At 41.7% G+C, this 72,089-nt stretch overlaps 1 protein-coding gene across 3 annotated transcripts; it reads left to right on the top strand.

Moving 5' to 3' along the window:
- The first annotated feature begins 16,481 nt into the window (after nt 1–16,481).
- On the top strand, nt 16,482–46,009 carry LOC147417686 (stress response protein). 3 transcript variants are annotated; one of them, XM_086506770.1, is made up of 6 exons: nt 16,483–16,821; nt 17,432–17,533; nt 17,630–17,768; nt 17,845–17,882; nt 44,695–44,774; nt 44,853–45,475. In XM_086506770.1, the coding sequence occupies exons 1-6, from the start codon at nt 16,729–16,731 to the stop codon at nt 44,992–44,994; spliced, it is 594 nt and encodes a 197-aa protein (XP_086362896.1). In that variant the 5' UTR covers nt 16,483–16,728; the 3' UTR covers nt 44,995–45,475. The 3 variants fall into 3 exon arrangements, with proteins under 3 accessions (XP_086362895.1, XP_086362896.1, XP_086362897.1); XM_086506771.1 differs by lacking the exons at nt 44,695–44,774; nt 44,853–45,475 and adding exons at nt 45,482–45,698; nt 45,818–46,009 and having other exon boundaries at nt 16,485–16,821; XM_086506769.1 differs by having other exon boundaries at nt 16,482–16,821; nt 44,695–45,475.
- Nucleotides 46,010–72,089: the final 26,080 nt, after the last annotated feature.

Below are 72,089 nucleotides of genomic sequence, written 5' to 3'. Positions count from 1 at the left end.
CATACAAAGAGATAGCATAATCAATATGGTAGTTAGAATACAGGGTATGCTTGTAATTGACTCTCCAACGACGTTGAGAACTTGAAAATGCTAATGTTGGTTTACTCAACATGGCTGTAAAAGGCAATTATCATTATTGGCAACAATAAACGCCATAGCCATACACACACACACAAGATCAGGGAACTGACAGAACTGCATTACCCGCAACAAAAATTATGTTGAAAATCCTTAGGTTATAGCTTACAAAGTGAAGGGCATGCTATTATAGATTGCTTCATAGATTTCTGGGGTGATTGTGTACAATTGCCTTCTCTTTGGGATGTGTTTCATAGGTATTTTGATACATCGTACAAAATGTGAAAGTATGTGGATGATGGGTTGTGCACTGTCTAACTTGAAGGTTTATGCATCCAATTGCTTGTAATAAAATCCTTGCACAACATACGAGCCTCTGTCAATTACATTGCTCCATTCATTGATGTACCCCTTCTCCACCTTCTCCCTTGCTGTGCAACACACTTGACTAGGTAGAAATCCACATCCTCAGCATTGGTTGAAGAATCTTGATTTACCACAAATGTGTCACCAACACATAGAGCACTACTTGACGCATCATGATGGCCTTCGTACGTGAAGTCATCATAGCCAATGACTTCATCTACTGGAATGTCATCTGTCGGCTCAGAATCAATCTCAACCTCATCAGGTAATGGCATCAAAATATGATACTCCCAAGGTTGCATGTGAGATTTGTTGATGCAGCGATTCCAATTCGAGTGCATGCATGCATCACAGAAGCATGCCAATGGTCTTGTTGCAAGGGCAGTTGGATCCTGCAGGTTGTGACCATGGAAAGCATGCAAAGAGAAAGCTTCCTTAACAGTGGCACAATTCCACTTGACTTCTCTATTCATGTCCCCTAATTTAACCTCCCAAAACACACAGGCACATTCCCTTTCTTTTGAAGGATACGATGCAAGTGGTGCTCCCTTTGACAGGTTGGCTTGGCAATAAGCAACCACATCTGCTGCACACTTAAGAATAGCACCATTAGGCTTCAACTATTCATGGGTCAAGGTTCTTTTCACAACTACTCTTGCACCATCGTGCTCTCCCTTTCCTTGCCCTGATCCAAAGAAGAACCAGCTCATCTCGATCCCTGTTAGTCCACCATATCTTGCAACAAAATAGAAAGGCCTAGCTCCCTTGAACTCCGAGGCCGCACCATTGGACCACACCCATTGGTGTTTAGGAGTCACACCCTCTTGTTGTAACCAATCACAATGTAGCATGAAGCAATGTTGCACAAACAATGTGTCATGCACCTTGTCATCTGATATGAAGAGGTGGATTATTTTGACTACCTCCCCTTCCTTGCGGTAGTACGTTATGTGTACAAAAATGGTTACTTGACTAGAGTGCCAATGCATTGACCGATTCTCATTTTGCTCCTTGAAGGCATAATTCTTTACAAAATCAACAACTGAAACCACCACATCATCTAGAAACCTAAGTAGATAGTCCTTGGAATTTTTGTGCTTGCCATCGAACTATATAGTTATGAGTGATGAAGATCTTCAACTTGGACTTCAAGAGTGGAAGGAACTCCGAGCACTGCATTTCTTTATGCAACATATCTTTTCTTTTCTTTTGTGTTTCCATGCTTGTCTTTTGCTTCTACATAGGCAAATACTTTCACAATAATCTTCTTACCTGGCTTTGTCATCTCCAAGTAGCATAACTCCATCCTCTTCACTCCACACATCTTACAATCTCCCATAATACATTCCCTTCTATGGAAACCTGCATCTGGCTGCTTTGGATAGAGAACTGACTCCCACACTTGTGTAACACCTTTGACAGTGTGACATGAAGCCTTGCAACCCATGCTAATGTTGTTGCTCATAGCACAAATACTGCATACACAATTGAAACCTCCTTCATGTAGACAAAAGCACGAGAGCACATGTGGTTCAATGTGTTCTTTAGAAAGGACATTTGCACATGGTATTCACAACATCATGTGTATCTATCCTTTAGCCGCCTACAAAATAATGGATTCAAAATCTCAAACATTTTCATGCCAATCTTGCAATTTGGATGCTTCTCTTTTAACCTATCAAACAACTCAATCTGCAATATCCACAAATGATCAGCTTATGCTTCCAAAATGCTAAGTGTGATATACAAAATTCCACCCAGGACATCCAACATGCTCCTCAAAACAAATTAGTGTGTTAACCTGCACACTCAATATGCTAACAGTGTATTAACAAGCAAAGTTATTGCATACAAACTATGCTAACTAGCATACCAGGTATGCTAACTAGCATATACAATACTCTGACTAGTATACCTAGAATGCTAACTAGCATACCAGGTATGTTAACAAGCACACCCAGTATGCTAGTGAGCATCTTTGAATGATCTCTAGCACACAAAGTGTGTTAGCTTGCATTCCGAATATGCTAATGAGAAAATTGGGTATTCTACTTAGCATACTGGGTATGCTCACTAGCATACAGTTTGCTACCCAGAATACCAGTATGCTAGTTAGTATATTAGGTATGCTAACTAGCATAGAGGGTGCTAGCCTCCATCCCCACTCATTATGCTAGTTAGCATATAAGAAATTCTAACTAGAAGACACATTGTGCTTACGAGCATACTAGGTATGTTAATTAGCATACTCAGAGCCGACTTGCATATGAGGTATGCTAAACTGAATAGCATGTGTGCTAACTAGGTATGTCAATTAGCATGGTGAGTAGGCCAAGTAGCATACACATTGTGTTAATTCTAGTTAGCATTTCTTAAGAAATGCTAACTAGCAGACACATTGTGTATACTAGCATTACTAGGTATGCTAACTAGTATTCTACATATGCTAACTAGCATACTATGCATGCTTACTATCATACTCAGTGCCAACTAGCATATGATGTATGCTAAACTAAATATCATGTTTGCTAGCTAGGTATGTTAATTAGCATGGTGAGTATGCTAAGTAGCATACACATTGTGTTAATTGCTAGTTAGCATATTAGAAACGCATACACATTGTGTTTACTAGCATACGAGGTATGCTAACTAGCATACTCAGTGCCAACTAGCATATTAGGTGTGATAAACTGAAGAGCATGTGTACTAACTAGGTATGCTATTTAGCATGGTGAGTATGCTAAGTAGCATACACATTGTGTTAATTGCTAGTTAGCATATTAGAAATGCTAACTAGTAGACACATTACAGATAATGTTGTCATGTTTTCAAAGTAGACACTATTGCATAGAGGTCTCTTTCATAAGGAAAATAATTCTGTTGTGTAGAATCAAGTGTCTAGCTTTCAAATGCAATTAGTCTTCTCTCTTACAGAAGGACTGGGCCAATAGCATGATTGCCAGTATCGTTTTTGAGCACAAAAGGTTTTATAGGGTCTATAATAGCTAAAATAGGACTAGCTAGTGTGACCTTGAGAGCATAAAAAATTTGCTATTGAGTGTCTATCCACTGAAAGGTTTTTTCCTTGGCTTTCAATTGGTTCATCATAGGAATGACAATGCGAGCATAGATTTTAATGAACCGTCGGTAAAAAATGCAAATCCCAAAAAAACCTAAAATTCTTCTAGATTTTTGGAAGAAGACCATTTACGAATGACATCCACTTTGGATTTATCCATATGAAGGCCAACAACCAAAATTGCTACAAACAGGAGCATTGCGGGCCTGCAAAATACCAAAAACAACGTACTAGAAGCCATAAAATGACAAATCTTCATACTTGATGAATTGCACAATGTATAATCCATGCTATATGCGAACAGAGAGAGATAGATAGTGAGAGAGAGTAGAAGAGCACATGTAGATACACCTCCTAGAGCGGAGTGCTACACCGACATGACGAGAGGGGAGAGAGGAGAGGAGAGAAGAATAGACACAGGCATTGGGTGCAATCTCCCCTTGTGTAAGAGTGAGCATTTTCCTCTTGCACGTATTTATTTATAGATTCTTTAATGCTAAAAAATGAGTACACATTGGCCGGCTGGGCATAAATGGCCATAGCTCATAATGAGCACTTGAGTAATAAATGTACATATCCCTTATCCATAACATACTCCGGGGTTGGGAAAGCAACTATCCTCAGCAAGGTACATACGTGGTGGGGTCCAGTGCGAGGTACAAGATGTTGGGTACATGCCTGCATTGCACAATGAGTAGCTGAAAACCAAAAGAGTAACAATGATTATCTGGATGTACTCCCGACACAGCAACAATGGTGCCAATCTGGGCGTCATCCTCACGCCACGGCAAGACAAAACTGTAGTATCCAGCTGGGCTAATCTGGGTGTACTCCCACCACAACATCAGCGGTGCCATCCTGGGCGTCATCTCACGCCTTGGCAACTGCCACATAATGTCAGCGCTAATAAGTAGAGATTCTTGAGAGAAACCATACCGAAGGTTTTGGACAAACATTCTTTCCTATAGCAACCAGTTTAACCAGACATTCTTTCCTACTTGTCAAACATATGCCGAGTTTCTTGGGGTTAAGCCCCTTGGTTTGGTCCGTGGTTTCTTTTCATAAGAGGTAATTAATATATTTCTAAAGGCTCGTATATGCAATGAATGCATCACTTGAAATAAATGTACTAACTTGTATCAAATTTTTGATAGGTTCAATTGGTGGAGACATAGCATGTTCCGCAGGAGTTCTCACGTTACTCGTGTTGGCTTCATGATCATTAGCGCCTTGAATTTGAGCACGCTTTGGAGCCATTTTTTTGTACTACACTTAGATTCTACACTTAGAACTTTAATTGGTCAATTTCCCTAGTAATTTCCTTGAAATCTAAGGTCGTTTTTTTTACATATAAGTAAGCTTGTTATTTTCTTGAATATTACTTTACTAAAATTTTCCAGAAAAGAGAGTCTGTAATTTGAACCCTCGCCCATTTGGATTTTCACTTAGTGTCACTGCACTACACCTAATTTCTATAAATCAAAATCTTTCCTAATCTTAGTTAATCAAAAATTAAGTGTGTAAACTACGAAATTGAAAGTTTAGAAATGCATTACTTTTATGCATGACATTTCTAACCCAAACTTCAATTCATATACTTCAACTAAATCAATTTTTATTATTATTCAAAATACTAATTAATCTAATTGATAATAAAATTGGTGAATGAGAATTTCATCATGCATAATAAGAGTATGATGAGTACTCTTATGTATTAACTTTCAATTAACTATGCATAAGTTAATAGTTAAGATGTACTCACTAGAGAGAGTAGGTATAATTAGAGAGATTAGAGTAAGAGAGGACACACACAGAGTCTTACTAATCCATTAGAGAGATTTAGAGTAAAAGATAACATGCACACATTCTTCCTAAAGCTAATTGAGTCTTAGTAATGCACTAGAGAAATTAGAGTAAAAGAGAACACACACACATCCTTATCTAAAGCTAATCAAACTTTACTAATTCGCTAGAGAGATTAGAGTAAGAGATAGCACGTGCACACATACACACACACACACACACACACATATCCTTCTTAAAGCTAATTGGATCTTACTAATCGATTAGAGAGATTATAGTATGAGAGAACATACACACATCATTTCTAAAGCTAATTGAATGCTTAATTAATACGCACCTCCACTAGAGTTTTTGCTCTCTTAGTGGTTTGTGGACGCCTTCTCTCTAAGAGAAGTGGCAGCACTTCATGATCGCTATAGACGCAATCTCTATGTCTAAAGTGTGAATATGGATGCTCTATTTATAGCAGAAAAGAAAACGTCCAACTTTTTTTTCAAAAAAAAATATATTTTATTTTATTTTTCCTAAAATTCATACTCGCGTTTTTGGTCCCCTTGTGGTACCCATCAGCTTGACCAATTTGTCATCATCATCAAGAGATAAGGCCACACAGCCCCCCTCAATAAGATTAGTCAAGACTAACCTCTCCTTTCCATGTGACTGTGTGTCCCACTTTGTCCCCTCCTATGTGAGTCCATGTGCCTTCATGTGTCATCCATGTGTGTTCTTCTGTTTTTATAATTATTTTATTTATTTCTTTAATGATAAATTACTTTACATTCTTAAGTTAAACTTTACAGCCTTACTATAACTTTAAAGTAGTAAGAGAAAATTCTACAATCCGTAAATAAGCCTTGCAATAAGTTAGTTAATGTTTCGTATAGCTAAATATGTCAAAATTTTGTACCGTAAATTTTAAATTCTAGGTTTTCTCACCCTACGGTTCATAATTTGAATTTGAATTTGAATGTTTTTAAATAATAAACGATGGTTGAAAAAATCAAATGTGTAATAGAACTTGTGTGGAATTCGAAAGTAGAGACCTTACAGGCATCCACTTTGGATTGATCCATGTGCAGCCCATTAGCTGAGATAACATACCCTAGATAGTGAATTTCCTCCTTGAGAAAATCACACTTTGATTCTTTGGCATAAAAGTTGTTTTCTCTTAGCAATTCAAACACCTGCCGCAGATGAATGTTGCAAGTGCTCTTCCTTAGAAGCACTATATACGAGAATATCATCGAGAAAAATGATAACAAACTTGCCCAAGTACGGTCTCAAGACACTATCCAGCATGAGTTTCATGAAAGTTGCGGGCGCATTGGTTAACCAAAAAGGCATAACCAAAAACTCGTAATGTCCAAACCTTGTTTGGAATGCAGTTTTGGGTATATCAACAAGTCAAATACGTACTTGGTGATATCCCGATCGCAAGTCTATCTTTGTAAAAATAGGAGGATGAGTGAGCTTGTCGAACAGCTCATCCATGCCAGGTTATGGGTACTTGTTCTTAACAGTGACCACATTTAAACCACATTAGTCTATGCACTCTGAAAAATGTCATCCTGAATTACCTGGATGAGCTTCTGCCAATATTGCTCTTTGCGCAAATTCAAGAACACATCTCCTGATCAACTAATCGATTCCTCTCTTGTACAATACCCCTGCAATTATTGTGTAAGGTTTTCTTCTTAATGCTAATCTTTTTCTCTGATCCTTAGTCATTGCTTTAGGTAATACCCCTTCAATAAAAAATTTGAAGCATGTCTTCATACCAATCCCCTGACTGCTCTGTCACCTGAACTAAAAACAACTCGCATCAGAAGGTAATTGATTAGGTATTCCTGAGAAATCAACCTCAGTTGTTTCCAATCTACTGAGATAGTCAACCAAAACATTAAGTCTCCCACGAGTATGTATTACCACATATTCAAATTCCTGCAAGAGCAATATCCATCTAGCCAACCTTCCTGATAAATGTGGTTTGTTCACCAAATAGATAAAATCCTGATGATCTACATGGAAGATTACCCCATTGGCTAAAAGTTAATGTCTAAATTTCAGCAATGCATAGATCATTCCCAAGCATTCCCTCTCAGTAACTGTGTAATTCTTTTCTGCAGGTGTCAATACCCTACTTGCATAGTAAATTAGTCTAAACCAACCTCGTCTGGTTTCTTGCATCAATGTTGCACCTACTACCACATGAGATGCATCCACAAAAATATGGAATGGTAAATTCCAATCAGGAACAATTAAAATTGGTGCTACAGTTAACATCTTCTTTAGAATCCTGAATGCTCTTCCCTGCTCTTCTCCCCATTCAAATACTACATCCTTCTTCGTAAGCTTTGTTAGTGGTGTACAGACATGTGCTAAATATCTCTTCACCTAACCCAAAAAACTACTCAATTGCTTAATGTCCTTGGTTTTGGTGCTTTACTGATTGCTTCCACCTTCCTTGGATCTATAGATACTCCTTCTTCAGAAATTACATGTCCCAAGAGAACTCCTCTCTTAACTGCAAATGCACACTTGACTGGGTTCAGTGACAGCCTGAATTCCCTACATTTCTGAAAGCACAACCTCAAGTGCTCAAGATGTTCCTGCTTCTTTCCAAAAACACTAAAATCATCCAAAAAAACCCTCATAAATGCTATAAGGAATTCAGTAAACACACGCTGGACCATGTTCTGAAATGTTGGTGGAGCATACTTTAAGCCAAATGTCATCACATTGCTAGCATAAACTCCCCACTCAATGACAAAAGTTGTTTTCTCCCTATCTTCAAGTGCCATTAAAATTTGGTTGTATCCACTAAAACCATCTAGAAAACTATAAAGCTCATGTCCAACTACTGCATCCAATAGTGTATCACAAAAAGGTAATGGAAATGGATCAGTCACTGTTGCAGCATTCAGTTTCATGTAATCTACACACACCCTAATCTTTCCATTCTTCTTGGGAACTACAACAATTGGTGACAACCAAGTAAGCTCATCCAATGGGTAAATGAAACCCACAACCAGCAATTTATCAATCTCCTCTTTAACCTATTTGGCATAGTTAGGATTCATCATGTATCTTTGTTGTACAATTGGAACTGCATCTGCTTTCAAGTTAATTTTGTGTTGAAAAGCTAGCATCTACTCCCTTCATATATGTATATTTTCATGCAAAAACATCCTTGAATTCTAGCAGCAACTCCTTCAGTTTCTCCTTAAACTCCTCATCTAGTTCTGCTGACACCCTCACTGTTTGTGGTTCCTCATGAGTGTTCAGGTTCAGTTCCTGCAGTTCATCCCTAGTGACCCTAGCAGTTCTTTTCATCTGATGTTCAAAAGCTCTTTTTGCCTGCTTTACTGCTTCAATAGCTTCCAATTCTTCTTTGTTTCCAATCTGCAATTTTTTCAACAACTCGTTACCCAATTTGGTAGTTGACTGCTTACCCTGAGCAATCAATGCTTCCTGAGTCAAAGACTTCAACCCATTATCTTGATGCTGCAAAACATACTTAGTTGCTATCTTTTGCACATCCACTTCAAAAATAGGTACCACTGATGAATTGGTTCTCAAAAATTATTCTTCTACATCCTCTCCAAATTCTTCTACCATGTTCAGTCCCTCTACATGTAGTGCCCTAAAACCTGGTGGTATTACCTTTCTGGAATCCATTTGCATTATGACTTTCTTCTTTGATCACAATGGAGTCTACTCCCCATAACTACTTTACCTTTGCTGCTCTCAACCATGGTCTTCCCAACATTATTGGATAAGAATGAAAAGATTCTTCCAACATGAGTACTACAAAGTTGGCTACAAACTACAGTCCCCCAACAGAGATCTGCAATTTCCTCAAAATTCCCAAAGGTTGAACTCGCCTTTGGTCTACCATGAAAAGGAGCTGGATCCCACTTCAGGAGATTCAAACGTTTGCAGGTTGACTCCAGGAGGATATTAACTTCTGATTCCCCATCTAAGAGTACACCGGGGAAAAACACATTTCCAATAGAAGCCCCAACTACTGGTACCTTGTAATCAACATCCAAAGGTTGAACTTCACGAGCTTCCCCACCAACATTTTCCTCAGTATACATTCCTGTTTCCTAATTCTTTCCTATTACTTCCTTAGTAAGGCTTTTTATTAGTTGTTGTGAAAATGCAGGTACCAACCTCAACATTTGCTTTACTGTGATTGTTATCAGAGTTGTCAACAAAGCATCATAAAATTCATTACCACCAACCTATTCTTGCAGTACAGTTGGATTGTGTTCTAAAGTCCTTCTTCCCTGATCATCCAATGATCTTATAACAAAATTCCAATCCTCAGGTGGCACACCCCTTCTCTGAGAGTCTTGCACTTCCTTGAGTGCCCCTATCCTTATTGATTTTTTATCTTTCTAGATCAAACTGTCCGGAGATAAGAAAGTACTGCTTCATGGTATAGTTATCATCACCATCAAATTACAAAGCAAAAATAGCAGTACGTCTGCAAGGAACTGCCAAAACTGCATGTCGATTACATCCAAAAATTGCTACACACCATATGATCCTTCAAGACTTTAAAAATAACTAGGCATAAAGTTCTTGTGTAAATAAACCCCTAAGGCTTAAAGCTAAGACCTTAGTTACAATCAAAAAGTAAGTGCCCTGACAGATCAGACTAACTGCCCAACTGCAAGACAACGTCAAGAACTAGACTGCTCGCCTAAAACTAACCGTTGGTGTAAAAACACCCTTAAGGTTCAAAGGTCCATCCTTAGTTACCAACAAAAGTAAATAGACTGACACTGATGTATCAGGGAAGTAACACTACTTCTTGAGTCGAGCTCTCTTCTAATTGACATTATGGACATGGAAAGGGTTCTGGAGTACACGATAAAGATGTGTCAAAACCCCTCACATTGACTCCCTACAATTGCATGGGAAGCAAGCCAAAAAATTCAAAAGATGCATAAAGGCAAGATCTTGAGCACTGGATGGATACAAGACATAAAGAAGTGGGTTGGGAGATGGGATGCATTACACTTGCTACATTATGCCTCAATCAACTCCCAAGTGAATGAAGCTTTTCTACAATGCCAATGTATTACGGCTTGGGAGGAATCCCATGGGTCACACTTCATACATTACACCACCCATATTGCCCCCAATTACAAAACCTTGTTCTTCGTTGAAAGAGGAAACATACTCACCCTTATTTGCTTGAGCCTATCCCCTTGTCATTGATATGCACTATAGCAACCAGCTTAGCTCCCAGTCCCTTCAATGCGAGATAGGGTGGAAGTGGGTTGGGAGATGGGATGCATTACACTTGCTATATGATGCCTCAATCAACTCCCAAGTGAATGAAGATTTTCTACAATGCCAATGTATTACGGCTTGGGAGGAATCCCATGGGTCACACTTCATACATTACACCACCCATATTGCCCCCAATTACAAAACCTTGTTCTTCGTTGAAAGAGGAAACGTACTTACCCTTCTTTGCTTGAGCCTATCCCCTTGTCATTGATATGCACTATAGCAGCCATTCAGCTTAGCTTCCACTCCCTTCAATGCGAGATAGGGTGTTGGGGCAATGGAGAAGAGTCAAATCGAATGTGTACATTATGGTCATTGCAAGTTCGAGAGTTTGAGTACCACACACGACTAGAGTGCTTAGCTTTTGGTCACATCCAAACTTGCTTCCCTCACATTTTTAGCCATGATGTAGACCTACAAACTTTTCTCTCCTAGGCACAGTGTGGGCTCTCCATTGCGACTCTCATCACCACAATTTTGGAGCATCAAGAATCACTCATCAACCGCACACATACTACATCACATGTAACTTTGGTCCCATAGTTCATTTTTGTCCTCCGAGGACAATAATGAAATCTATCTCTCTCCCTCTCTATGTCTCTCTCATAGAGAGTCATGGAGATATATATATATATATATATATATATATATATATATATATATATATATATATATATATATATATATATATATATATATATATCTATCTATATATATATATATATAGATATATATATATATATATATATATATATATATATATATATATATATATATAGATATATATATATATATATATATATAATATATATATATATATATATATATATATATATATATTAGTTCATATTTTCCTTCGAGGACAATAATGAAATCTATCTCTCTCCCTCTCTATCTCTCTCTTCTCTCTCTCATAGAGTAATGAGAGTCATGGAGATATATATATATATATATATATATATATATTAGTTCATATTTTCCTTCGAGGACAATAATGAAATCTATCTCTCTCCCTCTCTATCTCTCTCTTCTCTCTCTCATAGAGTAATGAGAGAGAGATAGAGAGGGAGAGAGATAGATTTCATTATTGTCCTCGGAGGACAAATATGAACTATCTCTCCCTCTCTATCTCTCTCTCGTAGAGAGTCATGGAGAGAGAGAGAGAGAGAGAGAGAGAGAGAGAGAGAGAGAGAGAGAGAGGGATATATGTGTGTGTGTGTGTGTGTTTGTGTTTGTGTTTGTGTGTGGAGAGAGAGAGAGAGAGCCTAGAGAGAGAGAGAGAGAGAGAGAGAGAGAGAGAGAGAGAGAGAGAGAGAGCCTTGTTTTTGTTTGTGTATCTCTCTCTCTCTCTCTCTCTCTCTCTCTCTCTCTCTCTCTCTCGTCCTTCCTTCCTTCCTCCCTCTCCCTCTCTCTCCCCCCTCTCTCTAAGCAAGTGGCCGCTCACACACACACACACACACATATGGCTGATTACAGCGTGTTGCTATTTCCCTGGTATAATTTTGTTGGAACTGTTGACCTAGGGTACTGGTACTGGTTCTTACTGATACTATTGGACTATACTGGTACTGGTACTGGTACTGGTACACACACATGGCTGGTTATTGCATGTTGCCATTTTCCTGGAATAATTCACTGGAACCGTTGGCCTAGGGTACCTTTGGCACTGACTGGTACTACTAGACCATACTGGTACTCGTAATGACACTATACACTACTGATACTAATGTTGCTATATTAGTACTAGTACTGATTGATATTGGTACTGTATATATTAGTACTAATGTTGCTATATTAGTACTAGTACTGATTGATATTGGTATTGTATATATTGGTACTAGTACACACACACACACACACACACACACATGGCTAGTTATTGCGTGTCTCCATTTCCCTGGTAAAATTCACTAGAATTGTTGGCCTAGGGTACCTTTGGTACTGATTGGTACTATTGGACTATAATGGCACTATACACTACAAATATTGATATTGCTATATTGTTATACTTGTACTGGTAGTACTGGTACTAGTACTAATGGACTATACTCGTACTAGTACTGGTACACACACACACACACACACACACACACTCATATGGCTGGTTTTTACGTGTTGCCATTTCCCTTGTATAATTCACTGAAATTGTTGGCCTGGGGTACCTTTGATGAATAATTGGCTTAATTTCACTAGAAATTTTTTTAGGTGGTACCTTAATGGTACCTAACCCTTAGTTATCAAAGAAGTTATGGGCGGGCTACCCAGCTCTGTAAATGATGTCGTCTTCTGCTTAATAGCGAGGTGGCTCCCTCATGACGAGTCTACAATACTGCTCTCTCTCTCTCTCTCTCTCTCTCTCTCTCTCTCCCCCCCCCCCCCCCCCCCCCCCCCCCCCCCCAACCTCTCTCTCTGTACAAGGCGGTGCTGCTGCACCATCCCCGTCTTGAAGTTGGGCCCGCCATATGACTTTGAAGGATGGTGGCTATTTGCTCCAAACCCTATAAAAATTTGAGCTTTACATGCTCACTTAGCATTGGTTGTGTGTGTGTTCTTGGGAGTTGTTGCATGTACATTAGAACTGTGAAGGTTTTACTTGCAAGGGGTAATGTTAAGTGTCGGATCTATGGCAAAGGGCAAGGATAAGCAAACTATTGTGGAGCTGGCTGCTCCGACTCAATCTCAGGTGACGTTTTGGCATAGAAATGGATTGTTGTCTGAACTGATTGATGGGTTGTGATTCACGTGTTGGTATGGGAAAACTCTCTTGCATATGACGGTAGTAATGGAAACTTCTACTGAGATGTTTTTGTATTTACAACACTGGTTTTTTTACTCACCTTATGAGTTAGGAATTGCTTTTTCCTATCATATGCATATATATGAACACCCTTTCTGTGTCTATGACCTTGGTTTAAAATTCACTTTTAAGTTTAGGGATATTTGTCAATGCATTTCTACGGTTGGTTATAAGCATGTAAAGAAGCATTGATATGTTGTATCTTCTTAAATGTGACCTTGAAAGGCAGTTTTTTTTTTAATAAAAGAAGGGGAATATTGATAAAGGTTTTTTCTAAATATTTGGTGTATGCCCTATATAGTGGGGTTGACACACTTGTGGGGCATAAGAGAGCGGCATGTATGGTCTGGCCTTATCTCATGAGAGCTTGCAAAGCTAAAGGGGATCCAAAATAATGTCCCCCCCCCCCCCCCCCCTTGTATATGAAAACATCTCTAAATTTATGAGTAGCTTCACATTTCTTATTATTTATCTTTGAAAGCATTGTAGTTGGGTGACATCTATAACATGTGGGATACCCATGCATCACCTGCATACGGGGCCAATGCTAACTGAAAGTTGTGTTGTTTCCATGGGTGCAGGTGAGGGTTACCTTCTCAACTATGGTTTCAAAGTTCCTTGGCTTGAAGATGACGGACTTTTATATCTTCTGGTCCTTCATTTCAGCACTTGTGTATAAAGACTGCTCTGTACTATGAATGGGAATTATACCACCTTTTCATTGACATAGTTTCTAGTGTCTTTTGTAATTCGAAAGGATTCTTTGGTGTATATGTTATATTGTTATTGGAACACACACACACACACACACACAAAGAGAGAGAGAGAGAGAGAGAGAGAGAGAGAGAGAGAGAGAGAGAGAGAGAGAGAGAGAGAGAGAGAGAGAGAGAGAGAGTGGTGCAGTGTGTGTGTGTGTGACACACACACACACACAGAGAAGGGGAGTGAGAGGGAGGGGAGAGGGAGAGAAAATAAAATCTCACTCCAAAACGGTTTGTAGTGAGTCATTTTTGGTAAATATGAAACTAAAGCAAAAAGAGGAATTTAAAAGCTCACTCTAAGAGGAAAAAAGCTCCCTCTAAAAGCTCTCTCCAAACCCCTACTCCTATCGCATCACCTCTTTGGTGCTAACTTTATGAATGTGTGTGCTCTACCAAATAACCTCCTCGGCAGGAACCCAAAGCAATAATGATGCACCTCCCTAGAGAGAGTAGAGGCACACAACGAATACAGAGTCTATTGTATATGTTTCAAAGCAAACCATAGGAGATGCATATGCATGACAAAAGACATACAAAAGCGCATCAACAAACACAAGTGATAGTCTCCCAACATTAAAATACAAGCTAACGTGCAAAAATATAGTCCTTTTGATTACATTAGGTAATAATATAAGTTTAGTACATCCAATACAAAGTCAAAACAATATTATCTTTTGAAAAACAATGGGAACTGCCATCTATATTTGAATGTAGATTCTGTCGTCTTCATGGCGTTTGTTCTCTTTCAATTTCCTTTTGCTCATCTTGAGCTACCAATTTTTTGTGGGAATGTGCTACAACACAACATCAACATAAGAATTTATGCTACACTTCCTCGTTTTCCATCATTCATGTGTGCTATGAAACACCAACATCTCAAGAATTTGAGCGCGAATCCCTCTTTTTCTTTGAGAATGGGAAAGTCTATTCCTTTTCATTCCCTTGAGAAGCACACAAAAAGCGGAGAGTTCAATGCATAAGTTGCTACATGTATACATGGAGAGAGTCAATTCCTTGGCTGTTTAGCCATCTACCCAATGGCATCCAAATATATAACCTAGAATCCCTGCTCTTGACTCATCGTTTATCATCGATGGGTCGAGACATCATAGCACTTGCTTCTATGTATGTTGTTCGTACAAACTGCAGACAGGTTGAGGCTAGAAACATAGATTACTCCAATATAACGCCTGCTCATCTTCAATGGGCGGCACAATTTGTAACCCGCTAATTTTTCTAGTCTCTCAACCACACATGCAAACTATTTCCATTTATTCAACATCACCATGTGTCTCTACCCCCTGCACCTACATCATTAATAATATATAATAAGATTAGGCTATCTACTTAAAAAAATATGTCATTCATTTCCAGCATGGTTATGCTCACTATCACACACTCTTACTATTAGTTAAGAAGGTCTATTGTATTATAAAATGCAAGTTGCATGGTACTAATCCCTTACTTCTCTCTCTCTCTCTCTCTCTCTCTCTCTCTCTCTCTCTCTCTCTCTCTCTCTCCATCGCTATACCAATTGTCAATTTGCCCCTCTAAAGAGTGTGTCACATATATTCAAGTTCTTTTATGGGTTGCATGATATTGTCCCCATTTCTCCCTCTTCTCTATCAAAGTAGCAATTGTAGATCTTTCCCTCCTGCTTTCAACCAATATGGATTGATGTCATTTGTCCCTTCTCCTACTCTTACTTCTACTCACTCTCACCTTCTCCTTCTATCTTGCTCCTCCTAACCAAAAGTAGCATTGTAAGATTGAATTGCTTGCTTTTGAGTCCATCATGATTTCCATTCTTAACAATGCCATTTCAATTTACATTTTGTCCGTGAACCTATTTATACTTCCTAGTTTCACTTTCTGTCTCTAACTTCACTCCTACATATCAACTCAATTCAAGTGCAGCTAATGAAGCACTATACTTAATAAATAAAGATAGTAATTCTGTGTGTGTGTGTGTGTGTGTGTGTGTGTGTGAGAGAGAGAGAGAGAGAGAGAGAGAGAGAGAGAGAGAGAGAGAGAGAGAGAGCGCAATAGGTGCAAAAGCGAAGAGAATGGTGTTGGATTTTCCAATCTCAAGATTGAGCATTAAAGGACAATCCATGATTTGAAGACACCCACTGAAAACCATCATTTCTTTGTCTCCAAAGCTAAAAAGACCCAACCAAACACAGGATTTTGCCTTTTGCAGGCCAACTAGTGATATATACGTCAATAAGTGACACCGTTATAGAGTTAATTAGGTTTAATTATTTCGATCAAAGATATAGAAACTAATAACTTCAATAACTCAACTGCCGGGTCTCCTTGATCACCACTTCACTCTCCTCCTCCTGTTGCAACCGTGTGCCTCCCAGAAGATAGCGAGCGAGCGAGCGAGCGAGAGGTGTGCGCGTTTATGTGCGCGTCCGAGACATAACACACACACTCACACACACAGAGAGAGAGAGAGAGAGAGAGAGAGAGAGAGAGAGAGAGAGAGAGAGAGAGAGAGAGAGAGAGAGGCAGGCAGGCAGGCGGACGCCATGGGGAAAAACCAGGCGTACAAGGCTATGCAAAGGGCAAAAATGGCCACTCAAACGGGCCCAGGTGGAACTGAGGACGTAGAAGATGGAATGGTACGTCTTTTTCCCTGCAAGTCGCTTGCAGTTTACAAACATACGCATTTGCACGGGTCAGGTTTTGCATTTTCACATGCACGTGCAAGTAGCTTTGCCATTGCTTTCCTTTTGGATCACTGTTGTTGCAGATTTTTTTTGAATCTATTGCTTTTTTATGGTGATCATTGTCATAAAAATTGTGCTGAATGGAAGAGCCTTATCTGATAAATGTGATGTGATGCATGAGATTATGTTTTTTTTTTTTTTTGGAACAACTGGATGGTGATGCTTTTGCGGCTTGAATTTGGATTCGACCATTTTTTGCGGGATTATTCCCAATTGGGACATTGCATTCAATAACATATTGTGTAGGCAGGGTTTCTGTGTAACCAACTAGACATTTTGCATAAAAGAGGCATATATTAACACATTGAGATCTCCGTAATCTCATCACAAGAAGGTTGTAAAAACCAATATCCCAATGGTAATCGACTGCCAACGATAGTAAAAAGGGATTGATGCTTTAAAATGTGCAATTTGATGCATATTTTTTTCATTGTGGCAAGCATTCTGCTAGAAGTGCTAGCATGTATTTTACTTGGACTGCTTTTAACAAGGCCCATCACAGATGGATGGATCATTTCATTCACCAGAGTGGCATGCTGCCCGATTAGCTAGCCTTCAAACATCTCACACTATTACATGGGAAGAGTACAAGCGGAGGCAAAAGGCAAGTTACTTTTGTTTTCTTTTGTTAGTGTTGTACTATGTGTGAAAGCTGTTTCCATGAATGTCCTAAAGCGTGACACACAATAAGGTGTCCCAGGATGAAGCAAAGAAGAAAGAGGAGCAAGAAGATGGCGAAGTTCGACTTATGAAGGAGTACAGAGCCCAGCTTGATGCAGAGCGTGCATGCAAGCTTGCACGTGGCATTAACCACGGTGATAAAAAGTTATCCTCCAAAGGTTTGTTGAGTTGTGTTTAGATGTGGCTACATACTAGTATGTGACCAGCGCTCACACATTGACTGGAATTTGATAGGAAAGAAAGGGAAGGACGACAAGGAGAGGAGAAAGAAGGTACTTATACTTTTCAATCCATTACGTGCTCTGTTAATGATATAACTGAAATTTTCTGTTTAAAAGGTATCTTTGTCAAGTATACGTATCAATAGACGTGTCAATGGATCAACGGCATTGTTTGAGCAAATTCCTTGCACAGCTTGAGTGCTATTGGAGCATATCAAAGGAGAGCTACAGGAGCTAACTCCATCCCCTTTGAGCTAGAGGCTGAACGTTGTTGATTTGTACTTGAGATAATACAAGAAGTTCCTTAAGGGTAGGGACAAAGATTGTGTAACTCTCTTTTATGTGTGTGTGCGCATGTGCGCCTATCTCTATGTTTTGTATATCTTCTCATGTCAAAAAGTTAATGTTTTAGAAAAAGTTTATCTATTGGACACCTCGCTTTGGGAGGAGATATACAGTCCCAAATCTCACGTTCGCATTGCATTGGAGCTACGTGGCCAAGCTACTACTATAGTTTAGCGCCGGTCTTAGTTTAGCTTAGGATCTAGCTTGGCACTTTGTGAGCCTCTAGAAGGACGTGCATGATCAGGCAGGGCATAGTTGCATACCCTCACTTGCACAGTATAGTGTCACGTGCACATGTCTCTCTGTGCCCCGTGGACATGCTTCATCGACCTCTAAAGCCGGTTTTCCACCTATTCCTAGATAGGAGTGTCTAGAATCCTAGGAGGATTAGTATTGGCAATTTTGTGAGCATGTTCGCAGGACTTGCATGTCCAAACGAGTCCATTAGATTAGGTTTTGCAGTTTTGGAACCCTCTTGCATAAATGGTTTGTACACGCGTTTTGACAGATGTTATTACACTACGGTTGGGAACTGGCATGACTTGCATGTAGTTTTAGGTTAGAGGAATCCAACGAGCCATTCCCCGTATCGATCGAATTCTCGGGTGGGCAAATGCGGGCGACAATTTCACCCAGAAACTAACCCCCCGGTCAAACTTACTAATAAATCATTTTTATGATTTATTTGTAGGAATTCGACAGAGGTTTTACCCTACTTGAGCCTTAGTTGATTTATAACCTCAAATCCTAGCCTATAAAGGGAGCCAGGCAGCCCATCGATTGGACAAGTTGTAGAGAGCGCCAGTTGTAGGAAGCACTAGCGTTAGTAGAACCATCAACGTTTTGTAGATTCACATAGCGATGTCGTTTCAGCCAGCATTTTACAGATTTCAGCCCTATCGCTGCCATCCCTGCAGATCAGCCCCTAGCGTTTCAGTTTTCAGCCCTTCCCTCATTGGATTGGCACGGATCTACACTTGCTAGCCATCTTCGTTGCGGTCCGATACTTGGGCAGCCCATCGAGCCTCTCCTCGGCCATTCCCTCGCCGGCATCGAGTGATCCCATTTCTGTCCATCATCGTCATTGTCGAGATTTGCGTTCTCAGCCCTTCATTCGCTTACATCTGGAGCGCAATTCAGCCCCAGATCTACCCCTTGGTGGCCATCAACAATCCCACTGTAAGGTGCAGCAGAAGTGAATGTTAAACTTCCCTCAAGATGAGTGCTCCGAACTGTGCTCAAGGTTCCTTTTACTTATGGAAGGGAGAGCCTTCCGTTCCTTTAGAGAGAGAGTGCAAATGATCACAAACATAGTGGAAAACACTGTCAATGAAGGTGCTCAGACTGAGAGATAGAGAGAGAAGAATACGACACCAGAATGTTGTCAAACCCTCCTCCGAAGGCCCCACTCTCTACGGCGGGAGCGGTCTACTATTGATTGCACAAATCTCTACAATGCTTTGGACTTGCCGACGATGTCGACGACGAGATGGGCTGAAATTTGAAAACGCTAAGCAAATCTTTATCTGCTGAATTCTGACTCTATGTCAGTGACGACGGCGATGACGACGATGCAAAGATGACGCGTTGAAAATGCAGATGCTAAAATCTGCGTTTTCCGGGTTGAATCTGCAAACCTTGGCTGATCTGACTGTGCGGCGAGAATCTGCTCTGCGGGAAGGTGAGATCTGCGAGGTTTGGGGGTTCTATGGCGGAGTCACAATGCTGAAAACTGAAAACACTGGCTCAATGGGCTGATCTGACGCCATGGATCTGCAAAACGCCGGGGCTGATCTGCAAATAAAAAACGCTGGGCTGAATTGATGCTTGATGCAAAAATGCTAGCAAAAATGCCAGGCTAATTCTGCTGTTTTGCTAACGCTAGGGCTGATCTGCTGACGCTAGGACTGATCTGTGATCTACTGTCGCCAGGCTGCTGCATATACAAAACGCTAGGCTGAATCTGCACTTGAAGAAAACGTTGGGCTGTTCTTGGCTGAAAACGCTAAGGGAACATGCCGGGAGGGGGTCTTGCCGAGAAGGTGCCCGTTGAACGCTCGGTTCTTGCTGCCTCTTCTGCCAGAAAGTGCTAGCGCTAGTTTTCTTATATACTTGCTTAGCAAATTGCCCTACCCAGTTTCCCAACAAAAGTCACTTAATAATAATAAGTGAAAAATGGCTAAAATAGGGAAAATAGGTCTATGCATTGTAAAAATGCTCCCTATGGGTTCTGATGGTAATCTGATGATCATGCTGTGTGCAACTGGAGGATATGCATCTACTCTAAGTGCCTAGTCATGCACGGTCTGTGAACAAACTCACAAAAGTGCGAGAACACTTCCTAATCTAGGCTAACTGAACTGAACTGAACCAATGTCATGAAGTAGCTTGTCCACGTACACATAGGGTTAGATGTGCACGTGACACCCACATTGAGAAGGATAAAGTAACAAGAACAATCATTCAAGCTAAAAGTATAATGTGCTTTGGAAGTGAATGACGGTGTATGCTCGGGATGAGTGATCAGTGAGTGCTCAAGGTTCCTTTTACTTAGAGGAAGGGAGAGCCTTCCTTAGCTTAATGAGAGAATGTGAATGACCAAAACAAAAGAGAGTGGAGATTGTGAGAGAATAGTGTTGAGAGTGCTGGAGAGAGAGAGAGAGAGAGAGAAGAGATGACACCAGATGGGGTCCCAATGTCACGAGACGGGCACCACATGCCAACGGAAAAGAACAGACTGAAGAGACTTTTAGCACTTCAAATGACAACTGAATTTAAAGAGATGCATGACACACGAGACGGGGAGTGGCGGAGTTCCACCCCAAAGAGCACTGGCCCCAAACCTGGCGCCCCTTTCGGTATTTCTTTATATTGCTTGAACTCAGTACATTGCCGGTACTCCATCCTTTGTAGTTCACATGGAGCATGCGAGAGAATGAGCCCTTGGCTCATATTTAAAGGCCCTTGGCCTATGAAAAGCAGTTTACATGAAAAGCTATAAACTCAAAAGCATCAAACACATACTGAAAATTAGCCAATGTAATTTTAGGAAATCCGTACACCTGCCACGTTAGCATGCAGTGCAAAATATGGAAATCCATACAATATGCCACGTTAGTAGTCAACGCAAATTACAGAATTCCGTACTGTTCGTACAATTGCCACGTCATCAGCTTTTACGCGTGAGTGTATGTAGGTCCAACTTTATTCTTTGTGTCACTTGGGCCCCATCGGACGGGGTCCCATAAGTTGGCGGGAACTTCTCTTCTTCTTTTGCTGCTTCATCTTAGGGTTTAGGCCCCTCGATCGGGATCTGCAGGTTGGCTTCGTTCTTTAGTGGCTTGACACGTCAGCAATTTGACACCCAAACCCCCCTCCAAGGGCCCCCTTGTCTATTGCTAGAGAGGTATTTGCTTTAGATTGCACAAAGTTTGGTACAACGGTTCTAGATGTTGTGATGCTTGACGACGATGGTGACGGTGATGAGATTGGCGACGATGTCGAGGCTAAGGGCTGAAATCTGAAAACGCTAGGGATGCTGATGGGATCTTGCACATGCGGCGAGGTTACTGGGCCGAGCTGTTGTTGTCGGCACGCCTGAAAACTGAAAAATGTTGGCTGAACTGAGGGCTGAAAACTGTTTCTGTTGTGTTGCCGCGATGGAATGATCGACCGCGACGAAGGGAAGTTTGATCTGATGGCGTACTGCGGCGGTACACCGGGGATGAGCAAAATGCTGATGCCAAAAACGCTAGTGCTCCTCGAGAAAAACACTAGGGGAGGCTAGGTACTGCGGGTGCTGCTTGGTATTGCGTGGTGCTTCTTGCTCCTCTGTCTTCGGCCTTCTCCAAGCGCCCAAGACCTCCTTATATAGCTGCAAGAAGCTCGGTCGAGCAGTCTCTTGGAAGACCCCACAATTTGGTAGTTAAAAGATCACTTATTAATAAAATGCATGCAGGAGGTGGTTCACATGTAGTTTGGGAAAGATGGGTTCATGTGGAAAAAATGCTTATGTCGGGTATTGGGTACTGATGCTAGTGCTAATGGGTTGTGCAATCAGAATGAGACATAGAGCCTCAGTCACCACAACCTTGAGAGCTTTAAAGGCCTCAATGGCTCCCTCGGGCAAAACAACGCGTTGACGGCGAGTTTTCACCCCTTTCAAAGGTGCGGCAATGCGTGCCAAATTCTTTATATGCGAACTATATGCTTGACATAGACCTAAAAAAGAACGCACATCATATGCTGTTTTGGGCAAATCCCAAGTACGAACCTGTTCGACCTTTGCAGGGTCTAATCGGACACCGTCTGCAGAAATGATATAGGCCAGATAGGTAATTTCATGTCACATGACACATCCAACCCTATGTGTCCGTGGACAAGCTACAGCACGACAAGGGTTCAGTCAGTCCAGTCAGTCTAGAATAGGAAGTGTTCTGGCACTTTTGTGAGTGTTCGCAGACCGTGCATGCCCAGGCACTTAGTGTAGATGCATATCCTCTGGTTGCACACGACATGATCATAAGCATTCCCATCAGAATCCGTCAGAATCAGTCAGGGGAATTTTCCAGTGATTTTAGCCTATTTTCCCTATTTTTGACATTTTTCACTTATTAATTTAAGTGACTTTTGTTGGAAACTGAGTAGGGCAAATTGGGTAAGTTAATATATAAGCAAACCAAAGTTAGCACTAAATGGCAGAAGAGGCAGCAGGAGCACTCGCTCCACAGGCAACTTCTCAACAGAACCCCAAGCCCTAGCGTTTTTGCTCCACAGCAACCACCTAGCGTTTTTGGACCAGATTAGCTAGTGTTTTTGCTCTTGCAGATCCCTGGCGACAGAAGACTCAACAAGAGACCTAGCGTTTTGCAGTTGCAGGCCATCCGGCGACAACAGAACCATTTTCAGCCCTAGCGTTTTTGATTTGCAGATCAGCCCCAGTGTTTTGCAGATTTACCGCGACGGAACACCAAGAACCATCAGCGTTTTCAGTTTTCAGCCCTTAGACACCGCAGATCAAGTCCCGAACCTCGCAGATCTCACCTTCCCGCAGCAGATCCTCGCCGCATGGTCAGATCCAGCGAAGTTTGCAGTTTCAGCCCGGAAAACGCAGATGTCAGCATCTGCGTTTTTCAGCGCATCGTCGTCGTACTGTCGTCATCGGCATAGAGTCAGAATTCAGCAGATAAGATTTCTGACATCTGCGTTTTTCAGCGCATCGTCGTCGTACTGTCGTCATCGGCATAGAGTCAGAATTCAGCAGATAAGATTTGCAGATTTCAGCCATAAGCAGTTTCAGATTTCAGCCTGTCTCATCGTCGTCGACATCGTTGGCAAGTCCAAGCATTGTAGAGATTTGTGCAATCATAAGTAGACCACTCTCGCCATAGAGAGTGGGGCCTTCGGAGGAGGGTTTTACGTCTCTAGTGTCGTATTCTCTTCTCTATCTCTCAGTCTCATGCACTTCCATTCACAGTGTCCTTTCGCTTTGTTTGTGTCCATTGCACTCTCTCACTAAAGGAACGGAAGGCTCTCCCTTCCGTAAGTAAAAGGAACTTTGAGCACATTACGGAACACTCATCTTGAGAAAAGCAACATTCATTCCGCTGCACCTAACACTTTAGTTATAAAAAAATCCAATTTCTTAGTTGCAACGTACAATTGACACTCATCTAAACGGGCTAATACCTTTTCTACATCCCGTTCATGCTTTTCCCATGATCATAGTTACCCGGAACGTGGAATGGGAACGACGACGGTATCCTTGCGGAACGAGGGAAGGGCAAGCGGTTCGGAACGGGAACGGCGCGGAACGAGAGGCATAAAAACAGCCACATAATGCAATTTTAAGCTCTGTATGATTGAATAATAGTAGTGTCAGAATCCTTTGACTCTAATACTCACAAAAAACTTGATTTGAAGACCATTCAACCTTACTATGGCAAACGTGTGTTGTATGGACTTGAGAGCTTGAGAGGGGGGGAGGGACGCAGAGAGAGAGAGAGAGAGAGAGAGAGAGAGAGAGAGAGAGAGAGAGAGAGAGAGAGAGAGCTTGAAAATTGAGTCACGTGCACATGCATGTCCAGGCACTTAAGAGTAGTTGCATATCCTCTCGTTGCACACAACATGATCATCATCATGACAGTTAGTACCCATCATGAGCATTTTACAGTGCACAAAACCCATTTTCCCTATTTATCCATTTTTCACTTATTATTTAATAAGTGACTTTGTTGGGAAACTGAGTAGGGCAAATTTGCTAAGTGACTATATATAAAACCTAGCGCTAGCACTTTCTGGCAGAAGAGGCAGCAGAAGTTCCAGCAACTTGCAGTGCACCTTCTCAGCAAGACCGGCAAGAGGCCTAGCGTTTTCTAGCCAACAAGAAGTAGATAGCGTTTTGGTTGCAGACCAGCCTAGCATTTTCTACCACAGATTCAACATAGCGTTTTCAGCAGATAGCGTTTTTGGTTGCAGATCAGCCTAGCGTTTTCTACAAGAGAATCAGCCTAGCGTTTTCAGCAATTACCAGATCAGCCTTGGCGTTTTTGCTACACATCCACTGGCGTTTTCAGTTGTAGCACTTGACCTAGCGTTTTGCAGATTTCCGGTGTCAGATCAGCCCCTAGCATCTGCGTTTTCAGTTTTCAGCACTTACACAGCAGATCAGCCCCTAGCCTCGCAGATCTCACCTACTGCAACAGATCCTTGCCGTAGCGTCAGATCAGCCAACGTCTTCAGATTCAGCCCGCTGTCCGCAGATTTCAACATCTGCGTTTTCAGCGCATCGTCGTCGCGTCGCCACCATCGCCGTCCTCGCCGACACAGTGCTAGAATTCAGCAGTTAGCAGATTTCAGATTTTCAGCACTAGCGTTTTCAGATTTCAGCCCGTCCTCGTCGTCGTCATCATTGTTGTTGACATCGTCGGTTAAGTCCATTGCATCTAGACCATTGAATCAAATTTGTGCAATCAATAGCACAGACCTCTCTTGGGGCCCTTGGAGGAAAGTTTGAGAACCGTTTGGTGTCGTATTCTTCTCTCTCTCTCTCTCTCTCTCTCTCTCTCTCTCTCTCTCTCTCTCTCTCTCACTCTCGGCACCTTCATTCACAGTGTCATTCGCTTTGTTTGTATTATGTAATCATTGCACTCTCTCACTAAAGGAACGGAAGGCTCTCCCTTCCGTAAGTAAAAGGAACCCTTGAGTGCAGTTCGGAGCACTCATCTTGAGCAAAGTTCAAAGTTCACTTCCGCTGCACCTTACATTGGTATCAGAGCTTTGGCAGTGTTCTGTATCACTCAAGGAAAGAACCACATATTTTTTTCTTTTTTTGGCTTGTTGCGGTCGCACGTATCGATTCCTAATCGTGTTTTGAAGAGTGACAGGTAACCCAAGAAAGAAGAGCTTGTCCGGCCTCCCCTTGTTCCTCTTTTCACTCATTGAGAGTCGACCGTGCACTTAGCGGCCGGCCAATCAACGTGAGGTGGAAAAAAGCAACTTTGGTGTGAGCGCAAGGCCGCCAAGGGGGCGCCCACAGGGAAGAGTCGAGCTCAGGTAAGAGAAAAGCCTTTTCAAACACCGATTGCAAGCTATAGAACCTCAAGAACCTCAAGAACTCAAGAACCTCAAGACCTCAAGATTCTAAAGAACCTCAAGAACTCAAGTTCCTCGCGAAATTAAGTACCCAAGATCTCAATGTATGGTCATCACCCGAAGCGGAATGGATACTTTGCGTGAAGGTGATGAGCATGGAGGTGGTGAAGAAGAATTTTCCCCACTAGGAGGTTTTTCTGACCCTCCCCCTTCCCCATCTACGCCACGGGTTGTGCCAAATCCTATGGAGGCTTTGGCCAAGTCGATGATGGACATGATGCTACAACAAGAGACGCAATGCGTCACCTTTGATCGTGAGCGCGAGCAAGCGCGCTTGGCAGCCGAAGAAAGAAGGGTAGCCTTGGAGCGTGAGCGTGAGCGTGACTCCTGAGCAAGCGCGCATGGCGGCTGAAGAGAGACGAGTGGCCTTGGAATTAGAACGTGAGGCGCAGAGAGACCAACGCATGCAAGAGTTGGTCCTACAGGTACTCACCTCGAAGTCCGAGCCACTCAAGGACCTGGGCGAATCATCAGGTAGCACAAGTCGAGAAGCAGATTCCAACAACCCCGTCGTGGAGAAGTTGACATGCAATAAGTATGACGGTAAGATGGATGCTAATGTTATTTTCTTGGTTGCATCAATTTAATGCTTATTTTGCAACGACTAAGAAAACAGAAAATAGCAAGGTTTTGACGGCAGCCATGTATCTTGCCGGTGATGCCATTAATTGGTATCATGCGTGGCAAGAGGTACAGTTGGCCGCACATCTAGAGGAAGCCGAGGAAGGCGTGTCCCTTTCCTTCAATTGGGCCGACTTCCAAGACAAGCTCAAGGCGTTGTTCTTGCCACCTCAATACCTAGCGCGGTTAAAGGAAGATTGGCGCAATCTCAAGCAAAATGGTACCCTAGTTATGTCCTTTTCTAACCGTGTTTTGCAGCTTGACACCTAATTACGCAAATCGGATGCGAAGCGCAAAGAGGCTTTTATTTTCGGGTTGGACGACTATCAGGTTTGATGTCAAAGTCTTCGACTCCGTAGATCTCAACAAGGCGGTAGCGATTGCTCTCGCACAGGAGATGAAGCACAACAAAGTAAAGCCTAAGGAGAACAAGTCTTCTCATAGTACGTCTCAGAACCCATAGAACCGTAAGAACGGTAACTCTTCTAGCCAATATTCCTCTAATCTTGCAGAAAAGAACTCTCAAAATGAAATTAAGGGTAAAGCTAACACACTTGCTAAACCGAAGCTCACCCCAGATGAAAAAGCTGCACAAGGATTTTTAGGAGGATACATAACGGCAGAAGAATAAGTCATTTATTCTAGGGAAGGTCGTTGTTATCAATGTCACGTCAAGGGCCATATAAAGAGCACATGTCCTAAGAACCAATTCAACGAACCTAAAGAATCCATAGAACCCACAAAACCCACATCCTTGGTTAATGCCATAAATAAGAACACTAGTGTGTCCTAAGTTTCTCACGATCATCCAGTTGATGAGTCTCTCATGAAGTGTTATGGTCATGTGAATGGTCAACACATGGTGGTCTTGTTTGATTCAGGTAGTATGCATGATGTAATTGGTGCCTCTTGTCGAAAGAGTCCGCTTGGAGGTTAGCAAGACATCTCCTCTCGAGATGTTGGGCCTCGCTCCCGGTATGGACTCTCTCATTACACGAGAGTGCCTTGATGTGTTATTCACTGTTCAACAAGCGTCCTTCCGCAGAAAATTTGTAGTTTCTCCTCTTTCAGGATGTGATATGATTTTGGGCATTAGATGGTTTTGTGAGCATAACCCTCTCATTGATTGGACAGACAATACTCTCACTTTCAATGCCAAAAGTGACTCTCCCATTATCATTCGTGGGGAAGAAGTTATTCATTCTTCACCTCTCATTTCTAATGTGTAGGCGAAGCTTGAAAAGAACCAGGAGAAGGAGACTCTCTCAGTCTTTTCTTCTCCAAAGCACAACACACATGTTTTGCATGATAAAGATGTGATTGTTCACAAGGATGATGGTTTAGATGATGCTTTTTCTAGTGAAGCTAACCTCATTGCAGATACGATCAATCACAAAGAACCGATCTTGACTCTCGAGTCGAGGTCCAAGGAACCCACTCAAGAAGTATTGTGTGATTGCATGATTAGTCAGCACGCATTGTTCGAGTGTTTCATTCGTGACGGTTTCTTATATTTTCGTCACCGTCTTTACGTGTTCCCTTTTCATAGGCGTGCCGTATTGTACAATGCACATGATTCACTCATGGATGAGCACGGATGTATGCGGATCACTCTCTGATCACTCTCAAAAAGAAAAAAAGTTTGTATTCAAGGAATTCACATTCCATGTCTCTTCCTTGGCATGACACAATCTCAGAAAGAGCACAAGAAAGATTGTCCATCAAGCATCGGCATTTCCGTTGTGATTTAATTCCTGAAACCACCTCTAACACAAAATCATGAACATGCCCATTCCATGTAGAGTGATTGGAAAAAGACTATTCTTCCTAAAAGACTGTGCATGCAATGCAGATAAACAAATGACAGAGTGTCAAACCGTTCGCCAAACACACACAAGATTCGATCTCACGTTTTGTGTGTGTTTGGCGAACGGTTTGACACTCTGTCATTTGTTTATCTGCATTGCATGCACAGTCTTTTAGGAAGAATAGTCTTTTTCCAATCACTCTACATGGAATGGGCATGTTCATGATTTTGTGTTAGAGGTGGTTTCAGGAATTTTCCTCCTCGGAGATTCTTGAAGAAGGTAGAGGCACGACCAGTGACGAAGTTGGAGCATCCAAGCAGCCAGAGATCACTTTGTTGCTTTCGGCGTGGCCCAAAGAAGCAAGCATTGCAGACCTTCATGAAGTTCACGTATCACACGACCCACGCATCAAAGTGGGCCGACGAAGAGTCCTTCGCAGGATACCCAGAGTTGTTGGCAGACTACAAGGTAGCCATGCAGCTCGGTGCCAATACCTCACTTTGAAAAAAGGAGGGGATGTCACGTGCACATCTAACCCTATGTGCATGTGGACAAGCTACTTTAGGTCCAGGGTTTAGGTCAGCTTAGGAAGTGTTATGGCACCTTTGTGAGCCGCCTGTGCGCAGGCCGTGCACGTCCAGGCACTTAGAGTAGTTGCATATCCTCTGGTTGCACACAGGATGATCATCAGCATGACAGTCAGTACCCATCATGAGCATTTTACAGTGCACAAAACCCATTTTCCCTATTTATCCATTTTTCACTTATTATTTAATAAGTGACTTTGTTGGGAAACTGAGTAGGGCAAATTTGCTAAGTGACTATTGTCACGTGACACATCCAACCCTATGTGTCCGTGGACAAGCTACACCATAACAGGGTTCCCGTCAAGTCCAGTTAGTCTAGATTAGAAGTGATCTGGCACTTTTGTGAGTCTATTCGTAGACCGTGCATGTCCAGTCACTTAGTGTAGATGCATATCCTCTGGTTACACACCGCATAAGCATAAGCATTCCCATTAGAATCCATCAGAGTCAATTTGGGGAATTTTCCAGTGACTTTAGCCTATTTTCCCTATTTTTGGCATTTTTTCACTTATTTATTAAGTGACTTTTTTTGGGAATTGAGTAGGGCAAATTGGGTAAGTTAATATATAAGCAAACCCAAGTTAGCACTCTTTGGTAGATGAGCAAGGAGCACAACAGGCCTTTGGCAGCAGGTACTCCCCTCTCTCAGCAAGAAACCCTCAAGCACCCCATCAGCCTAGCGTTTTTCCTCATCGCCAATCACCTCCCTTGCCTTGGCGTTTTTCAGTAGATCCGGCTCGCAGTGCTACCCAAACACCTAGCGTTTTTGACCTCCGCTGCAAGCTGCAAATTACCAGCGTTTTCAGCATCAAGTCGCAACAGATAGGCAGCATTTTCAGCCCTCAAAAACAGCAGCACTTCAACGTTTTTATTAGGCTACTGCAGCGTTTTTCAGCAGCATAAAAACAGCCCTGAAATCAGCGTTTCAATTCGTAGCAGATTTCAGCCTTGAGCGTTTTTGGGACAGCAGCTAGAAGGTTGCAGATTTCAGCCCTTAGGACATTGTCGCCATCCCCGTCGTCGTCACCGATATAGCCTCGAGTTGCATCAGTCCATGCATCATCATTGTACCCCTTTGTGCAATCAATAGTAGACCACTCTCGCCGACGAGAGTGGGGCCTTCGGAGGAGGGTTTTACAACGTCTCTGGTGTCGTATCTCTCTTCTCTCTATCTCTCAGTCTCATACACTTGCACGCACAGTGTCCACTCACTTCATTCGTGATCATAGCACTCTCCATTAAGAACGGAAGGCTCTCCCTTCCATAAGAACTAAAAGGAACCTTGAGTAAATATGGATCACTCATCTTGAGAAAGAACAACATTCATTCCGCTGCACCTTACATTGGTATCAGAGCTTTGGCAGTGTTCTGTATCACTCAAGGAAAGAACCACAAGAATCAAAAGAAATTTTTTTGCTTGTTGCGGTCGCACGAACCCAAGTTCTCTTGGGCGTGTCGATTCCTAATCGTGTTTTTGAAGAGTGACAGGAATCCCAAGAAAGAAGGGCTTGTCCAGCCTCTCCTTGTGTCTCTTTTCACTCATTGAGAGCGGACCGTGCACTTAGCGGCCGGCCAATCGACGTGAGGTGGGAAAAAGAAACCTTGGTGTGAGCGCAAGGCCGGAAAGGGGTGCGCCCGCAGAAAGGAGTAGAACTCGGGTGAAGAGAAGATCCTTCTCAAACACGGTTTGCAAGCGAAAGAAAACCTCAAGAACCCAAGATCCTCAAGACCCCAAGACCCCAAGTTCCTCGTGAACTTAAGAACCAAAGATCATAGTGCATAGTCGTCACCCGAAGCGGAATGGATACTTCGCACTCAAGTGATGAGCATGAGAGAGGCAACCAAGAGTTTTCTCCACCAAGAGCTTTTTCCAACCCTCCCCCTTCGCCATCTACGCCACAAAGTATACCAAACCCTATGGAGATGATGGTCAAGTCGATGTTGGACATGATGGCCCAACAACAAGAAGCGACTCGCCTTGCGCTGGCACAAGAAGCCACTCGCATTGCTTTGTAACACGAGCGCGAAGAACGAAATGAAAGAAATGCAAGACAACAACAAGAAGCGAATCGAATTGCGTTGGCACAACAAGAAGCAAATTGCATTGCTTTCGAGTGCGAGCGCGATGAACGAAACGAACGACAAGTAGAAAGGGAGGCCGAGCGTGAGGCTCAAAGAGAGCTACGCACTCAAGAATTGATTCGACAAGTGCTAGCCTCGAAGTCTGAACCAGCCAAAGATCGTGGGAGTTCCTCAAGTGGCACTAGCCACGATGCGGAGTCCAACATCCCAGTCACCGAGAAGTTGACTTTCAGTAAGTATGATGGTAAGATGGATGCTACGGCTATTCATTCTTGGTTGCATCAATTCAATGCTTGACAGCAGCTATGTACCTTGCCGGTGATGCCATTAATTGGTACCATGCATGGCAAGAGGCACAGCTCGCCGCGCACCTAGAGGAAGCCCACGAATTCATGCCCCTCTCCTTTAGTTGGGCTGATTTCCAAGACAAGCTCAAGGCGCGGTTTATGCCACCTCAGTACCTAGCACGATTGAAAGAGGATTGACGCAATCTCAAGCAACATGGTATGCTAGTCTTGTCTTTCTCTAACCGTCTTTTGCAGCTCGGAACTCAATTACGCAAATCGGATGATGAGCGCAAAGAGGCTTTTCTCTTTGGGTTAGACGAATACATCAAGTTTGATGTCGAAGTCTTTGACCCCGCGGATCTCAACAAGGCAGTAGCGATCGCTCTCTCCCAAGAGATGAAGCACAACAAGGGAAAGCCCAAGGAGAACAAGACTTCTCAAGGAACCTCTCAGAATTCTCAAAACACGCAGAATGGTAAGAACGGTAAGAATGGTAAGAATGGTAATTCTTCTAGTCCTTCTTCCTCTAATTCCTCGGAAAAGAACTCTAACAATGAATCTAAGGGTAAATGTCACAAAGTGATGACGTGGCGGACAGCAGAAACCCTAATTTCTGCCAGAAACCCTAAAATTCCTGCAAACCCTAATTTTTGCCAAAAACCCTAAATTCCGGAAATCGCGGAGGCGGATTATTAATTTAAATTTTTTTTTTTTTTTTTTTTTTTTGGAAAATGATAAGCGACGCGAATTTTGCTTTTGCTTTTTTTTATAAAAAAAAAAGAGAAAAGACTCTCTAAGAGAGAGAGAGAACTGATGCTTTTGATTTTAAAAGCTTTTGGGGCTCTGCTTTTGGGCATCCCTTGTAACCTTTAAATTAGTGGTGAGGGCCTCACTTCTCAGAGCATCTGGACGCAGAGTCTGAGAGTGAAACCCTAACCGCTCTCTTGTACTTTGATGATTGATTAATACAAAAAGAAATACCGAAAGGGGCGCCAGTCTTTGGGGCCAATATCTCTAGGCACGGAACTCCGCCGGGCTAGTGCAAATCTATTGTGATCTGTGAATTGTTTTGAAGTGGTTATTTGGTGCTGTCGCGGTTGATTCTTGACATGGAGTGTCCAAGTTTGTTACAGTGGTATCAGAGCACGGCCGATTTCTCTTCTACGGGAAATCCGATCCCCGAATTTTTTTTCCGCGGCACCTATGGCTTCAGGCAATGATCAGTTGACTCCCTTTGCATCTGGAGATGCGGGCTGGGATCACAACGAAGATTCAGACAGAGAGTATGGCCCGCCTCGGCCTACTCAGGCGGAGCAAACAGAGATGGAGCGTCGTCAATTGATTGGCGATGCAACAAAGATGATGCTCAATTTTGTCAAGGACCCGAAGATGGTAAAATATATGAACCAGACCTCTTTGGAAGAGGTACAGACAGAGTGGCAGAGAACCACAACACCACTCCCGAAACCCGCTCTCAAGAAACCTTCTGCCTCCAAGAAATATACGGAGAAGGAACTGGAGAACGTGGTTGATGCACGGATTGCTCAGCTTTTTGATGCGCAAATGAAAGCCAAAAAGCACGGCAAAAAGCAGAACAAAGGTACTGACTTCCCGGGATATTTGGGTCGTCAGTCGACATTCGACAAAGCAAAGAAACGGAAGAAGCGTGTTCGATTTGAAGGAGTACCCAGTTCTTCTTCTTCTTCTTCTGACAGTTCTTCTAGCTCCTCGGATTAGAGCGAAGAAGACAGAAAAAGCAAAAAGCGAAGCCAGACACAAAGCTTCGGAAAGGGCAAGAAAAAGGCAAAGAAGGCTACATCTCGCCCAGAGACTGACAGTTCTACTGAGGACTCGTCTACAGACAGCTCAGATTCCGATGACGGAAAGTTTTATGCGAACAAGAAGAATTTTTACAAAGTCAACCAGTATGACTTTCTCGAAGATAAAAGCAAGAAAGTCCGAGAGTTTAAGGAAGGTGGCCACTCGATCAAGTTTGATACTTTTCAGGATACTCAGATGCTTCGAAGGCTTTGTCTTTTGTACAGCAGTTTGACATCGCTTTCGCGGGAGGACGCTATTCAGAGCACTCCAAGATTCGGAGAGCTGCCTCTTACTTTAAGTGGAATGCTCGTACTTGGTGGTCCACGCTTCTATTAAGCAAGACTGTGCCAGTTACATGGCTGAAATTCAAGAGGCTTTTTATTTCTTCTTGGTTGACTCAAGAGTTTGAGCGAGATATACGAGCTGCTTGGAACCATCTTCGGATGACCAAGAGCGATACAGTGAATTCTTATTGTGAAAGATTCTGGAGCTCTTTTCTACCCGCCTCTTCATTCAAGAAGATCTCGTTCAGAGAACAGATTGAGCGGTTTACCTTGGGTCTACCTACAGAGATCCGAGATCACTGCTTGGAACAGAAGTCAGCTTCTATTCAGGAGTTGATGAGTCATGCGAAGCGGGGCTTTGCCATTCACTCTGGCAGTCTGACCTACCCCACAGATGAGGCCATGACACAACGAGCCGAACAGACTTCTGGGAATGAAAGTAGAATGAAAAAGAGCAACCCAGAGAAAAAAAAAAAGGATGCACGACCCAAGCTTACTCCTGAGGAGAGAGCTCGCTTCATCAGAGAGGGGAAGTGCTTTGGATGCGGGAAACATGGACATATTTCCGCAAAGTGCCCTGATAAGGCACAGAAAGAACAGAATGATAAAGACGACGACAGGTCTGAGAGTTCGAGAGCAGCTGAGGAATGTGGCAGAAAAGGCAGATAGAAAAGCAGAACTGGTACCACATGGCGTGGGACTTGCACCGAATCAAATGAATGAAAGTACAAACTTTGCCGTTTTTTTTTGGGGCAAAGTGAAGGATCAGGAAGCTCTTTTGAAGGAGCCAAGGCCAACTTCTTTTCACTTGGAATTGGCGGCTCGATTTGGAACTGCGCCCGACAGACTGACGCCACTGGCGGAGGTAGTTCGACTGGCACCCGGATGGGATGTTGCCATTACACCGAGCATTGGCAAACTTCGTTTGCAATGACAGGGGTGTTCAGGGCACGTGAGTGACGTTCTACTCGGGATCCCTTGGTACCACAAGAACTACGCCGTGGTTGACTACCGGGCCGAGAAAGCGACTTTGATAAATGAAGGGCTTAGAGATTGTACTTGATGAACTTCAGTTTTCTTACTCATTCTTTTGGGAGAACTGAACGATGGATAAAAGTTGAATATGTTTTGACTTGAAGAAAAGAACGCCAAGATTTTTTTTTTCTCCACGCTCATGCCGATTGCTTTTGAGAGGGCCTGAAGATCATACCATTGATGTGATATCTGGAAGCACACCACCGAATCGGCCACCTTATTGTGTGAGCCGAGTACAGAATGAAAAGATTATGAACTCAGTGAAAGACCTCTTGGAAAAGGGTCTTGTCCAGCTTAGTACTTCACCGTATTGCTCTCCAGTGTTGTTGATTTTGAAGAAAGACAGATCTTGGAGAATGTGCATCGATTATAGCACTCTCAACGAAATCACCATCAAGAACAGATTTCCGATTCCTAGGATCGATGATATACTCGACAGGTTACAGGGATCCTCGTGCTTTAGCAGGATTGACTTGAAGAGTGGATATCATCAGATCAGGATAGCGCCAGGAGATGTCTACAAGACAGCTTTTCGGACGACTTTTGGGTTATTTGAGTTTTTGGTGATGCCTTTTGGCTTAACCAATGCTCCTGCGACATTTAACCGGATGATGGACAGGATTTTTCGAGAGTACAGGCTATTTGTTGGCACTTTCTTTGACGACATCATTGTTTTCTAGAAGAATGAGGCAGAACACAGAGATCATCTGCTTCAAGTCTTTTAGGCATTACGAGATCACACGCTAGTGATTAATGCAAAGAAAAGTGAATTTTTTCCTACCATGGATACACTTTTTGGGACACATTGTGTCAGCAACACAACAGGAGTGCAAATGGACCCGACCAAGATAGAGACTATCCGTGATTGGCCCGATTTGAGGAATGTCCATGAAGTTAGAAGCTTCTTGGGACTATGTTCATACTACAGGCGGTTCATACGAAAGTTTGCAGAGGTTGCTTCCCCTTTGCATATCTTGACACAGAAAGGAGTACCTTTTTCGTGGGGACCCACAGAGGTGACTGCCTTTCAGACATTGAAAGAGAAATTGACTACGGGACCTATTTTGACTTTGCCGGACTTGCAGAAGTCATTCGAAGTATATTGTGATGCTTGTGGTCGTAGTCTGGGTGCGGTCTTGATGCAAGAAGGCCATGTCATAGCTTACGAGAGCCGTTTGTTCTCTAGGCCGGAGATGACAGCACAGATCTATGGAAAAGAGCTTTTGGCGGTTATCCACGCTCTTACTCAGTGGCGGCATTACCTACTCGGAGCGGATTTTACTGTCTTTACAGACCATCAGAGTTTGCGCTACTTCTTGTCACAGAAGCAGCTTTCGGAAAAGCAGATGCGGTGGGTGAACATCTTGTCACAATTCCACTTCCAGATTGTCCATGTGCAGGGACAGAAGAATGTGGTGGCAGATGCTTTGTCTCGGAAACCGTTGGTTCTGGCTATTTCCGTGATACATCATAGGAGCTTCGAGGATATGGTCGATCAGTATGCCACAGATACAGGTTTTGCAGATATGTTCACACGGATACGGGATGGGGAGACAGTAGCTGGATACTCCCTTCGGGAAGGCTACTTGATGAAAAAGACTATGTTGTGCGTTACACAGCCGTTGAGGGAAAAGGTTATGACTGATTGCCACTGTCCACCTTTTACGGGTCACCGCGGCATTGCTACCACCATGAAAGGGGTAGAGAGATATTTCTTTTGGCGGAGACTGAAGAAGGATGTGGAAGAGTTTGTGCGCAGTTGCTTGGTATGCCAGAAGGTCAAGTTTGACAGGCATAAGGCACAGGGATTGTTACAGCCTTTACCCATACCCACCCGCCCCTGGGAAAATATTGAAATGGATTTCACTTTTTTTGATCTCCCGAGAATACAGAATGATCACGATGATTTTCCGATTACATGGCACGTCTGAGACGATTGTCTTCGACAGAGACCCCAGATTTATGAGTTTGTTTTGGAAGGCAATTTGGGAGAACATTGGCACGCGGTTGCAGTTCTCGTCATCGTTCCACTTGCAGACTGACGGGCAATCTGAGATTGCCAATTCAGTGATTTTAGATTTATTGAAGTCCTGTATCTCGCATCAGAAGACTCAATGGGAAAAGAACTTACCTTTGGTGGAATTTGCCTACAATAACACGATACACTCTTCGACGGGGAAGACGCCATGAGAGATTGTTGAAACTGCTGCGAAGGTTCCATCCTTCCAGAGCACGAAAGATTAGAAATTTGAAGCGGATGAATATTCGCGAGATTTGGATACGGCTTTTGCCAAGGTTCGCGAGACTTTACAGAAGTCTCAAGAACGACAGAAAAAGGCAGCGGATCGCCATCGTCGCGACTGGAAACTGAAGGAGGATGATTGGATGCTCTTACTTTTGAGAAGGCACTCCTAAGAAAGAAACAGGGAAAGGAGAGGCTTTTTCCAAAGCTTAGTATGTGATACTACGGACCTTTCCAGATTACTGACAAGATAAATGATGTCTCCTTCCGATTGGAACTGCCAGATACTTGGAGGATTCATAATGCATTGCATGTGAGTCTCTTGAAACCTGTTAAGGGTGATGTGCCTGATGATGGGGAGCCTGATGAGCAACCCGAAGTGGAAGAAAACGAGGAGATCCTTGTTCCTGAACAGATTTTGGCACATAAGGATCCGAAGAAAAAGGGTAAAGTCCGAAGGCGGTTCTTGGTTAAGTTCAAGAATTATCCTGCACTTGATGCGAAGTGGATGGAGGAGGAGGACCTAGCAGATACTCCTCAGATTGTGAAACTTTACCTCGATGCTTTTGGTTTAGCATAGTCTACTCCAAATGGAACCCAGAATTCAGCTTGGCCGAAGATCTGGTGCAGTGGGATGCACAAGAGGGGAGTTACTCCACTCCTTTGTCAACAGATGCCTCGATTTTGATACTAAAGTCACTGATGTCTCTTTGAGCTTCAGGGATACTGAGAGCTGACAGTATTCTGCTGGATGACTTTATGAAATGGAATTCCTGATTATGATACTGATTTGTTCTTGACTTCTTGTGAGTACAGGAACTGATAGACGAAATGACTGCAGCATTTTGGTCTGATTGATCTCGAATAGACATGGTTGCAATAGGGGTTAGTCAATCGGACATCGATGAGGTCCCGATTGGACCTAGATGTGATTGCTAGCTACATTGCCGATAAATCATGGTCTAAGATCCGAATGAATGTTGAATGTCATGTGATGTCCTGTGATGTCTGGTGATGTCCTGTGATGTCGTGTGATGTGACTGTCGATTTTGTACATGTGCTAGATGTGTGTTCCTAGTACGTAGGTACTAATAGTCAGTGTCTGCTAAGACGGTTTATGGCTTTTGTCGGTTTTGCAGGCGTAATCGCGGTCGATTACAATGCTTTCAAGAGGGGGGTATGTCACAAAGTGATGACGTGGCGGACAGCAGAAACCCTAATTTCTGCCAGAAACCCTAAAATTCCTGCAAACCCTAATTTTTGCCAAAAACCCTAAATTCCGGAAATCACGGAGGCGGATTATTAATTTTTTTTTTTTTTTTTTTTTTTTTTTTGGAAAATGATAAGCGACGCGAATTTTGCTTTTGCTTTTTTTTATTAAAAAAAAAGAGAAAAGACTCTCTAAGAGAGAGAGAGAACTGATGCTTTTGATTTTAAAAGCTTTTGGGGCTCTGCTTTTGGGCATCCCTTGTAACCTTTAAATTAGTGGTGAGGGCCTCACTTCTCAGAGCATCTGGACGCAGAGTCTGAGAGTGAAACCCTAACCGCTCTCTTGTACTTTGATGATTGATTAATACAAAAAGAAATACCGAAAGGGGCGCCAGTCTTTGGGGCCAATATCTCTAGGCACGGAACTCCGCCGGGCCAGTGCAAATCTATTGTGATCTGTGAATTGTTTTGAAGTGGTTATTTGGTGCTGTCGCGGTTGATTCTTGACTTGGAGTGTCCAAGTTTGTTACAGTAAAGCTAAAGCACCTGCAAAACCTAAGCTAACTCCAAATGAAAAAGTTGCACAAGGAATTGTAGGAGGATACATCACGGCTGAAGAACAAGTGCTTTATGCTAAAGAATGTAGATGTTTTCAATGTCACGTCAAGGGTCACATTAAGAAGGCCTGTCCTAAGACAGTCCCACCTAAAGAACAAAAGGCACCCACAACAACCACAAGCACTATCACACACCAACCTGCATCTTCTCCCGACTCTGACACACACATTGATGAGTCTCTCATGAAGTGTTATGGTCATGTAAAGGGTTAGCGTTTTATCATATTGTTTGATCCAAGCAGTATGCATGATGTGATTAGTCCCCATCTTGTTGAGAGAGCTCGCCTTGAGGTTAGTCAGAAATCTCCTCTCAAGGTTTCTGGCTTCGCTCCTGGTATGAATTCTCTCATCACGAAGGAGTGTGATGTTTACCGTTCAACAAGCTTCTTTCAGTAGGAAATTTCTTGTGTCTCCTCTTTCAGGATGTGATATGATTTTGGGCATAAGATGGTTTCGTGAACTCAACCCTCTCATTGATTGGGAGGCTAACACTCTCACTTTACATGCCAAAACTGATTCCCCCCTCATCATTCATGTTGAGGAGGGCTTGCATTCTTTGCCTATCATCTCTCATGTGCAAGTAAAGCGTGAAGTACGACGAGGAGCACAAGCGGCATTCATCTATGGTGCTCCAGTTTCCTAGAGCATTCAGGCTCCAACTAAGTATTCAGAGTTGTTTACGAAGTTTAAACATCTCTTTTTGCAGGATGATCTTCCACCTCGTCTTCCACCCGAGCAGCTGGAGGACCATCGCATCGAGCTTATGGAGGGAGCACAGCTTGTTAGTAAGGCTCCCTATCGATTGAACAAGACACAGGAGGAAGAGTTCTAGCGACAACTCATGGAGTTGGTGGCTATTTCCTAATTGGATGAGATTGCCTGGGTATGTAATTTTAGTGCATCAAGACACTCGTGGAAGATCAGTGTGGTCTGGGTGTGATGGCTAATTTTACTACGCCGGAATATCAAGAGTTTCGATATGGACGAAAGGAGAAGCCAACTCCTTGATCAAAAGAGCCGAAAGGAGAAGTTAACTCCTTAACAAAAAGAGCAAACTGATTGTCCCTCGGAATGTCCCTTGGAATGATCCTCGGAAATTTTTGAGCTAACTTGAGTTGTTTTGCAGATATGTTGTAATCGCGGACGATTACTTTCTTTCAAGAAGGGGGGATGTCACAAACTGTTGACGTGTCAAAGCCCTGAAGAATGGAGCCAACTTGCAGATGTCGGTCGAGGGGCCTAAACCCTAAGAAGAACAAGTAACAAAAGAAGAAGTCCTACCAACTTATGGGGACCCCGTCCGATGGGGTCCAAGTGACAAAGGAATTAAAGTAAAGATGGACTCTCTCACACACACACAAAAGACACGCAGAAACTGATGACGTGGTTGCTGTATGGATTTCCGGCTTTTCCGCTGACAGTGTTGATGTGGCAGTTGTACGGAATTTCGTGATTTACGCTGGCGGCTTTTTGGCATTGCTTTTGGACCAAAAGATTTTGAGTTTGAAGGCTTTTCATGTAAATTGCTTTTCATAGGTCAAGGGCCTTTAAATATGTGCTAAGGGCTCATTTTTTGGCATGCTTCCTGGAGAAGGTGCAGAGTCTGGAGTACCGGCTTGTACTGTGTTGATGCAATATAAAGAAATACCGAAAGGGGCGCCAAGTTTTGGGGCCAATACTCTCTGGGGTGGAATTCCGCCACTCCGTGTCACGTGTCGTCTCTCTCTCTCTCTCTCTCTCTCTCTCTCTCTCTCAGTTCAGTTGTTATTTAAGTGCTAAAAGTCTGTTTAGTTTGTTCTTTTCTATTGGTACGTGGTGCCCGTCTTTTGACATTATTGGAGCGACCTACGGAATTCACCGAGGGGTTACTTTCTGTATGAGAGAGATTGATGAGGCCATTCCACCCAATTGGCATGCCTTGATTGAGGGACAAGCTACTTTATCTTCCCATCAAGGATGGTGGGTGTACTTTGATCCCATCTCAGGAGACCTGATTGTTGCTCAGCAAGTGACTCTAGTCTTTAGCATTGCCGACACTGGCCATCATGGACGTCAATTGGACTTTCAGGGTGAGGTTTCACTTGATTAGAGGCTGACTGTCCATTGGTAGCCTGTTAGAGTGGGTGGATCTTTCAAGAGGTGTGTAACCTGTTTTCACTGTTGAGGAGGCTCCACTTTGGAGACTGAATTTGGCAGGGCAAGCCCTTTGCTCAAATGGATTGGGATCCTAGAGAGTGGCATTGACCTTTGTTGAGCGATGAGGACGCCCTCTATCCTATTTTGAGTACACCTTCTCCCTCGGGAGGAGGCTTCTTTTGCGAACCCGGCATCCACCTCATTGTCGTGCCAGTCAGAGGTGTGGGAGGATCATGGCATTCTCCCAGCTTTCCAACGACAGTTTTGGTCCTGCATCTGGACCCTCCGGATCAGCCGCAGGATATGTTTTTTCATGTGGATGATGGCACATGTTGGATTGCCTATATGCACTTGGTCGGCAGTCATTGGCCATGATCCGACTTGTCAAAGATGTACTTTGGAGCCGGAGTCTTTGAGGCATTGTTTTTGGGTTTGTCCATATGTGCAACTAGTGTGGATGGCAGTTTGTTGTTTGTTGATTAGAGTGGGCATCCATGATGGGTTTGTGACCAATCACTCTTCAGATGATGCTAGATGTAGGGCATGAGTTGGATTTCTACCACCGAGACACAATTTTCACCACAACATCACGCTTTGGACCATGTGGAAGGCTCGCTATGCCCACATTTTGGGCTCTCAGTCCTCCCCTTCGTCCAGTGTTTTGACAACCATTTGGACAGAGCTACTGCATACTCTTCGTAGTCAGTGGGATTCTTCAGCCAACACCTCCAGGTCACCGGAGCAGTGTCGATGCGGCTTTCATCACAAATGGGCGAGATCTTCAATTCTTTTGCTTCGAGATCATGGCCACATCACATGGCATTATGCACCCCACAGTGGTTCCTTTTACATTCATCATACAGGCCACCTTGATGTATATATAGCTCACACCTTGTTAGCCCTCTTTTGTACAGTCGTACTTCCTCTGGGTGATAGGCCATTGTGCATCTCCAGAGGTCTCTTATGCACACAAAATACAGCCCCTTTTCTTTCCCACAGAGAGAGAGAGAGAGAGAGAGAGAGAGAGAGAGAGAGAGAGAGAGAGAGAGAGAGGACTTTCAGATGCACTGGCCCCAAAGGCTAAGGCCTGGCACCCCTTTCCGTATTTTGATGAGCACAAAGTACAACTGCCGGGAGGTGTGGTCTATGTTAGGCTTCCAAGCTGATCTCCAGAGCCAGCTTCTTAAATATGTTACATGGGCCCCTAATCTGGGTGCCCAAAAGCTGAGTTTTTCACTGCTAAAAACATCGCCTACCAAAGGCTGACACACAACTGCCAGAATTGCTGCCAAAGGACTGCCATGTGGCAGCCTGCAAATCGCGGTGCGTTTTATGGCCAAGTTTGCCATGTCATCCTTGCGTTTTACGGCTAGGTTTTGTCCAACCTCTTCACTTCAACGGCCCATCAGTGGACCTGGTCCCGTTAAAGGGTCTGCCATGTCGTCACACTTGTGACATAACTGCCCCCCCCTTAAAAGAGGAGTAAATAGCTCTCTCATCACACTTGTGACATAACTGTCCCCCCTCTTGAAAGAGGAGTAATTGCCCTCGATCACGCGTGCAAACCAGACATGAGACAGAAGCTAGCGTAGTAGACACTGACTCTATGGACACATGCACTAGAGTGCACACATCTAGCACTTGCACAATGACCACACACACACACACACACACACACACACACACACACACACGCGCGCGCGCGCGCGCCCATGCTCACTCACTCACATACACCCTCACACATTCACAACCTCACTCACATACACCCCACACACTCATACACACACAGTCACACTCCTGGGTTTGGTTAGGGAGGGTAACCGCTTTTTGGTGCTATTGTCTCGAGTACTATGGCACATCATTTGCTATCTCGGAGGATCTTTAGCACAAGCTGTTGCGGATGAATGCCAAGTGGAGGACCTCATCTTGTACTTTCATTGCTATTTTCTCATCACAGGAGCTTACCTCTAGAGTTGTCGGCAGTTCTCCTCTCACTTTCAGAGATAGATTGATCTTTCTGCATCTGTGTTATTAAGAATTTACATTAGTTGCTTTTAAAGACAGATATCAGGTCTTGAAGTATCTTGTCAAATTGCTTTTCTAGAGCTACAAACACAGTTTTGGTTGCCGGACATGTTGAGGCAGATGTATTCTATCTTTGGCATACCTTTTATGTGCTCAATATAGACCTAGACATCTGTGGCATCTATTAAGGCCTTCCATAGAGTTCCCACACACTGACTTTTGAGTGGAAAAGGGTGTTGCACTCCCAGAGGATTGTGGTTATGGGCAAACCAGACCAGTGCCTTAGATGTCATATGATGGGGCATTTGGTGTCACGTGACACATCCAACCCTATGTGTCCGTGGACAAGCTACAACATAACAAGGGTTCCGTCAGTCGAGTCAGTCTAGATTAGAAGTGATCTGGCACTTTTGCGAGTCTATTCGTAGACCGTGCATGCCCAGTCACTTAGTGTAGATGCATATCCTCTGGTTGCACACATCATGATCATAAGCATTCCCATCAAAATCCATTAGAATCAGTTAGGGGAATTTTCTAGTGATTTTAGCCTATTTTTCCTATTTTTGACAATTTTCACTTATTAATTTAAGTGACTTTTGTTGGGAACTGAGTATGGCAAATTGGGTAAGATAATATAGAAGAAAACCCAAGTTAGCACTAAATGGCAGAAGAGGCAACCTAGGCGATTCCACCCCAAGCAGGACCACTAGTGTTTTTCCCTCCCTTGCCTTGGCGTTTTTCAGCACACACCCTCAGCATCGCCAACAGTCACCTAGCGTTTTCAGATTCCCCATCGCCAGCAGTCACCTAGCGTTTTCAGCCCAAAATGCAGCAGTCCAAATCAGCGTTTTTCAGCCAAAACGCAGCAGTCCAAATCAGCGTTTTTTCAGCCCAAAAACGCAGCAGCAAATCAGCGTTTTTCAACTGCTAGATCAGCGTTTTCAGCAGCAGAGATCAGCCCCGACTGCAGCGTTTTTGATTGCAGCAGATTTCAGCTTTGAGCGTTTTTGGACAGCAGATAAAGACATCCAGTTTTCAGCCCTAGTGTTGGCCTCGTCATCTCCGTCGTCGTCGTCGACATAGCCTAGACTTGCATCAGTCACATGCATCATCATCATCATTGTACCAGTTTGTGCAATCAATAGTAGACCACTCTCGCAGACGAGAGTGGGGCCTTCGGAGGAGGGTTTTACAACGTCTCTGGTGTCGTATCTCTCTTCTCTCTCTATCTCTCAGTCTCATACACTTGCACGCACAGTATCCACTCACTTTGTTTGTGATCATAGCACTCTCTCTCTAAGAACGGAAGGTTCTCCCTTCCATAAGAATAAAAGGAACCTTGAGCACATTACAGAACACTCATCTTGAGCAAAGCGCAAACATTCATTCCGTTGCACCTTACATTTGGTCAGGGATTTCCTTACGACAACAAAGACAGACTAGTCGCAGGAGGAGATGGCCCTTGCAACCACAGTAGACCCGACAGAGTTAGAGTCAATAGCGGCAGAGTGATCAGCAGCAGGGCAGACACATAAATAGAGACAGAGATAGGCAGGTAGACAGGGATAGGTACATCTTGTCCTTGTTTACAGACGGGTAGTGAGACGGAGGTTGGATGAGGCAGAGCAGGCCCTTGATAGCCCTTCTGATGAGAGGTTACTAGATCGGGATTGAGAGGATATTTCAGAGCAGCTGGAAATACAGACAGAGCATGCGGATCAGCAGTCAGAGGCAGCTTAGGATCAGCCTGAGGCGCCCTAGGACAGGCCGGTTTAGCAGAGTCAAGACTTTGGACTTTTTGGAGATTCAGTCACAAGTGCCTCTCAGAGCAGGCACTGTTGGGGGAGAGCAAGAGAGTGAATCTTTTCAGTTAGTTGAAAAGTTTGACTATTCAGCAGGTTTTGCGATACCAGAAGATGTCCCTATTTCCATGTCTTTGCCTGCTTATTTGTGTGTGTGTGTGGTCAATGGAGATTTCTAGAGACATCTTTGATGGGTTGTTGGCCACTATGTGTCGTCTTTTTTTTTTGAAGGACGTGAGATTTTTTTTGGTTCAGAGAGATCACCTATGATCAAAAACTACAGACTTACATGATATTTCTTGGATGAAGGAAGCTGTCTATGATATCCTACAAGAGCAGACAATGGTGGAGGCTAGCTACCACATGGATATTAGAAAGTTTGCAGATTTGTATGCAGAGAAATGTTCATCTTGGTACCTTGGCTTTTGTGATGGAGGACAAATTGGTCATTCGTTCCTGTCTTACAGTTTGGTTGTGCTGGAGATGTGCATCCTATTTTGGGGTGCCACATGCAGAGATGGTGGAATGGATGCGGATGATTTTGGAGGCACAGTACATGGGTTTCCTTTGTTGAGTACACTGTCCGAATTGAGGGGCAGATCCTTGTGAGGCAGCAGCATCCCCCTCCCTGTCTGCACCAGTCTCGACACTAGTCTTGGCAGCGACTCCCTCCTGCTCTGGAGCCGCAAAGTCAGCGGCCTAATATCTTATTTCATGTGGATGATTGCAGTGTGCACATGCATGACTCCCTGTTAGCACTTGGGCCGCGATTATACTTGTGTGTGCGTGCGTGCGCGTGCTGGCCATGATTATACTTATGTGTGTGTGTGTGTGTGTGTGTGTGCACGTGCTGCCCTTGACTGATGCAAGAAGACATTTAGTACTTTCTCTGGCAGGTGGGTTTGGGCTTTAGCAGCAAATTAGGTTCAACCCAATTATTAAGTGGCTTATAAAGAAGTGGCTGTATTGATAGCCATTCTAAATCCAGAGGGGTTTGCATTTTTAATGCTATTTTGCTAAACACTAGCTCCTCATTGTACGTCTCTTAGTTGATTTTCTCTTGGTAGGCCTTTAATCTACCTTGCCTGTATTTCAGGAGTCGAAAAAGAAGCGGAAGCATTCAACTGACAGCGAGTCAGAATCAGAGGATGATGAAAGGCACAAATCGAGGCGAAAAGGGAGAGAAAAGATCAAGCGGGAAAGAAAGGAGAGAGAACGTAAATCACGGAAGAAATTATCAGCATCATGCAGTGATGATAGCTCTGCAGATAAGGCTTACGGGCCCGTCCCTCTCTCTTCTTTCTTTGAAGCTTGTAAGTCCTAGGTCTACTAAACACAAGAGCCCTCTGGACAAAGCAGTCCACACATCCTTCATTGGCATACATGCTATTTTAATAACCATGATCCTTTGATGAGAAAATTTGTATTCTAGATTTCTTCTTCAGCAAGGTGCCGGAGCCTCATCATTCTTGGAAAATTCTAGGCATTTTCCTCGTGTACATGTCTCCGCATTTCTCTTGCTTTGATCAATACAGGAACTTGTGCTTGAGGAATGACTTGTGAAGACGTCTCCTTTGTTTTCATTTGTTGTGATGGAAATAACACCTCATAAAAACAAGAGTTATTATTTGGTTTTTAACGCGCCGTGATTTCACCTTCATAGATGCAATATACCATTCAGCAGGAGCCCCCCTTAGGTATCCCTCATAGCAGCCAGGGCAACATACGGTTGGGCGAGAGCCTTGCTAAGGCATCCTTGATAGCCACCATGATGTAAGGCTTGCTGGAAAACTGGATGAAATGTGTAAGATGTGATGCCAAGATTGCGTATCATCCAAGGTGAAGGTCATTATGCAGCCAACTATATTGCAATGGCCAAAATACATTAAAAACATAACAGAAATGCAGGATTTTTAAAAAAATTTAGTGATGCATACATCGTAACGCTTTATCCACATTGTGCTAAAGCGCCCATTCTTCATCGACTGAAGTCATCACCTTGTGAATTCAGGGGCACAATGTTTTACATTTGCCTCTTCATTTAATTCTACTTGATCGCATGGTGACCCCTCCTAATTAGAGTTTTCAATCGGAACTTGCGAGCACAAGCAATGATGAAATTCTACCAGCTTGTATAGCATGTCATAAATCTTTGCAAGTTTTATGCAGAGTTTTTAATGAAAGGAATTCATATTACTATGGAAATGTAAGCAATGAACTTGAATAAAAAGTAGGATTGAATGACAGCAGCCAGGAACCAGGATTGATAGGAGTGTTGCAAGGCTCTTAGCAATTGAGTGAGCCGCTGTTGTTTCATAGCACTAACGTAGTGGGACTCAAATCTGACGACAACTTGTGTTGCCCATAGTCCTTGAAATGATGCATTCTGATTTAGCAACTATTTCATAGGTCCCCAAAGCTTTGCAATAAGTGCATTGGCAACATTCATCACATCGATGTTCTTTGGATTTTCATTTCGTACACCAAGTCTCTATTTTCCTATAGGAGGTCTGGTCCTAGAGATCCTAGAGATCTGCTTGGACAACGCCTCATTCTTCTACGTCCACACCTTCCTTCTTCCTACTCTTGGATGTGTCTTCTAAATCACTATCCAAAAGAGTTAATCCTGGTAAAAAATCCTTCAGTAGATGACTCCCTGAAAGTGTAAATTTTATTTCCCTCTTTGGCCCTTCTCTTTCTTAGCTTGTTGCTCCAGTTTCAAAGGCCTTTGCATCATATCGTTAAACTTTCTAGTTGGTGTTGATGCCACTTGTTCTCTGAGTTTTCTACTTTTGAACCCACTCAAGAATCATGCACGCATTCATTTCTCTAATGGTGGTTCCTTTAATTGCCTTGTGAGCTCTTTTATTTTCTCAACATAACTCCTAGCCAATAGCTTCTCTTGCATGATCTTATCTAGCTCACAGAGAATATCCTCATCCCCTCAATTCTCGCTATATTCCAATAATAAATCTTTCTTCAGTTTAGTGTATGTTCTCAGCTTACAGATTGGGTAATGATAGTACCATTTTCGTATAGAATCTTTTGGAATTTGAGAAAAATACTATGTCCGGTCATCTTTATCGATATCCTTCAGATCAACCTATTGTTCAAACACGTGAATATGAACATTTGGGTCATCTATGTGCCTCCCTTTGAAAGTGGAAAATGCTATTTTCATATCACTGGATCTCACCCTATGTCTGGATTTGATGTGATGATCTGATTCCATTTCTCGTCTTATCATTGTGATCAGGTTTTCTCTCCCAATGTTTGTGCTTGTCATGATAGTCAATGTCTGCTTTCCATCTCTCACTATAGTCGTCATCAGTCTCTGTAACTATGTCCGGCTCCTTCCCTTGATCAGCTTTTTTTTGTGTGGGATGTGATTGGCGTCAGTATGAATTTTTGCTTTACCCTTACCATCTGAATGTCGAGAGCCATTGGAATGAGAACGTCTTTCAACTCTCTCTAAGTGTCGTGTTCGTAAATGTGTTGAGTGTTTAGAGGCTCGATGTTCCTCGGCCCCTCTTCTACCTGGATTGGCATTAGTTTCTTCACCCTATGAGCGTTGTTGCTCCTCATCATAGCTTTGCTCTTCCGAGAGCCATTGGAATGAGAACGTCTTTCAACTCTCTCTAAGTGTCGTGTTCATAAATGTGTTGAGTGTTTAGAGGCTCGATGTTCCTCGGCCCCTCTTCTACCTGGATTGGCATTACTTTCTTCACCCTATGAGCGTTGTTTCTTCTCATCATAGCTTTGCTCTTATTCCTCAGCTATTATGCTGATATGGTCGTGATCCTCAACAAACACTATAGTAGTTCTCCTTCCTCACACTGAATGACATGGGGGCATTCTGAATAGCTGATTGACTCTTAATTCTAAGTTGGAGGTTTATTCTTGTCAAGAGCTATAGCTCATCACCATGATTGCCAAAATGGAATGAGTTGGTCACTTGACAACTATTCCAAAGATTCTGAGTCAGATGTCAAATCTTAGATCAAATTAGTTGAACAGAATCGTACTTCAAAAAGATCATATGGTTCATAAGTACAAAGTTCAAAAGTATAATTGGCACAGCACTCAGCGCTCACAAGCTCTATTAGATGCCTAGCGACTAGAATTTCAATATCTACAAGAGTTATAATAGATACAAAAGTTTCAATCCCCAAAATGAGATTAATGGGTCCTATTTATAGGTATCTGCACTAGGGTCTGACTGGTCGCACAATCACACAATGTTGGGCAGGTAACTCATTCAGTTGAAACCTCATGCAAGATATTCCTAAAGCCAGTTCCCACCTTCTACACAAATACACACATCTTTACCAATATTTTTCTTATTTTTTGACAAGCCATCTTACATTCCTGTTTTATCTAAGATTATGAAGTGTCATTATATGGTTTTTGTCTCATGTGTTGTACATGTTTATGATCCTCTACTTTCTACTTTTTTGGCTAGGTTTGCATGATGACTAAGGTGGCCAACAAACAACATTGATTTGGAGACCCAAAGCTAATTTTGGAGTATTTTGGTCCAAATTTTACTTCTACATTGTCGAACACACCTGGCTAGATGTTGTGATATTTATAAATGAGAATGAAGGGGTAACTAAACATATAAAAAGAAAAATGCAGAGAACTACTTTCACACAAATTCTAGGACAATTTGTCTCTTAACAAAATAGACTAATATTATTAGTTGATGCCTTCAAACATTGTGTATTTGTTGCCATTGGTAAAGCAACTAGGTCTTTTTTTTACTAAAAAAGTGCATTCGTGTCGCTTCTTAGACCGAACAAAAAGGTGATTCTCTACGTGGAATGAACAATAGGAAATGCATGCCTACCTCATCTTGCACAAGAGCTAGTATAAGATGTGGCAACTTCCTTGATAAGAAAAACTACAAAGCAATGAAGCATGCACACTAACAAGTAGCGTCCAACTCAACCCCTCATTAAACTACATTATTTAAGTGATTTGCCACTGAGTGTTTGAAAAAACTAGTTTGATGTTTCAAAAGATTGCCCATTTTTATGGAGTAATTGAGAGACTTTCAAAACCATGAATGGGGTGTGTTGTCCAAAATGCATATACATGCATGCATGTATGCATACCTATAAACGGGTACGCATGTACCTACTTAAACACACGTTCACATATAAATATGCTTATTTACTCTTTATCTATGTTTTTAACATTTGTAAACTACTTCTAATTTAGCTTTTTATGATACAACAAACCTAGCAAATATTTAAGAGTGAAAGTAAGGGAGAAAAAACTTTGTATTCAAGGTTTTGTGAATTAGTGCTTCACACGTATCTGTAGAGCCGGGGTCAAGAAAAGGATTTGAACAAGTTTTGGATAAGGCCAATTCAAATTTTTTGCAAGATGGATTTGAGGCCGCCTCAATTTTAAAGTCTTTTGGTTGAAAAGTTCAAACTCACATAGAATTTTCCTTCTCAAAAATGGTTCACACCTTCTCAAAAAGGGATGAAAAGGATCCAAAGCCAGCTCCATGAAATCATTTTCTTGAGCCCTAGCTGAAAATGCAGAATTAAAAGACAACTAACGTGGACAAGAGAAGCTACATGAGAACATCGACAATGGAACCAATACCAACAATTTGGCTAGAAGATAAGCTACCCAAAATCAGTTAAACAAGAGAAGCTAACTGAGAACATGGACAATGAAGCAAGTAATGACAAAAAATTTCTAGCAGGGGTAGAGGTAGAGCTACCTTTTCTAGACGTAATTTCAACAACTACACCTATGGAAAGAAAAAACCTCGTTCGTAGAGCCGGCCATGCCTGTGCATCCGTAGAAACAACATGTACAATTCAAAATCAGCAAGCCATTTATCTGGATTCTCTTCACCTGTGAAAATAGGACCATAGCTTCCTGTCGCCATGCTTTCCAATGAAAAAAAAAAAAGCTTCTTTATGTCAACCGAGCAGCAATCAATGCGCCTCCTTCGTGGGGGCACCAGAAGATGGAGAGGGGAATGGTGAACATGCCCAACACCCACAAAAATGCCCCTATATAGCTTAGGGTATTCACAACACCCCTATCCTCTCAAATTCACTTCCAACAAACCAATTGCACCAGCCGGGTATTGCATGCACTCTCCACAAACTCCCACTCTCTATGTAGAAATACACTCATCTTGCAATGCTCATTCCACAAACCTTTACTCACACAACACTTCTCTCTCTCTCTCTCTCTCTCGCTCTCTCTCTCTCTCTCTCTCTCTCTCTCTCTCTCTCTCTCACTCTCTATGTAGAAATACACTCATCTTGCAATGCTCATTCCACAAACCTTTACTCACACAACACTTCTCTCTCTCTCTCTCTCTCTCTCTCTCTCTCTCTCTCTCTCTCTCTCTCTCAGTGCAGCCGTTTTTTGACCTAGTAGACAACAGTCCACTCTTTTGATCATAACTTCTTCATCCGAACTCCGATTTGGGTGATCTATAGCCTCAATCGAAGAGCACGAAGTCCTCTACGCATTGATGTAAAGACAGAAATTTTCAGAGTTATGGAAGGCATTTCTGTAGCAGCATTTTCGAAGTAAACAGGTTCAACAAAATTGATTCTCATCTCCTATTTTACATACAATGTCTTCCGGCACTCGCAAGGGTTCTTCTTCTTCAACAAGATCCACAACCATTGTGGAAAGTGATCCAAAATCTCCTAAGTGTGGAGATAGCAACACAACCACCCAACCAACGACATCGGAAACCATGATCATGGCGTACTTAGTATCATTGCAAGAGACCGTAAACAAACAAGGCGAAGACTTACGAGCACTTGCAATGGAGACTGGCACACTAAGGGTACTTGTGGTTGAGAATGAAAATCTCAAGAGGACACTTGAGATGCAAACAACACGTTTGATGCAACTTGAAGAGGAAGTCAAGGAATGTAAACGCTCTCTTGTGGACTTGAATGCTTTGAAGGAGCGGATGAGCAAAGTAGAGCATGACCATGTATTGAAAGAGGAGAAATTTGACACTATGAGCCGAGATGTATGCGACATGAAAAATGTATGCACAAACAAGTCTTGGGCTGATGTATGTGGTAGCAATGTGGTTTCTAATTCCTCACTCATGCAAGCTATGGTTCAAACAAAGAATGTTGAGAATGTGGATGTGGAGGAGTTGAAAGAACGGGAGCGACGTTCCAAGAACATTGTTATTCGTGGAATTCCCGAAGAGAAGTTAGAGACACCTCCTTCTCTTGCCATTGTTATTGAAGATTTCTTCAAAACCCACTTTGGCATGTCCGGAGTTATGGTCTATGGAGCACATAGAGTGGGGAAGCAAGGAGCTCCTCGCTCGGGAGAACGGCCAATTGTATGCACCATGCCGGATGAGACCAAGCGAAAGATTATCCTTGATAATAGTTGGATCTATTTGAGGGATACAAAATGTTTTGTATGTGAAGATCGCACTATTAAGCAACAAAATATGCGTCGCAAGGCATATGAGGAAAAGAATAATAAAAACAAGGAGATCTCTCATGAAGAAAATGTGCCCAAGGAGGAGGCAAGTCTCTCAATCAAATAGGGATGCGTGACCTATGAGACCGAGTTACAATTGAAAATATGCTTTTGGAATTGTAATGGATACCCATGGAATGCGGGGGTTGGCATTGATGAACTAACAAGCAAAGCCGATGTTGTACTTCTTGTTGAAGCTTGGGAGCATGATACACAAAGGATTGACGGCTTGGAGGATTACAATGTACATTCATTGATGTGGTCAAAGAATCTCAAGCAACGAAGAGGACAAGGAGGGTTAGCATGTATGGTTAAGAAAGGATTGGAAGATTTTGTATCAATTGTGAAAGATGACAAGTACAAACGTTATGTATGGCTGAAAATTATGACACCAAAAAGAGCACCCATTTTTGTAGCCGGTTGCTACATTCCTCATCATGATTCTCCCTTTTATGCTTGCATGGATAGAGATCAACCATTTTCTGATTTGGAAGAGGACATTGCTTATTTCAAAGGTGAAGGTGATGTTATTGTATTTGGGGATATGAATGCTCGCACAAAAACATTGCAACATGATACTCAACAATTTGATATGCCATACATTTCAAGGGAGTTGGAGGAAGTTCACTTGTATGATCGTACTTCAATGGATGAGAAAGAGCCGGAACACTATGGAAAGTTACTTTTACACATGTGTAATAGCACGGGTATGCTCATTGCCAATGGTGTATCTTTGTGGAGTGGAACCAATGGATTTACATGTAGAAGACATAATGGGGATAGTGTGATTGACTATATGCTACTCTCTGAAGCCATCATGTATCGCATAAAGAGTTTTATGTTTGGTCAATGGACCCCGGAATCCGACCATCGCACCTTATGTATTGACCTTTCATGTGGAGAAGCAACTAAGCATGATAATCTCAGCCAAAGGAAAGAGAAGTTATCACTATGTATGGATTTCAAACGGGCACCAATGTACATTGAAATGGTTGAGCAAAAATTATGGATGACAAAGCTTCAATGTGATGCACCATTGGAAACTAAATGGGAAGCTTTCAAAAAAGCTATTTGTTCTTGTGCGGAAGAATGCTTTGCCATAAAGCATCTCCATGGTATCAACAAAGATAGATCACGCAAAAGGTGGTTTGATAAAGAATGTCAAGATGCTCGAAAGTCCTTGATAAAGCTTGATGCAACTATGGACAAAGACAACTATCAAAGTCATTTGCATACATACAAGGCATTGATTCAAAAGAAGAGAAGAAGATGGGAAGTAAAGCAACAAGAATTTCAAGTCCAAGAAAAGGCACATGCATGTGGAAGATTTTGGAGAAACTTGAGAGGCAAGCGGATTGAGAATTTTGGTAACTTGAGTTTAGTGGATATGTACACACATTGTAGGCAATTATATGAGCAAGAAAATACTGAAAAAATGCCATTTTATGGTTCACTCCCATGTATGCCGTCTTTTTTTACTATTGAGGATGTATGCGGTGGGCTTGAAAAGTTGGCCACTCGCAAAGCGGGAGATCTTCAAGGTATCAAGCCGGAGATGATCAAATGGACGGGAGATTTTACCCATGAGTGGATGTGTGATATGTTCAACCTTGCACTTCAACATGGTATGCCTTATGATTGGAGTACTAATTGGGTTAAGCCTTTGCATAAAGGAGGGGATGTAAAGAATGTAAGCAACTACCGAACTATAATGATTGGGTCTCTTATGGCAAAGTTGTTTGGGTGCATAATGGAAATGAAATTGAGTGATTGGGCTGAAGAGAATGACAAGCGTGCAAAGGGACAAGCGGGTTTTCGTCGATGCCATAGCACCATTGATCATCTTGTCACTCTTCGTGTTCTCATGGAGGAAAGTCGGTTGAAAGGCAAGCGATTGTATTGTTGTTTTGTGGACTTTAAGAAAGCCTTTGATATGATTCCGCGTAACAATTTGTGGAGAAGGATGGAAGAACTCCAAGTGCCAAGTGCGTTTATGCTTGCGGTTTCTCGAATCTATGAGAAGGTGATTTGTCAATTGCGCATGGGAAGAGAAATTTCAGAAATTTTTGTAAGCACTATTGGGGTTAAACAAGGATGTCCATTGTCACCAACTCTCTTTGGTCTATGCATCGATCAATTGGAACAAATGGTACTTGACTTTATGCAAGAAGAAGGCATTGAAGAGGTCACTATTTGCAATGCGGTAATCATGCTTTTGTTGTATGCGGATGATGTAGTGCTTCTAGCACACACTTTAGAAGATGCACAAAAGCTTATGGTTGTCCTTGAGAACTTTTGCTTGCATAGTGGGCTGATTGTAAATGAATCCAAAACAAAGGTTATGCTTGTGAAAACCAACCATAAGGAGAAGCCATGCATTGTGTACAACAACGAGACACTTGAAGTTGTTGAGAGCTTTAAGTACCTTGGCCTTGAGGTTCCATCCAATCACAAGTGGCATGAATGTGCTATGCGTCGTTTGGAAGCAGGAAAGAGAGCATATTATGCATTTGAGAACATGTGTAATGCGGGAAACATCAAGTGTTGGGTTCTCAAGAAGTATCTTTTTGATGCATTGGTGACACCGGTTCTTCTTTATGGAGTTGAAGTGTGGGGCGGGAGCATCTCAAAGTCTACTTGGAAAGAGTTTGAGAATGTCCAAAAACGTTTTCTTACAAACTTTCTCCAAGTTAAGACACAAACACCATATATGCTCCTACTTCTTGAGTCGGGATCTCTTCCAATTGAGGTTATGGGCATGGAAAGGGTTGTGGAGTACATGATAAAGATGCGTCAAAACCCCTCACATCGACTTCCTACAATTGCATGGGAAGCAAGCAAAAAAGTTCAAAAGACGTATAAAAGCAAGATCTTGAGCACGGGATGGATGCAAGACATAAAGAAGTGGTTTGGGAGATGGGATGCATTACACTTGCTACATGATGCTTCAATTGACTCTCAAGTGAATGAAGCTTTTCTACAACGCCAATGTATTACGGCTTGGGAGAAATCCGGTGGGTCACGCTTCATACATTACACCACCTATATTGCCCCCAACTACAAAACCATGTTCTTCGCTGAGAGAGGAAACCGTACTCACACTTACATGCTTGAGCCTATTCCCTTGTCCGCAATACGCACTATCGCAGCAATTCGGCTTAGCTCCCATTTCCTTCGATGCGAGATAGGGCGTTGGGGCAATGGAGAAGAGTCAAATCGATTGTGCACATTATGCTCACTGCAAGTTCGAGAGTCTGAGTACCACACACTACTAGAGTGCTCAGCTTTTGATCACATCCGAACTTGCTTCTCTCACATTTTCAGCCATAACTTAGACCTACACACTTTCCTCTCCCAGCCAAAGTGTGGGCTCTCCATTGCGACTCTCATCACTACAATTTTGGAGCATCGAGAGTCACTCATCAGCCATACACATACTACATCACATGTAACTTTGGTCCCATAGGTCATATTTGACCTCCGAGGACGATAATAAAATCTATCTATCTATCTATCTCTCTCTCTCTCTCTCTCTCTCTCTCTCTCTCTGTGCAACTCAAAACATCGCTGGTTCGATGTACACCCACACACACACACACGACACTACGGATTGCATAAGAGTAGTCAAGAAAAGAACCGGGGAAGGGGGATAGACACGAGATGTGGAAATGATGATTCTCCTTGCTCAAAAAACTGGGTACAAGGCTTGTGTAGCCAAAACCATGGCCTTCTCTCTCCTCACTCAGCTCCTCCGAGCTCTTGACCATCAAAGAACCACCCTTGGTCTTGCTTCACTTCTCCCACAAAGCAAAAAAGAAGACCTCTCAAAAAAGTTTTCTGGAGTCTCTTATAGAGAGCTTTTCAGCCTTTTGGAAGTTTGCTTGGTTGGCCCATCAAGGCACTCTCACTTGGAAACTTTTGAAGGGGTAGTGACCTCCTTTCTCTCTCAGTACATGAAAGTCCCTTTTACTCGGGGGGGCTCCCGGTGTGAATGCGACTCACAAGCACTACCATGTCATCATCCACTTCGCGTGCCGCTGTTGCCTGGCCCCGCCAAAATCCTCCAAGAACACCACCTGCGCAGTGCCCGCAACGTGGACCCCATAGACATGATCTCAAAGCTCCACAGGAGAGCCCTCTCCACCTTGTTACCTCCATAACGCCACACTCCACATAATATGCTATGGATTCTTTACACTAATTTTTGCATGCGAGCTTAATGACCTGCCATGTGGTGGCGCCACAAAACCCCAAACTTGTAAGCCCTCAAAGTCTCCCACATGGACGTTATAAAAAAAGTTATTTTTCTCCACCCGTTTCATGCTTTGCCATTTGATACCCAATGGCTTGATGACCAAGTTGTAACTTCCCACCGGAACTTCACTCCATTGACTTCAACATGTACAAACACCATCGCATTTTGACTTTTTGGGACTCGCTAACCGAGGCTGCAAAAATGGGAAAAAGTCCCCTGCCACCTTCTCCCAAGCAAATGCAGCAAACTTTGCCCTGTCATAACTTGCCGCTCATGATCTCGATTGGCATACCGTCAACTCCAGCTGACTCCACATGATGCAACTACCCTTGAAAACTCAAGCGGGCCCAAGAAAATTCCAGATGGAATTCCAACCAATGCAGTAAATTTGGCCCATAACTGGTCCTCAACAAGTCTTTGATTGGCCATATCTTGCTCATTTGAGCTAGTTTGAGGAATGATACGGGCCACCCCAAAGTATTTGAGAGATGTTTTTTGATTCTTTTGGACCCCTTGGATTTAAATAAATCATGCTTGTACAAAATGTACACAGACTGTGTGTGTTAGTTGTCTCTACACATGCAGGCCAATTGTGCAGGGTACATAGTTTTGTTGTTTTTGTATATAGAAGTGTCGAGAATTGAAAGAGTGAGTAAGTGATTCAAAAATATGAAGAAGAAATGGGTTTTTATCATCTTAGGGTCGTGAGTAAAGAGGGATATTCAATTGCAAATTAAAAACTATGTGTTGCTGCAACATGCACGGTGAAGGGTGGGGGGTTTGATGTAGGGGTGCCCCTCTTATTTAGCAAGAGCTTGGTGTGGTGAGTTGAGAGGTGTGGTGAGTTGAGAGTGCATCTCTACTCAATGGGATGATGAAAGTGCGTGCTTAGATATGCTCATTGACCTTTCTTCATCTTGGTTTGAGGTATGACAACTACGTTGTGTGAACTTCCCTGTGGTGCAGCTAGTCAATGACTATGCGTTGCAATTCCTTGCTTGGACATATGAAAAAGGGAAATATTTTCTCCAAATTTTCCATCCCTTTTTTTGATTTTTGTTGTTGAACTTTGTGGATTTTCAAATTGGGCTTGATTATGATGGGTTTTGGTCAAACTATGTGTATATATGGGAGCGCCTATGGAGTCTCTACTAGCACATGGAAGGACGTTTGAAAAGAAGTGAAGCCCTTGGTTTTATAAGAAAAATTGTATAGATTTCCATTGTTTTTCCTTACTTTTTTTCTTTGGTTTTCTTGATCCCTTTGCTTCCTTTAATGCATCCAAGTGTAGTGGGAGTTATAGCGGTGTAGAGGGACGCTAGTTGAGGTTGCGTGTGAGTGAGGCTGTCAAAATTTGTCAGCAAGGATCAGCCCATATTATCTTTAGAGAGCTATTCTCTTCATCCTCTTTTCTTCGTGTTGGTTTGAGGTGTTGTGGTGGCCAGGCCCCCAATCCTTCACATAAATTGGTGCCTCCATGGAGAACAAGAGAATCGATTAACTCAAGGCCTATGGCGGGAGATGGATATGAAGTCTTCAAAGGTGGGAAATGAGAAGATGTGGACAAGTTCATCCGAAGGATCAAATTGATTGCATTGAAGAGAAACAGGGACGATGGTGCATTCAAGGTACGTTTGGTGAGTTTGCTACTTGAAGATGAAGCACGTGAATGGTATGAAAATAGGCTTGAAGATGATGTAAAGGGAAGTTGGAATCTTCTTTCTCATGCCTTGAGAGAAGAGTTTGAGAAGGATGATAATCCTGAGTATTTGTGGAGAGAAATAAGCAAGCTGCAACAAGGAGAGCATGAAAACATCAATGCGCACATAAACAGGTTTGAAGCTTGCTGGAGGATGATCATAAAGGGACTTGAAGAGAATCAATGCCCCCCTGATTTCTTGAAGAAAGATAGGTTTGTGGTTCTCTTAACATGAAGACATCAATGTGCACATAAACATGAAGACATCAATGTGCACATAAACAGGTTTGAAGCTTGCTGCAACAACAAGGAGAGCATGAAGACATCAATGTGCACATAAACATGAAGACATCAATGCGCACATAAATAGGTTTTGAAGCTTGCTGGAGGATGATCATAAAGGGAGTTTAAGAGAATCAAATGCCCCCCTAATTTCTTTAAGAAAGATAGGTTTGTGGTTCTCTTACATCAACTCTCTTACATCAACGCATTAGAGACAAGGTGGAGCACAAGGACCCATGGACCTACAATGAGGCAGTAAAGGTTGCTAAAGAGCAATGAATAAAGAAGGTGAGAATACACGAGATGGAAAATAGGTAAAGAGAAGCAAATGTATATCAAAGTGATGGTTATGTATCAATGAATAATGTGGTTGACCCTTTGGCTTTGGATACACATGTTGAAAGGGAAATCCATGTTGAAGCTCCAAGAGTGGACAATAGAGGACATGAAGCCCTTCACCATGACATTCAAAGATTGACACAGAAAATAGGAAATCTCAACCTTGCTATGCAAGCTATCCAACAACAAGTTAGAAGACCTCAAGGAGAGCGTCCTCAAAGAAATAGAGGTGATAATGTAACGTGTTACAATTGTGGGGAGAGAGGGCATATATTACCCAATTGCAATCAACCAAGGAGAGAGCCAAGATGCATATATCCTATCATACAAAATAAAATCAGTAATGAAGATAATGCTAATTGGAATGTGCAACCACTCCAAGGCCAAGGACATGCACAACAACAGGGACAAAATCAAGCTCAAGCACCTTCACAGTTTAATGTAGGAATTTTGGAGGCAGTTTTGAGGGAGATGAAGATGATGAGGATGATGTCTTTGCAAATAAGAGAACAAGGGCACAAAAATCAGAGAGTGAAGGCCTTTTCAAAGAGGAAATATCAAGGACAAAGCCAAGGAGCGACATAGATAAAGGCAAAGCACCTATGGAAGAGGCTGAAAGTAGTAAGTAGGCAAATGCAAGAGCAAGGAGAAGGAAAATAGGCATGGATGATTTTCAGCTTGGGAAGGGTCAATCAGCCTACAAACTCTTAGAAGAATTGAATAATAAGTAGGCCGACATATCATATGGGTAACTCTTGCATTTGAGCTCAAGTATGAGAAGGAACTGACATAAACTAGCTAGTGTTAGAAGGGTGAATGTAAAGATGCATGATGCACATGTAGTGCAACTTCATAAAGCCACTGATGTTTTTCATGTGGTTGATGCTTGGATACATGGAAGGAGGGTGAAAAAAAATTACATGGATGGTGGAGCCCAAGTGTGCATTATGACACAGGAAACAATGCAACAAGTGGGATTGCAGTTCACATGCAAATATTTGTTTAGTGTGAAGATATAAAATAGTAGTAAAGTGAAATTCTTAGGCATCATTCATGACTTGGAGCTTAAGGTTTTGGGCCAAAGGGCCATCATGGACATTCATGTGATTCCTGCAAAGCTTGGGGCATAACTAGCTATATTGGATAGACATTGGTCGATTGCTATGAGGTCACGACAAGACTGATACATGGGATGTATTGACCTCTTTGTGGATATACCTAAAGACAAGAGGATTAGATATGATATGAAAACATGTAAGGTGCTAGAAATTGATGATGAACGAGCTATGTGTGACATCAATTCCAGTGCATCCACTACATGTACTGATGATGAGGTTTATGATCAAAGTTTTCTTGATCTTGATGTAGACCTTTGTGGGGTAAATGTATATGATGAAAATTGTGATAAAAGGGATTCTATGAAATCAACAAATGACCACGGGACTGATCATGAGCTGAATGTACCAAAAGTTGAATTAATGGATATGCTTGCACGTGACTTGACTAGTCAAGAGAGAGAGACATATGATGCATTGTTTGATAAGTATCCCAAGTTGTTTGCCAAATATTATGCTCAAATGAGGGGAACAAAGAGTTTTGTTCATGAAATAAAGCTCAAAGAAGGTGCAAAGCCTATTTCTCAAAAGCTAAGGAGACTAGGCACCATTCAGCGAAAGGTATTGAGATGGAGGTGAGTAAGCTTTTGCAAGCTGATTTTATCTACCTTGTGGATGATGCAAAATGGGTTTCTCCTGTGGTTATAGTTCCAAAAAGGGTAATAAATGGAGAATATGTGTGGACTATAATCCATTGAATGCAACAACAAAGAGGCATCACTATCCACTTCCCTTTCAGGATGAGATTTTGGACACTATTGTAGGTCATGAGAGATATTCGGTATGTGATGGGTATTTTCAAATTGGGATTGCATATGAAGATAAAAAAAAGACCACCTTTTTGACCCCATGGGAGTGTTTTGATATAGGGTAGTAATGCCCTTTGGTTTAATGAATTCTTATGCTAGCTTCCAAAGTTGGATGGACAAAGTGTTGGGGCCTTACCCTGGAAGCTTTGTGAAAGTTTTTATGGATGATTTTTGTGTTTACAGTGATAGAATGTTTCATGTGAAAAAGGTTGATATTGTGTTTAATAGGATTGATGATGATGTGGGTCGACTCAATCCTTTGAAATGTAAAATTGCAAGAACTAGAGTGATACTTCTTGGCCATGAGGTAAGTGAGAATGGGATAGCTCCATATCCTGCAAAAGTGGAATGTTTGCTTATGATATCTTATTTGTAAGACTTTTGTGGTGTTGACATCATGTAGATTATTGCCTCATGCACTAAGGTATCTTAGAGATAGTCCTAAATTGCAAAAGTGGATACTTAGTTTGCAGCAATTTGACATCAGGTTTACAAAAGAGGATAGTGTGAGAGAAAATATGGAGGATATGTTCACTTTTAAAGAGATTCATGCAAAGAATGAGTTGAAGAAAGATTTGGAAAAGAAGATAGTACCAAGTCCAACTATGCATGCAAAGCTTCAGGATGTAGAAGGCACCTTATACTTTGATGGGGCTTTCAAAAGGAGCATTAATAAAGGTACTATTGGTTATGCATTTGTGGATAAAAGTGGCATTGAACGTTGGTTTGGAAGCTAAGAAGTGGATGTAAAGAGTAATAATGAGGCTGAGTATGCAAGCCTCTCTTTGGGCTTGGAAGAATGTGTCAAAAGGCATGTAAGGAGGCTTCGAATCAAAGGTGATGCTATGTTGATTGTACGACTAGTTCAAGTGAGAGATGCTTTTTGAATTCAGCCCACCTCTCTCTTGGGACTCCCCCCCCCCCCCCCCCCCCCCCCCCCTTGTTAGAAACTATCAAGAGCGTCGTGTGCGAACGGCCGCTTAACGATTAAAATAAAATTCCCGTAGAAGATTTCACCTAAAGCAAGAAATATTGAATGGAAAGGAGTCTTTGTCCCCAAGTATTGATGAAGCCACTCGCAATCATCCCCCCTCCTCCATTTTCCTCCCATAGGGATCCACTTTTAAATTATTGATAAACTATATATTAGTTAAATAAAGGGCACTCAATGGTTTGTACAACCATGGCCACCACCACTCTTACAAAAGCTTAGGGAGGGGCCTCCTTGTCTCCTCTCCCTCTCTCTCTCTCTCTCTCTCTCTCTCTCTCTTCGTGGCTGAAAATTCTCACTTTTTTGTCCCTTCTCTCTCTCTCTCTCTCTCTCTCTCTCTCTCTTTCGCTGACCAACAAACAACTCTATCTCTCTCCACCACACACACACACACACACACACACACACACACACACACACACACACACACACACACACACACACACACACACACACACACACATCCACCCCCCCCCAACACACACACACAAGTTGTAAACAACCAATTTTTAGCACATACACACTCACACATAGAGTACATACACACGGTTCTCCCAATTTATAAACTCAAGTCAGTCTCTTGTGTTCTATACATATGCATATTTGTGTGATGATTTTGATTCATGATCCATGATGGGCTACTTGATATGATCATTTTTGTCTCTCTCTCTCTCTCTCTCTCTCTCTCTCTCTCTTATCCTTCACTCTTGCACGTGCATCAACTCACCCTTGAGTGGATAGAGTCTATTACCTTTGGTTGTGTTTGAGTGGGGGAGTCAGTAGTTTGGTGTCTTGGTGGATGAGTGATGTGTGTTGATGCTCACCCTATGTCCTAGACACATCCCACGCTAGGTGGTGCCCCCTATTGTTTGTCTTTTGTGATGAGGCCATCATGCGTTAGCCTTGGTTGAGGCCACTGGGTCTATCTTGCAAACCGCTTTTCACAAGATACATGGAAGGTGAATCAAGAAGGCATGAAGGGATGGTTTTTAAAAGTGAGGAAGTTGTTAAAGTCTTTTGCTTCTTTTTAAATACGGAATGTACCCCAAAATGTGAATGTAAGAGCTATCCAAAGCCCTCTCTTAATAGACAATGAAAGCGAACTCATATCTCATAGAATACCAAAAAATGACAAATGTGATGTAACTCTATCTTTGGCTCTATATGACACAATTCGCATATATTGGCCTCTGATGGTACTCTCCTAAATGTTCCAATCTCAATCTCTAGTTGATGTGATGATGTGCACATCTAACTAGTAGCACATCATATCCCATAGGATAAATGAGTGTCCATATAGGCTAGTCTAATCACATATCCATACTCTATTAGTTGGAGAAGATGCCCTTTATAGAAATCAATTATTGTGTCCAACTCTTGTATCGGTTGTATCAAGGTGCGAATGGTATCTAAATGAATCAAATCCTCACGTATAAATCTAGTGATCTCTGTCTGTGAGAGGTATAGGGAGGGTGCATGCAAGGAGTACTAAAATGGAGGAAGTCTATCCACGCTGAAGCCATGTGATTGAAACCATGATGTCATCTACCCATACCAGCATGTTGTGTCCCCCTGTAGCGCTAGCTTTTGGGATGACTTAAGGGCTAGCTGATCATATCTGTCTCTCAAGAGGTCCCATACCAACATGTTGTGGCCCCCTGTAGCGCTAGCTATTGGGATGACTTAAGGGCTAGCCAATCATATCTGTCTCTGAAGCCATGTGATTGAAACCATGATGTCATCTGTCCATGCCAACATGTTGTGTTCCCCTGTAGCGCTAGCTGTTGGGATGACTTAAGGGCTAGCTGATCATATCTATCTCCGAAGAGGTCCCATAAACTATGCATGAATGATACTAATCTAGTAAGGGCCTTGATCATGAGAGGGGGGCAGCTAGCTTGGCTCCAATAATCTCATGTGGCATTGAGACCTTACCCCAAATCCTCCGAGAGATCATAGAGACTAGAGGCCTCTCCATACATCTCCATCCATTAGTGCTACCGGATTTGACATGGTGGTCCACTGAGAGAGAGAGAGAGAGAGAGAGAGAGAGAGAGAGAGAGAGAGAGAGAGAGAGAGAGAGAGAGAGAGAGAGAGAGAGAGTACTTTTTGTTGTAGTGAATCGGAAGTTTCCGCACATACTCTATATGTGGTGTATACCCTAGGATGTAGACATACTCTATTCCCTGAAAAGTCACTAAAATGGAAACATCTGAAGACAAACTGTTGATCAAAAGACCATCTACCCATTGTGGAAAGCCCTTAAAACTTGGGAGGTGAATGTTGGTGGGTATGTTTCCGATAAGCTCATTGTAGGACAAGTCGATGATTTGTATGCACCACCCCAAGTAGGCGGTAGAGGACCAACGAGACAGCTGTGGCTTAGTAAAATTACACACAACATGATTTTTCATATGTATTTATGGAAAATAAGCTAGAAATTGATCCGTCTAGCTGATTGTGGCTCGTGTCTAGTAGTTGATCCGTCCACAGTGAGGTTGCAAGTGTACGCCCCATGGAGCTGCTAGTGGGCTGAAGATGATGGAGCTCCACATCGAGGGGATTTCTAGACATGGCTCATCATCATCAGCAGATGAGCTACCTGCATGCACAATATTATGTAGACAACATTTGTTTGTAAAAGCAAGATTGAAACAATACGTGCGGACTGATTTTGAAGGACAATGTTAATGCACTCAAACCAATGCTAAGAAAAAAAGGAGGAGGGGAATCATTTGCGCGCGCACGGACGATGGGAGGGCTCTAGTCCCTCTCCTTTTTTTTCAAATTTTTTTCGCAGGCATGGAGCCTGTAGAATGTCTGCACAATAAGCTATTTTAAGATGCTGGTTCCCAGCGTTATGCATTATCATGCCCTAGCCCACATATCGTGGAAAAACACAATAGATAAGAAATCATCACATGGATGGTGCATAGCTAGAGGTTGCTTACAACATGAGAGCAGTGTTTTGAATGCAGCAATCGTGTGTGTGTGTGTTGGAGTATTAATATATATACCTTATTCACAATTTGAACCATACAATTCAAAAAAATAATTGACAAAAATGAATAAAAGTGAGTACATACATTTTTTCCTTAAACATATGTACATTTGAAATAGAATTTTGATGTTTTTATTACTTCTAAGAAGTAAAAATGAAATAGCATCAATAGAAGTTTTCCTGCAAGAACTGGTCGAATAGCATTTGAATTCAAAGATAAAAGAAATCGAAATCCTTACCTGCAACCATCATGCAAACAAAAAAATCATTAGCAATTTTGTTTAGGCATGGAATATAGGTATAGGACGGATCCGACAAATGTCATCCATGTCCCTCTTATCCAAGCATTCAAAATTGTTCTAAGGCAAAAGTGAATCTATAGCCAAGTATGGCGGAAAAGAGTAGATACTCTAATATTGTGATGTAAAAGTAACAAAAAATTATCATGTTATAGTCCATAGCAATGTATTGGAATGAGAATATTTTATCATTCATGACTATGAAACTAGCTTTCCAATATGAAAAAGGCTATGTTAAATGGGGTTTAGTGCGTACAAAACTCTCTTTAATTAAACCATTACGTTGTTAGTGCAATGTATGTTCTAGCTATTGTAAAACGTGAATTTATGAGCAGAAGTCATTGTTCATCTTTGCTACTATGATTAACAACGTGCATATTAATCAAAGTAGGCATTAAAAATATCAATCTTTTTATGGTGTAAGAATAGGGTAGAACTTAAAAAAGGCTTTAATACTTCCTAAATAAAGCTTGTATATCTATAGACATCGTTTACCTTAAGCACTTGGCACTGTAAAAACATTTTCTTAAGAATTAACAATAAATGCTAAGCTCCCAATCTAAAACAACCCAAAAGCAAGGTTTTAAAATAAAAGATTGAGGTTCAAAGCCACATGGGAGGCAAAAGCAAATGAGTTAGCGTCAAGAGAGAGTGGGTTCTCCGCCATGACAGTGGTTGGCCTTGACAATACTTGCTCCACCTAACTTGAATAGTTTAGAGTTTCTTCCCAATTTCTAGAGATATGTTGCAAGAAATTGGGAAGAAACTCTAAACTATTTAAGTTAGGTGGAGCAAGGTTTTAAAATAAAAGATTGAGGTTCAAAGCCACATGGGAGGCAGAAGCAAATGAGTTAGCGTCAAGAGAGAGTGGGTTCTCCGCCATGACAGTGGTTGTAGAGGCAAGCTGCCGCTTGGGGAAAATTTGATAAAGAAAATAATCTTCTAGTTTATGAAGAGATTCTTAGCTTGTAGACCTTCCCTATCGCACCCAATCTGGGTAATCCCATCTTATGCAGTGGCACTAGGAGGTAGCTTAAGCAAGATTGGTTTGCAATTGCATGTGAAAAATTGTATTTAGGATGTATGAGGGAGGATGAGAGGGATCGTTTGCAGCCTTAAATAGCCAAACAATGTAACGCGGCTTGCTGCCCTTGTGTGTGTGTGTGTGTGTGTGTGTGTGGGTGTGTGTGTGTGTGTGTGTGTGTGTGTGAGAGAGAGAGAGAGAGAGAGAGAGAGAGAGAGAGAGAGAGAGAGAGAGAGAGAGAGAGAGAGACGAGAACATGCTGTATCTCATTTCCACCATTTTTTCAAAAAGCAGTCAAGCCACCATTGAGTAGTGTGTGTGTGTAAAGCAGGAGGTGACATCATACTGTTTCAAAAAGGTGTACAACCTTCACAAGTTGCAATGTAGCCAAAATGACCCAGTAGTAGGAGGCGAAAAAATTATGTTTCAAACATGATGTGTGTGTGTGTGTGTGTGTGTGTGTGTGTGTGTGTGTGTGTGTGTGTGTGTGTGTGTAAGGCAGGTAGAGACAAAAATCTATTTTGATTCCATTTTTGGTAGAGTTAAACAATTTTCAATGTTTGAAAAATACCAAAACGACCTGTCAGTGCTAATTTAGGGATTTTTTAAAAATGGCACTTTTTTTTAACAAAATCCCCATTGAGGAGGTAAGTTTCCAGAGGGGGCTTCAATGTATTGTACCCACTGAGAATAGGTAGACACAAACAAAAAAAGTTGAGTCGTATTTATCTCAGTAGGGGTTTCCACCAGTGAAGATTAGAAACGGCTCGCATATCCAAGCCTGGAGAAGAGTGATTGATGTGAAAATTATATTATACTTGCCTTGGCTAAAAAATGTTCCAAAAATTGTCGGTAAAGCGAGATTTTAAATGTGAAAAAGCAGGCGAGTTTTCGTTTTTTTTTCCCTCAGCACGCTGTTCATAGATATTCATGGCAATGGGAGAAAATTTTATTTTAAAAAACATAATGTGTGTGTGTGCGTGTGTTCCTGCCCAAACCCAAGCATACTCACCCTATGAGACAATAGACCCATAGAGTGGGGCCTACTTCCTCATTAGAGAGATGATGGTATTTGTGTTGGCTTTAATCCCATGCCAATCACTTTTTTAAGTGATTGAATAATGGTATTCATTATTTTAGGTTTTAGAAACCCATTGTTTACAAAATTGTTAATCAGTTTAAAGATTTCCTCATATGCTATGAAGGAGTCACTAGAGGAGTACATTATAAGGTAGAGAATTCCTAAGCAAGTATTAATCACATTTTTGTAAGGTCAATTACTTTTTTCTTTGACAAATTCAATAGTAGTAAATTGAAATTTATCTCTTTTCCAACTATATCTTGTTCAAAATTCTCCTGTATATGGTTCAAGTGGCATAATTTTTAACGTCAAATAAGTTGTACTAGTAGTAAAAGGTTCTCCTTTTAGTAAAATAATTGTGTCATCCATGTCTTCTATTTTAAGTACATCTAAGGGATAGATGTCCATAAGTTGTTCTTTGAGAAAACTATTGTTTAAGTTGAGAATATCATCCATATATCTTACAGTATGTATAAATTGTGTGAATTTTTTGTGTGTTTTAGACTTATGTAATTGTCTAATATACCATTTGTATTCAAAGTAAGCCAAGTAGAGATTACATAATACAAGTGAACATGAGAATCCCATAGGAATCCCTTTTTATTGTTTAAAACAATTAGCTCCCAGTTGGATAAATCTATTGTTGAGAAGCCAATGGAGGCGGATTATTAAACCCATTTGGTCAAAGTGAAGGGGGACTGTGTGCGTATATTTTTTAACCCATGTAGGTTCCTTCAAGGGGGTAATGTTTTTTTGCTCTATTTTTAAAGGCGAGATCAATTAGTTCTTCTAAGACAGAGAGTAACCCATTAGGTAAAAAAATGGGGATGTTTTTGCAACATTGTGTAATGTCTGCCGTATAGACTTGTGTAATATGTTCTAGGACGTTTAAAAAGAGCTCAATACTATTTTTAATTATCCAAAATGGATTGTAATTGATCCTGAGGAACTTGCGAGTGGTTTTTTGTTTAGTTGCACAATGGTGTTCTAGTTCTACTAGGACTAAATTAAGACATCTAGTCATACAGTCTGTAATTTCTGTAAAAATTCCATTTTAGGAATCTGAGATCCATCTAAATTTATGTTTATGTGCTTCATAAGTGCGAAAAAGTACAAGTAGTTTTTTGTTAGCAGGATTGTAACCTATCTCTTGTAGTTGAACTGCAAGTAAATTCACAATCTCAATAGGGTTTAAAGCAGAAATGGAGAATTCATCTCCATTCAATCTTTCTAGTGCAACCAAGTGCACCAGCTGTTTACAAACAATTGTAGATGTACTTCTAGCCGTGTCCAATCGCACAATAAAGAACTTGGATGCTAGATCTTTGATTTTTGTGATTATATCCAAAATAAACCAAGTAATGTCTGTACTAAGCCATTGTGGGTTCATGCTTACTACTTTGTTCGAGAAGTTGTGAAAAAGTGATTGAGAAAGGGTGTGAATCACCTCTGACTCCAGTTGGAGTATATTAACCAAGTCGGTTAAGAAGGGCCGCAAAAGCTAAGTGAGGGTTAAGTGGAGGGAGGGGAATATGATTTAATCCTTTGTTAAAAAATGCACAAATCTCATGATCCTTGCAAATATCTAAAATTGAAGTACAAATGTGTGAGCCAAATTTATCAAATTGTGATAACTCTATATGATTAGTGCAATTACAAGTAGGAGTGATGTGTAATGTTAAAAATCAGTGTTGTAAAATCAAACTTTTAGTGGATATGTGTATTTCTAGCCAAACATAACAGAATTAAGTAGGAAAGTATTACCAAAATATTGATGAAAGATTTCCATAAAAATAGAATTAGGTGGGTACAATTCTAGAATTTTGTTAACAAAAAGACAAAGCACAAAATTCTGGTTCTGAGCCTCCTTCTTTCTATTCAAGATCTTCTTGCCCACCAAATTGGTAATACCCTAAAAATATTACAATCACATATCAAGAAGATGTTTTACAAGAAGATTTTTGGCTCTCCCCCTACTGATATAGCTTTTAGTTTTATGTATGCCAAAGTTAGAACTATAAGTAATAGAGGGAGTCAAAAAAGAAGTAAGAAAATTAGGAGTGTTAGTTAAAGAAATAGGTCTTTTTAGGGATGGGGTAGATTCTTCCTTTGTATTGGGTTGAAGCAGCCTAAGAAGAGTCTTCACTCCTTTGTAATTGCCATAGGATGCCAGAAAAGTTCCAGGTTCATCTTCTTTAAGCTCTTTGAAAACTTCAAGAATCATGTTGCCGAAGTGAATGAACACAATCTATGCTAAAACCACGTTACGAGCTTGTCTTCCCAGCCACGAACCTATTAACGATAAGTGAAACTCTGCAACTTTGTCAGGGAATAATAATTTTAGGTGATTAATAATGTACCAAACTGCATGATCAAACCAAATGATGTTTGATTCACATGCAACTTTGTTGTCTAAGAACTTATAGGCACATTTGATATAAGGCCTGTAAATATTCCAAATAGAATCCAAATAATAGTCTGCATTTGGCTTAGAGTAAGCCATAATACCCTTTGTGCATCCATAAATCCGAGTATTTGTAGAACATTTGGCAGGATCCAAAAAATTCATGGCAAAGGGAGCATTGATTAACTCTCCTCTATCCAAGAATTGAGTGCCTTTAAGAATATGAACCCTACATTCATCCATGCACGTAGCAGGCAAGTTGGGTAAAAAATTCCAAGGTTCAAGTGAGATAGGTGACAAAAAACCTTTGTTGGGAAGGGTCCAAAGTTGATTGTCCACACTTTCCCCTTCTACCTCAACTTGTTTTGGAGGAAGAAAAGGGAAACATTTTGACACTTTAGGTACCATTTCTAGGAGAGTGGATTCACTAAGAGAGAATAAGACCTGTTGAAAATTCTTAACTTCTTCAAGCACCGCCGGATTAAACTAAAGATACTGCTTGACATATTGACAGAAGGAGCAGCTGGTGTAGTAATGAATGTCGGGCTAAGTCCACATAACTTTTTAAGGAAAGTGGTTAACTCTGCACTAGAGGAGGAAAAGGGAGCCAGTGGACTGTGTGCGAGTTTTTTGAAGCAGAGGAAGTTGTTTTAATTCCTCTTCTAAGAATTTAAGTCCTTCTTTATTGTTTTTCACCAGAGCAGCTAAGAGCTTGATCCAATCATTAAAATAAAGAAGTTGTAGTAAAGAACCATAAGGATAATTCTCTAAATTTGTAGACCCAATAATACGCTTAGAGACAGTTGCATCCTCAATGCAATGTAAAACATAGACACTAGCTTTAGAAGAAGTGAGCTGGACTGGGAATTCTACCCCAAGGGCAAAGGAGTCATTCTGAAAATAGAGAGATAAATTAGAGAAAAAGAAGGAAATACAACCAAAAATTTATTTATTTTTGGTAGCTCTAGCAAGGAAAGGTCTGTATCTATTTGCAAGGTACATCAAAGGGCGCCTAAGGGTATGTTTGTACAATTTGGCATGAGCCATTCTTAGTTTTTTATTGATAGCTTCTATATTTTTTGGGGGTATTAAGGATTCGCATTTGGGCAGTGTATTTGTAGTATTGAGATACCTGACGAAAAGTGAAAAAAAAAATAAGATGGTAATACACATAACCTTTAAACTAATCAACATGACGATATTATGACTGTGTGCATGTATCCCAACTAGAGAACTTGGTCAAAAACCTAATAATCTGATTTTTAAGTATCTTTGTCATTCTCCTAGTCATAAATTGACAGATCAATTTACGCCCTTGTGCCTATATGTGTTTGTTGGAGTATTAATCTATATACCTTATTCACAACTTGAACCATACGATTCAAAAAGATAATTGAAAAAGATGAATGAAAGTGAGTACGTACATTTTTTTTCTTAAACATATGTACATTGAAATAGAATTTTGATGTTTTTATTACAACTTGAACCATACGATTCAAAAAGAGAATTGAAAAAGATGAATAAAAGTGAGTACATACATTTTTTTTCTTAAAAATATGAACATTTGAAATAGAATTTTGATGTTTTTATTACATCTAAGAAGTAAAAAATAAATAGCAGCAGTAGAAGTTTTCCTGCAAGAACTAGTCAAACAACATTTGAATTCAAAAATAGAAGGAGTCAAAATCCTTACCTGCAACCATCATGCAAACAAAAAAATCATTAGCAATTTTGTTTAGGCATGGAATGCAAGTATAGGACGGATCGGACATTTATCATCCATGTCCCTCTTATCCAAGCATTCAAAACTGTTCTAAAGCAAAATTGAATCTAGAGCCAACTATGATGGCAAAAAGTAGATACTCTAATATTGTGATGTAAAAGTTGCAAAAATTTGTCATGTTATAGTCATTTTTCATATAGTGTTCATTATCTTCTCATTCCTGTATTAAAGCCTTTTGAGCTTCAGTAACTCCTATTTCCACTTGTTTGCTTTCCTACGTTGGGCAATTTTAGTACTTTCTCTACTAGCATGAGCTTCCATCATTTGGGAAATGGCATTCATCACTATGGTGTTTATGCCCGTTTGAATGGTAGCTATATACTCATTTGTGATGTTGTCCACATCTATCCTCTCAATCACATATGTTAGCATAGGAACATGGTACGATAATGGTAGAGGAACACGATATGATAAAGGTAGTTGCGTGTAGTGTCAATGAGTAGGTCACCCATGAGCTGTTTCTTTTGCAGTTCCTATAGTCTATTAGGTACTCTTGTTGAATTATATTTTTGATGATTATGGTGGCCTGTGATTTACATATGGTGGCTATTTTTGCTTTATATATTTTTGTATCCTTCATCTTGCTAGATCAATGGAAGTTTCTGAGGTAGTTCTTAGTAGGTTCACTATGGCCAAGTTTGCTAAATATCCTCTTGAAAAATCAGCTATTGCTTTGGTTGGTTTGTTTCCAAGTGTCTCCAATTTCTCGTTGCCACCACTAGTTGGTTCTTGAATTTCTTAGAAAGCCTTTGATTCTTGGTGGGTACTCAGATGAGCCTACCTGGTCCAATATCAAATCATCATTTTGAGATGCTAGGGTGGAATTTTTTGTGTGACCCTCTGGTTCTATTAACTTTAGTACTTGCTTAGTCTTTCCTTTTAAAATCTATGTCAATGCCACTACTTAAGGATGATCTGGCACATAGGTAGTCCAGTAGAAGAAATGCCGAATGTACCACACTGGAAAAGTGATGGGATTTCACTTTGGTTGTCTGTGCCGTGTTTCATTAAAAAATTTACTAATTTTTTTAGGTGTGCATGCCTTGGAATTTTGATGGTAAGATAGTCTAAAAATGTGTGAAATCATTGCAACAAATCGCTGAATCCATATTATTTCATTGT

This window comes from Adiantum capillus-veneris, chromosome 30 (genome assembly GCF_014529385.1).
Source record: "Adiantum capillus-veneris isolate H3 chromosome 30, ASM1452938v2, whole genome shotgun sequence".
NCBI lineage: Eukaryota > Viridiplantae > Streptophyta > Polypodiopsida > Polypodiales > Pteridaceae > Adiantum > Adiantum capillus-veneris.
The sequence above is the reverse complement of the archived record's forward strand: the minus strand, read 5'-3'. Positions and strand labels throughout refer to the sequence as shown.

Excerpts from the sequence above, each read along its gene's own strand:
- LOC147417686 (XM_086506771.1), top strand. The coding sequence starts at position 16,729 with ATGGGGAAAAACCAGGCGTACAAGGCTATGCAAAGGGCAAAAATGGCC. Across the intron at positions 16,822-17,431 it reads AGGACGTAGAAGATGGAATG|ATGGATGGATCATTTCATTC; the intron begins GTACGTCTTTTT and ends GGCCCATCACAG. Across the intron at positions 45,699-45,817 it reads CTCTTCTTTCTTTGAAGCTT|ATTTCTTCTTCAGCAAGGTG; the intron begins GTAAGTCCTAGG and ends TTTGTATTCTAG.